The 65,411-nt window shown below is 43.6% G+C and overlaps 2 protein-coding genes and 1 long non-coding RNA gene across 3 annotated transcripts; 2 read left to right on the top strand and 1 right to left on the bottom strand.

Annotated features, from left to right (window-relative positions):
* Nucleotides 1–32,410: 32,410 nt before the first annotated feature.
* LOC127770240 (uncharacterized) lies at nt 32,411–35,042 on the bottom strand. Its single transcript, XM_052295905.1, has 4 exons — nt 34,430–35,042; nt 33,929–34,072; nt 33,569–33,817; nt 32,411–33,444 (listed from the first exon to the last, which is right to left on the bottom strand). The coding sequence occupies exons 1-4, from the start codon at nt 35,040–35,042 to the stop codon at nt 32,411–32,413; spliced, it is 2,040 nt and encodes a 679-aa protein (XP_052151865.1).
* A 17,141-nt stretch (nt 35,043–52,183) lies between these two features.
* LOC127771721 (uncharacterized) lies at nt 52,184–54,200 on the top strand. The gene is made up of 3 exons (XR_008017192.1): nt 52,184–52,216; nt 52,299–52,419; nt 52,592–54,200. It is a non-coding gene; the product is annotated as an uncharacterized LOC127771721 (long non-coding RNA).
* Nucleotides 54,201–60,552: 6,352 nt separating this feature from the next.
* On the top strand, nt 60,553–62,096 carry LOC127771595 (jacalin-related lectin 3-like). Its single transcript, XM_052297524.1, has 3 exons — nt 60,553–60,748; nt 60,830–61,092; nt 61,429–62,096. The coding sequence occupies exons 2-3, from the start codon at nt 60,850–60,852 to the stop codon at nt 61,774–61,776; spliced, it is 591 nt and encodes a 196-aa protein (XP_052153484.1). The 5' UTR covers nt 60,553–60,748; nt 60,830–60,849; the 3' UTR covers nt 61,777–62,096.
* The last annotated feature ends 3,315 nt before the right edge of the window (nt 62,097–65,411 follow it).

The raw sequence follows: 65,411 nt of genomic DNA, 5'->3' as shown, positions 1-65,411 counted from the left end.
AATCACTTGATTTAAGTATATGTCAATATAGGGAGCATGTATTGTTAATATCTACAGCCTATCGAGTAGATTTAGTTTACCCTTATTTATTCATGATTGCCGATCGATGCATACATGACATCGGCTTACGGATGAATGATATGTCATCAGCACCTAGCCGATCAGCTATCGTTTACAGGATTAACTGTGGTCTCTTTGTCTTTGTTTCTTGTTGATTACAGGATCAAATCAACTGGCACGCTCATACACCCGAAGGCGAATTTTGGACCTGCACTGGAGTTAAGCAGATCTCCCAGGCCGCCGTGTTCGATTTTCACGTCAACACGCTTTTGGCACGCCTGGTGGGACTGAATTAAGAAGCCAGCCAGTAATTCTCCCTCATGGCCGAGAAACAACCACCATCACCTAGCCCAAGTTCTGCTAAAGGCAAGCCGTTGAAGTTGGGATTGACTGACATCATTGAAGAGAACGTCATGCCGATTGATCCGGAAAAATTCACACCTGAGCAAAAGGAACAGTTTGAAGCAATGATGCAGCAGGCACGGGACCAGTTTTTGAACTCATTCACGCAGACCCGCAAGGGAACATTTGTTCAGAAGTATAAAGTAAAAGTGGTTGCTGATGATCCTGGGACCAGTTCTTCTAAAGATGGAGAAGGAAAACAAGCTCCAGACGGCTCGGCTCACCCGAGTATCAAAAGTGCTACCGACGGAAATCGAGGTGACGATTCTCAAGGAGTTCATAGAATTCAAGGTGATGGTGCTCAGGGGCCACAAGGAGGAGATTTTAATCAGAATAATGAAGCAGCACATGACTTTTTCAATAATTTCCAAGATCGGGTTAACTATGCCGTACACAATGCTTTGATTAACCAATCTGGGGTATTGACTAATACCTTAGCAAACATGATGAAATCGGTAGCTGATGGTTCAATAGCTGAACATCAGGCCGCAGGCCCAGTTTACTTGCAAGGAAGTACTTTTCCAAATTATCGGCCTTTGATCACCGATATTCATCCACCTACTCAGGCAGTTCCTCCCATTGCATCGTCAGCTCAGTCGACGGCACCAGCATCGGCCCCTGTACCTGCTGCACCACCTTCGGCTCTAGGCCAATTGATCAATCCTCAGTTGTTGGTGAGAGAGCAACCACAGCATGCTGGACCAAATGTGACTCAGCTAGCGCAAGACCAGGTTGTATCTATGTTTTTGCATCCTCAGAATGTTGTTAATTCAGTTCAGCAGCAGCCAATTCAGCAAACACCACCCAGACAACACATTGTGCAACCTAGTCAACAAACAACCTCGATCCAGCAGGCCGTGCAACCAGTTCAGCAGACACCATCAAGAGGGTCGCTTTACAGCCGATTCAGCAAACGCCGTTGAGACAGCAGGCCGTTCAGCCGATTCAGCAGCAAGGTTTGACGAATGCGTCTGCTGGGTTTGCGACACCTGGTGGTCAAATTGTGCAGTATGCTCCAAATCAGGCTGTCCCAGAACATCTAGTTTACCATGCACAACCAGACAGCATGATGATACCGTAGGTTGTTCCTGAACATTTGGTGCGTAATATTCAGCCGAACCTTCACAATTACCGGGGGGGCAATTTGAATTATCAATATCAGCCTTTATCCCCTCAGGTTCAGTACCAACAGACAGGATCGGCCTAGTCCTAGTTTGCTCCTCAACACAATCAGTTTGAGCCGCTACCACAGCAGCCTCAAGGATCCCCTCAGCAGCGACAATGGGCCGATGTAATAGCTGATGTAATGAGGGAGCAGTTTGGACTTAAACCAAAAGAGACTGGAAACTTGTATCGACAACCTTACCCTGAGTGGTTTGAAAGAGTTCCTCTTCCCAACCGATTTAAAATTCCAGATTTCTCGAAGTTTTTGGGGCAAGATGGTGTATCAACTTATGAGCACATTAGCCGATTTTTAGCTCAATGTGGTGAGGCATCGGCTGTGGATGCTCTGAGAGTCAGGTTGTTCAGGTTGTCCTTGTCAGGATCGGCTTTTACCTGGTTTTCTTCTTTGCCATATGGGTCGATAAACAGTTGGGTCGATTTGGAGAAACAGTTTCACAGCTATTTTTACAGTGGAGTTCATGAGATGAAGTTATCCGATTTGACAGCAATTAAACAAAGATATAATGAGCCTATGCATGAGTATATTCAGAGATTCAGGGACATGAGGAATAAGTGCTTCAGCTTAAGTTTGACTGATGCTCAGTTGGCCGATTTAGCCTTTCAAGGCATGATTGGTCCGATTAAGGAGAAATTCTCATATGAGGACTTTGATAGCTTGTCACACCTCATACAGAAGGTAACATTACATGAACAGAGGTTTGCGGAAGCTAGGAAGAATGCTAAGAAGGTTAATCATGTTTATCCTTATATGTATGGATCGGATGATGATGATGATGACTCTGAGATAGCTGCAGCCGAATGGGTAAGGAGTAAGAAGGTTATACCGTGCCAATGGGTGAAGAATTCTGGGAAAGAAGAGATGTATGATTTTGATATCACCAAGGCTGACAAAATTTTTGATCTGCTGCTCCGAGAAAAGCAAATCCAGCTTCCTCCTGGTCATACGATTCCATCGGCTGAGGAATTAGGCAAAAAGAGGTATTGCAAATGGCATAATTCTGGGTCTCATTCTACTAATGATTGCAAAGTTTTCAGACAGCAGATTCAGGTGGCCATTGAGGGAGGTAAGATTAAGTTCGATGATTCCAAACGGCCGATGAAGGTTGATGGTAATCCTTTTCCAGTTAACATGGTGCACACAGCTGGTCGAACAGTCGATGCTAGACGTACGGGAGGCTTTCAGATGACTTCGGCCAGGGTTATAAATAAGTATCAGCGGAGATACGACAAGCAGCTCAGATGACTTCGGCCAGGGTTATAAATAAGTATCAGCGGAGATACGACAAGCAGCAAGAGAGATTTTATGAAGAAGATGATGGTGGCTTCAATCCTCATTGGGGTTGTGAGTTCTTTAGATTTTGTTGGAATGAAGGTATGAGGTTACCGACTATTGAGGATTGTCCTGGATGCTGTGAGGTTGCGGAAAATTCAAGCCGATCATATAATGGAAACAATCGGCTGAAGCAAACAAGAGTACCTGTTCATCAAAAATTGGGCCCAATGAACGAACATGGTTATTTGGAGGATGATGAAGATGGGAAGACTCAGTGGTATCCTTCTGGTATTTTTACGAAGAATCAAAAGAGAAGGGTTCAAAGGTTGAGGAACAGGGAACGGTTTAAGGAGGTTGAACGGGAAATTAATCATCGGCTGAGGAGGGCAAAGCCAAAGCAGGAGTGGCGTGTTAAGAGTCAGGTTTCTGCAGCCAATGATGTTGCAGCCGATGAGGCAAAGAAGTTGGCAAAAGGGAAGAACGTGGTAACAGCGTCAGTTAATATGGTTTTTACCTTGCCAGCCGAGTTTGGGATTGATCAAGCTGATGTTGATGAAGTGGAGGAGGAATCGGCTAAGTTGGTTTTATCGCCAGAACAGGCAGTTTTTGAAAAACCTGAGGGAACAGAAAATCGGCACCTTAAACCATTGTATGTAAATGGCTATGTCAATAGGAAGCCGATGTCTAAGATGATGGTCGATGGTGGGGCCGCAGTAAATTTGATGCCTTATACTACATTCAGGAGGTTGGGTAGAAATGTTGAGGATCTCATCAGAACGAATATGATGCTCAAGGATTTTGGTGGCAAGTCATCAGAAACAAAGGGTGTTCTAAACGTGGAATTGACAGTCGGCAGTAAAACTATTCCTACGTCATTTTTTGTCATCGATGGGAAAGGTTCTTATAGCTTGTTGCTTGGAAGGGATTGGATTCATGCCAATTGTTGTATTCCTTCGACCATGCATCAATGCTTGATTCAATAGTAAGGCGACAAGGTTGAGATTGTGCCAGCTGACAGGTCAGTTAATGTTGCCAGTGCTGATTTAGCTTTTTGGGAGATGGATGGCCTTGATTGTTTATCTGGAAAGGTTTGGGATGGAGATTTTCTAAAGGTGTGTGATTCTGATATACAGCCTATTGAAGATGGAGAAGCCAAGTTATTACTTTGAGGGCGTCGTGGAGGGTTCAAACGTCTACACCAAGGACACAGTAGATGATCTCGATGACAAGCAAGGTCAAGGTTTCATGTCGGCTAACGATTTAGAGGAGATAGACATAGGTCCAGGTGATCGACCAAGGCCGACGTTTATTAGCAAGAAGTTATCTTCAGAATTTAGAACTAAGCTGATTGAGCTTTTGAAAGAATTTAGAGATTGCTTTGCTTGGGAGTATCGTGAGATGCCAGGGCTCAGCCGATCGATTGTTGAACATCGGCTACCTCTCAAACCTGGGTTTAAACCATACCAGCAGCCTTTGAGGAGATGCAAAGCCGATATGCTTGAACCTGTCAAAGCTGAAATCAAATGTTTATATGATGCTGGTTTTATTCGTCCTTGCCGATATGCCGAATGGGTTTCTAGTATAGTTCCTGTTATCAAGAAAAACGGTAAGGTGAGGGTGTGCATTGATTTTAGAGATTTGAATAAATCTACCTCGAAGGATGAGTATCATATGCCAGTAGCTGATCAGTTGGTTGATGATGCTTCAGGGCATAAAATATTAAGTTTTATGGATGGGAATGCAGGGTATAATCAAATTTTCGTGGCTGAAGAAGATATCCATAAGACAGCTTTCAGGTGTCCTGGTGTGATCGGCTTGTTTGAATGGGTTGTAATGACTTTTGGCTTGAAAAGTGCTGGAGCCACGTACCAAAGGGCTATGAATTATATATATCATGATCTGATCGGCTGGTTGGTTGAGGTTTATATTGATGATGTGGTTGTTAAATCTAAAGAAATAGTGGATCATATAGCCGATTTGAGGAAAGTTTTAGAGAGAACCAGGAAATATGGCTTGAAGATGAATCCGACAAAATGTGCTTTTGGTGTATCGGCTGGACAGTTCTTGGGATTTCTTGTTCATGAGAGGGGGATCGAGATTGCTCAGAGGAGTATTAATGCTATTCAGAAGATTAAACCTCCGGAGAACAAGAAGAAGTTACAGGAGTTGATCGGCAAAATAAATTTCGTCAGGAGATTTATTTCCAATTTGTCTGGAAGATTGGAGCCTTTTACACCGTTATTAAGATTGAAAGCCGATCAGCAATTTACTTGGAGGGCAGAGCAACAGAAAGCCTTGGATAATATTAAGGAATATCTTAGTTCTCCACCAGTTTTAATTCCTCCACAAAAAGGGATACCTTTCAGGTTATACTTATCGGCTGGTGACAAGTCGATTAGTTCAGTGTTGATTCAGGAGCTTGAAGGAAAAGAGAGGGCAGTGTTCTATTTGAGTCGTCGGCTCTTGGATGCAGAAACAAGGTATTCCCCTGTGGAAAAATTGTGTTTGTGCTTATATTTCTCTTGTACTAAGTTACGGCATTATCTATTGTCCAACGAATGTACCGTGGTTTGTAAAGCCGTTGTGATCAAGTACATGCTATCGGCTCCGATTTTAAAAGGGAGAGTTGGCAAGTGGATATTTTCCTTGACGGAGTTCGATCTTCGGTACGAGTCACCGAAAGCGATTAAGGGACAAGCTATAGCTGATTTTATTGTGGATCACCGTGATGATTCAATCGGCTTGGTTGACATTATGCCTTGGACGTTATTCTTTGATGGATCTGTATGCACTCGTGGTTGTGGTACCGGCTTGGTTATAGTTTCCCCTTGGGGGGCAAGCTTCGAATTTTCTTATGCTATTAAACATCATGTGACTAATAATCAAGCTGAGTATGAGGCGGTGTTAAAAGGGTTACAGTTGCTTCGAGAAGTTGAAGCCGATGCTATTGAAATCGTGGGTGATTCGTTGTAGGTGATCAGTCAGTTGGCAGGAGAATATGAGTGCAAGGATGATGCGATGATGATTTACTACAACAAATGCCGAAAGTTGATGGATGAATTTCGGCTAGTGACTTTGAAGCATATATCTCGCGAACAGAATATAGAGGCTAATGACTTGGCTCAAGGAGCATCGGGATACAAGCCGATGACAAAGGATATTGAAATAGAGATTGCTACGGTTATGACTAATGATTGGAGGTACGATGTGTTTCAATACTTGCAGAATCCTTCTCAATCGGCTTCATAGAAATTGCGTTATAAGGCTTTAAAATACACTTTGTTGGATGATGAGCTCTATTATCGGACGATTGATGGGGTATTGCTTAAATGTTTGAGTGCCGATCAGGCAAAAGTTGCAATTGGCGAGGTTCATGAAGGGATATGTGGTACTCATCAATCGGCTCATAAAATGAAGTGGTTACTTCGACGTGCCGGGTATTTTTGGCCGACAATGCTGGAGGATTGTTTCCGATATTGTAAAGGTTGTCAAGATTGTCAGAAGTTTGGGGCGATCCAGAGAGCGCCAGTATCGGCTATGAATCCTATTATCAAGCCATAGCCTTTTAGAGGTTGGGGAATTGATATGATCGGTATGATTAATCCACCATCGAGCAAGGGACACAAGTTTATATTGGTGGCAACTGATTATTTACCAAGTGGGTAGAGGCGATTCCTTTAAAGAAAGTTGATTCTGGGGATGCTATACAATTTGTTCAAGAGCATATAATCTATCAGTTTGGTATCCCTCAAACTATTACGACTGATCAAGGTTCAGTTTTCGTGTCTGATGAGTTTGTTCAGTTTGCCGATAGCATGGGAATCAAATTGTTGAACTCTTCACTGTATTATGCGCAAGCTAATGGGCAAGCCGAGGCGTCTAATAAGAGTTTGATCAAGTTGGTTAAGAGGAAAATTTTTGATTATCCTCAGCAATGGCATATTCGGTTAGCTGAGGCATTATGGTCTTATCGGATGGCTTGCCATGGATCGATACAGGTTCCTCCTTATAAACTTGTTTATGGTCATGAAGCTGTTTTACCGTGGGAGGTTCGAATCGGCTCAAGAAGAACGAGGTTGCAAGATGCTTTGACAGCCGATGAGTATTATAACCTTATGTCCGACGAGAGAGAAGATCTGGTTCAATCGCGGTTACGAGCTCTTGCAAAAGTTACTCAGGATAAGGAGCGGGTTGCCCGACATTATAATAAGAAAGTAGTGCCTAAAGAATTTTCGGAAGGTGAACTTGTCTGGAAACTGATTTTGCCGATTGGGACTCAAGATAGCAAATTCGGCAAGTGGTCGCCGAATTGGGAAGGACCGTTCCAGATTCATAAAGTGGTATCTAAGGGAGCTTACATGTTGCAAGGACTCGATGGAGAAGTTTATGGTAGAGCGCTGAATGGCAAATATTTGAAGAAATATTACCCTAGCGTTTGGGTTAACGCATGATCGGCTGAAATTGCCGATGCATGGTTGCCACTATGTTTACACCGCCTCGAAATGGCCGATATGGTTATATCGCCCTTAGTTGTTTTTATTGTAATCGGCTATGGTGTGCCGATGTGCAATGGCCGATATGGTTATATCGCCCTTAGTTGTTTTTATTGTAATCGACTATGGTGTGCCGATGTGCAATGGCCGATATGTTTATATCGCCCTTAGTTGTTTTTATTGTAATCAGCTATGGTGTGCCGATGTGCAATGGCAGGTATGTTTATATCACCCTTAGTTGTTTTTTATAATTTTATCAATGTTTTTAACATTGCCAAATTAGGGGGGGGACATACATGAAAAAGTTGCAAAACAATATCAATGTTTTTAACATTGCCAAATTAGGGGGGCACATACATGAAAAAGTTGCAAATTTTTTAGCAAATTGTTAGATATAATTGGGAAATATATTTTGAATCGGCACGAAGACTACAAATAGGTAGCGCAGTTACTAGAATATCTTAGCCGATTACAAAAGTTTTCTAATGTCTATTAGATCGAAGGTCACTGAAACAAATATTTCTGGATGGCCAATATAGCCCTTTGCTGGATCTAATTTACTTCTTCTATGGCTTGGGCATCTTGGGCGTCGGTTCCAGGGATAACCTTCAGAGATTTGGTCATGTCAGCAACATTCTTGATAGCTGATTTTAGCTTTGTCTTTTGTTCTTCGACGATTTGTGGGTGATTGGCTGGCGTAGTCTTCTTCGGCTTGATTTTCTTCTTTAGAGCTGGGGCTGAAACATCTGCAGCCGATGATCTAGTTTTGCGTTTCTTGCCGGCATCGGCTAGTTGTCTGACAAGCCCTTGAAGAAGTGCTGAAGTCTTAGGGGCATTGAAGCCGATGGCAGAAGGAGATGGCCCACCTCCATTTGGAATTAGACCTGGAGCATATTTAATGACTTTGCCGCTATTACTCTGGTGAGGAGGAGAAGATTCTGTTGTCTGCAAATCAGAAGAAAAGTTAATCAAGGTTCAAATCGGCTGTTGACTATTCAAGCAAGATTGATGAAGTGAAAATTTACCTGAGGAATAGCATCAGGGAATAAGTCTGTCATGTACATGGAAGCCGATTGATGGAACAGATGCAGCTTCCACTCGCCCCACCATCTGTCGAATACTCGGCTCCTGAGCCTTGCTAATTCTATGTTTTCGATGCTGCCTAATGGGGGTCCAGGGATGTTCAGTAGCCGATCCATCATCAAAGTTGAAGAGATATTACCTCTGCACTGGATCTTGTCAGTAAAATACAAGCCGATTGGCAGCTGTCCCATTCCAAGTTATCTAGCCAATGACATCGGATGGTAGAACTCATAGGAGACTTGAATGTTTCTTCCTTGATGGACGCCAACAGGGAGAATGCATGGGCTGATGGCAGTAGTGAAGACTTCTCGAGAATGTTGGAATTTTTCATGATTGATGTCTTCAAATCTGAAATCGGCTGGCAGCTCAAAGTCATTTGAGTCGGCGTAGAAGAACCAAACTCGGGCATTCTTTTGGAATCCATCATAAAAGCTGAAGAACCAGTCTTTCAGAAGTTCAGCCGATAACTTTGCTCCTGCATCGGCTGGTGTAGATGCATACTCTCCGTATGACATACATCTGCGATGGGTGCGTTCTTCTCCATCATCTTCCACAATTGGCTCCAACCTTGGAAATTCAGCTTCTGTTACAGATGGCCGATTGACGACTTTCATAACTACCAGATTCAGCCAGGATTGCAGCAGCCACCATGGTCCGCCTGCCCCAACTAATGAGCCGACAATTATCTTGGCCGATGCGTTGTTCAACATCTGGTATAGATAGCCGAGAAGAATCTTGCCCAAGGGAAATTGCTTCTTCGATTCTAGGGCTTCGGCTAAGAATTGCCAGCTGGTGGTAGGACCACAGCTTGACCCGCAGAAGAGGAATTTCTCCAACCACATCAGCAGAAAGGCCACATGTTCCCTAGGGGTGACTGGCCCTTTACCTATATATGCTGCAATATATCCTGACCAACCCCCAATGCTTTTGGTCTTGAAATCGAAGGTGGTCTTGGTGTTCAAGTTCATAGGGTTAGCCGATGAGGTCACATCCAAGCCGGTAAGCATGATGATATCTAGTAAAGTTGGGGTCATCGGCCCTTGATTGAAGAGGAAAGCATTAAGGGTGTTGGACCAAAAGTAAGTGGCAGCAGCTATCAAGGGCTCATCCTTAGCTGAGTTTGCTACTGTGAGGGCTAGGGCTTGGTTGATTCCGATTTCATCCCAATGTGCCTGCTTGCTAGCCGATACTCGCTTATACCATGCGGGCCAACTCTTCTCAAGGGAGGGCTAGGACTTAAAGGTGTTTTTCCAGTGACCTGAATTTGGGTTGGCTAGTCTGAAGGGGATTCTATTAGTCTCAACACTAATGAACTCAGTGGGGTTAATATTGCCGATTAGACCAAGAAAGTATTTATGCTCATGTGCCAGACTGGGAACCGCAATGAGATTGGAAAGGTGCTACAAGTGTAAAAGAGGTAGAAAAGGGGAGAGCAAGATGAGATGAAGAAAGTCGATCTATTGCACAGGAAAAAGGGATCTAGCTGATAAATACATACCTCTGCATATTCAGCCGATGGTGTGGCAGAAGGGCTAGTGGAAGTCAACATCGCCGCAGATGGAGATCTGGCCGAGGGTGGGAAGTCGCTTAGAAATCGCCTTGCGCGCCGGGGAAATCGCCGGAGAGAGAGAAGACGGGATTTGCTTAAGCGGTGAAGATGGAAGTCACGGCGTGAAGATTCTCGGGGGCAACGGTTAGTATTTAAAGCAGAGCGATAACGGTCACGAAAACGGCAAGTGCGAGTTTCTCTCGGGGTCGGTATATGGCAAATCGGAAACATTATTCAATGTTCCGGACTTGGGGGGCATGTGTTAACGACCAAATTTGGTAACTTCAATATCGGAGATGAAGGTCAGATCGAAGCGGAATCCAAGACGAAGATCGTTGTGAAAACAGAGCAAGAATCAGCTGCAGTCCAAATCGGCTACGGTCAGGATCGATATGGTCCGAATCGGACAGGGCTAGCCGATACAGCCGATTCTGACAATACGACTCGGTGTACGTCATCGGGTTGTGTTGATATGCTTCAAGATGATTGCCGCGCATGGATAGAGTCCTGAAAAGGCAATTGTATCTATTAATTAGGATATTTTATGTAATTTCCTTAGTGATAAATGTGGGCAAAAGTCTACCGCAAAGACTTATGGTATCTTGGAGTTTGTTAAAGATAATAGTCGTGTCCGGTATGGATATATCTTGTAATTCTCAGGTATAAATAGACCCCGAGCCCTATGTAATTGCGAACATACGTTCAATACAATCTCGGCGCATCGCCACCCTTTTACTTTCGTTTTGTTTCGACGAGTTCTTGCTTTCGGGTTGAGCTGTATCGATTTCGATCTTCAACTAGAGGTAAAACTTGTTATGGCGGCTTGCGTTCTCGGGATTAGTGCTTCCATCTTTATGATACTCTAATCTTGTTTACGTAATTCGTCGAGTTATCATATATTCTATATAATCTCCGACAATATTGTTATTTAACCGTCAATCGGCTAACATCTATCATTGGAAGGCAGCCGATTAGGTTAAGAAGCAATGTTGGCTTAGATTATATAGGGTATCTACCACTCTATGAAACATCCAGTGGCTTGATTGTCTCGATATTGTTTTTCTTTTCATACTTAATGCTGCATCAGTTGAGTTTGATCTATTAAGTCGTGCTTAGAATATCAATCTCTAGCCTGCCTTCTGGTTGCCGATTAGGGTAGTGTCGGGGTTTCAGCCGATCTTACTTGATTTAACTACCTTTATTCCATATACATGATTGACATGTTAAATCCGCCCTTTATATTAAGATCTTGTTACATGTAAGTATATTAGGTTTTGCTTGATATATTTTACTTGTTTTAATATCTTAATATAGAGTAGTATCGGAGTATTAGCCGATACATGCTGGATCTATATAATCGGCTATGCTGTGAACATATATAGTTCTATTATTAACATATACTTCGACCTAAGTGGTTTATACTGTCTCGGCATGGCGTCTGATCTATCCCAATCACTTGATTTAAGTATATGTCGATATAGGGAGCATGTATTATTAATATCTACAGCCTATCGAGTAGATTTAGTTTACCCTTATTTATTCATGATTGCCGATCGATGCATACATGACATCGGCTCACGGATGAATGATATGTCATCGGCACCTAGCCGATCGGCTATCATTTACAGGATTAACTGCGGTCTTTTTGTCTTTGTTTCTTGTTGATTGTAGGATTAAATCAACTGGCACGCTCATACACCCGAAGGCGAATTTTCGACCTGCACTGGAGTTAAGCAGATCTCCCAGGCAGCCGTGTTCGATTTTCACGTCAACAGCAACACAGCTAAAAATGAAGAAGCAGTTCAGCCCGAGAAGAACGTGCCGCAGGAGTACTGCGACATGAGGCTACTGCCATTCCCTCAGAGGTACAAGAAACCGTTAGTTGACAAGTAGTTCGCTCATTTTGTTGACGTAATCCAGAAGATCCACATCCATGTGCCACTACTAGACGCTATGCAAGTACCCACTTATGCACGGTACCTCAAGGACATCCTCAACAACAAGAGGCCACTACCGACAACTGAGGTGGTCAAACTGACAAAAGAATGTAGCAACGCCATACTCCACAAGCTCCCGGAAAAGAAGAAATATCCGGTGTCACGACCGGAATCAACCCAACAGGCATTCCATACGTGCATGTATTATTCCTTGTCCCAGGAGGCAAGGAACACCAAAAGTTGATACGATTCAGAGTTTAACAAGCGGAAGCGTAAATAGTTAATTTATTACATGAGCGACGAAGGCCCAGCACACACGAAGATAAACGAAAAACAGCGGAAGACTAGGGCGAAGACCATAGGCACTTGACGGCAGGCACGAGCTAGACACCAAAGCCTTCATCCTCCAGGAACTCCTCTTTTGGATTGGGGAAAAATTGAGCAAGATTGAGTAGAACCACCTGTTGACGAACAAATCGAACACACCGGCCTGGGAGATCTGCTTAGCTCTTGTGCAGGTCCAAAGTTTGATCCTGCAACTGACAAGTTATGCAAACAGTAGATCAAAACAGCCGATCGGCTGACAAGCCGATGTAGAGATTCCAGCCGATAGCCGATAATAGCCGATGCCGTTACCAGCCGATAGCGATAGGGTTTAAGCAATCGGCTATATGTCCAATGTAGATAATGATATAAAGGCAATCGGCTGATGACGATGTAATGAAATAACAATATAATCCAATATAAACCAATCGGCAAATAATGATATGATAAATAAGCATCGACCCGAAGGTTAAAGCACACATCGTCTTGAGGTCCGATGTCATGAAATCCACAAAATTAGATTAAATAGTGAAACCTTTGTTGCGATCGGCTAAATCCAATATGTATACAATCCTTTTAAGCCGATGCAACGTCCAGATAACTCATCGGCTGAAACCCCGATGAAACCCTTATTAGCAATCAAGAAGCAGGCTAGAGATTATGGTTCTAAGCACGACTTAGTAGATCAAACTTAACTGATGCAGCACTAAGCATGAAAAGAAACATAATATCTAGACAATCAAGCTGTTGACTGAGTTTTCAGGGTGGTAGATGTCTAAGCTAATCTAATCTAGCAACACGATTTGGCCGATACCGGCATAAACCCTAAAACGAGAAGCAGCCGATAGAGCTAAATTGATATGCTAAGACTAGATTAACAGAGACATATGATAAATAGGTAGGCAAAATATATCATCCAAACCAGAGCAATCCAAGAGGTCGAATGTACTGATGCAGCCTTGAACGACGCCGATGTAAACGATACAATTGCCTGGGCCGACGGAACATTGGACTTACCCCTTCGCCGGAGATCGAACACCGATGCAGCCCTGCGTCAAGTGCCAAGTCCCGCCGGACGATAAAATAAAGTAGAAAAGGTAAAAGGTGGCGATGCGCCAAATTGTATTGGTCGTAGCAATAGATTACATAGACCCCGGGTGTACATATTTATACCCATCGGTTGATACAAGTCCTTGTCGGACAAGAAAGAAACTTTCCTAAAGATAAAAGGAAAAGATAAAGTCCTTATAGGACACTAAACACACTTTCCTAAAGATAAAATGAAACTAACAAACTATTCCTAATTAATAGATAACTTGCCATGCCGCACTCTCTTTGAACTCAGTCTCTTCTGGATAAGCTTCCTTTAGTAGATCAATTTCCTTAACCAAATATAGCAAGAATCCGACAACTGACGACTTGACGACTCTCATCGGCTAATCTCAGGACTTCGAAGCCGATGTTGACTCTAAGCCGATGACTATTCCGGGCTTACCAAATTTCACTGTTAACACCACCCTACTCAGCAAGACACACCCACAAATGCAGAATAAATGCAAAGGAGTACAGGGGGTTATAGTAAAGGGGTTAGGGTTTGCAGTAAACAGCATTTATAAGACTTTTAGTTGCTCATGGCCATTTTGTAAAGACGATCCTAGAGCTACACAGTGTTATTAATCAAGGCCGTGAACCCGCATGAACCTGCCTTAACCCAAGGCCTACGATGATTCAGACCGAACTGGCAACCCGACTTAGGTCCCAGCTCGTCCCAAGCCAACCCAGGCCAACCATTCCACATTTTAGTTGTTAAGAAAGTTTTAAGAATTAAACCACTAACTTGGGTACATTGCTAGGCTTGCCCATAACTGAGGGCACGGCTATTCGAATAGATTATACTCTTATCAGAGGTGTACATCTTTACCCACAAGACATATCTTCCTCACGTGTAACCACGTGCCACATACCACCACGGTATACGGACGGAAGACATGACATAGTTCCCAACCCATCCTAGCCATAAACAAGAGTACCGACCCAACCCTAGCTACGGCCGAAATCCCGAGACAGGTAACCAAGGTTGAGCCCCTAGCACTAGGACACCAGCCCTGTGCCATGACATCTCGACTAACGGGCCACGGCTCGTGTAGCCTTCATTTTTCCTAGAGATGTCCATCGAGCCACTACTTTGTCCATCCCTATCCGTGTACTTTTGCCCATGACCAGACTGAGCCACAAACTAAGCCTTACCCACTAGACATGTAGAATTACGGTAGTGCTTTGCAACAGAGGCCCGAAGACCGGTCCTTATAGTGGCCGAGGTGCTACTATCAAATGCACCTCAAGCCCAGCCTAAAACCATTTTGGGGGTTTTGAATGGAGGAGAAGGGGTGTGTCCATTTCCACATAAGCCAACCATTCCATAATGTCCAAATGATATGAGAATTCCCGAAGTCTAAAGTTATAAAACCACCTAATGTTGCCTAATTAATCAGCGAAGCATCTACCTAATTTATACTAGTGGAACCATGAATGGATTACCCACTAGTTAGGTTTTATTTATTCTAGGGTGAACAAGGTAATAATAACAATAACAATAATAATAAGGTCATAACAAAGGTAAATAGTCATGGCTAAATAAAACAGTGATAACGCAGGAGTTTAAATAAAGCGATAATGCATTAATTTAAAACAAAATAATTTTAAAGCATGGGACAACAATATGTTAAAAGGAGATGTGACTTGCCTTGCTCGCTTTCCCAAATGTCGGCTTCAACCTCCACGTAGAGCGGATCTTCTGAAGCTGCAGCGTCTACATGACCAATGAAAAGGAAAAAGGTTTTTACTCTAATAAACTCCATATAACAAACAGAAACAAAGCACAAAAATGGGTCCTTGACTTCTTTAGGAAAAATTAGAGACTTGAACGGTCCAATTCCGAGTCCAAACGACCAAGTTATGGCCATTTGAAGTTTATATGCTCTTTAAGTGAATATTTGCGAATTTCATCATTTATATTTTTAGTTAAAACGATTTATTGCGTCAACCAAGGGGAGGGGGCGCGCGGGCTGGGTCCACGGGAGTGGTTGGCCCCACGCGGCAGCCTCTCGGTCCACGGTGGACCGGGTGCACCCGCGGGCTCACCAGCCGGCCTCGTGGGCCCCACGCGTCAGCCGCACCTGAGGGCACGAGCGGCTGACGGCCGGGCCCCACGCGGCGGCCACACGGCGCGCCCGGAGGCAGCCCCATCGACGCGGCCGGCAGGAGGCGGCACCCGCGCCCCGTTGGTCGCCACCGGCGCCCACCGGCGCGGTGGAGCGGCGACCAAGAGAGGGGAGGGAAGGGGGAAAGGAGGCGGCGGTCCACGGCTCACCCCGAGGCGACGGTGGCGACGGAGGAGGCGACCGGAGCGGAGGGAGGCAGTGGCGCGGCTCGGGTAGATGGGATCAGCGGCGTTCCGGCGGTCGGTGACCGAAACGGAAGGGTGGACGAGGTCGGCGAGGTCACGGTGAAGTCGAAGGAGGCGGCGCCGGGGCGGGAGGCGGTCCGGGGCGACGACGGCGGTGGACCGGAGCTCGGCAGCGACGGCGGAGAGAGAGAGCGACAGCGCGAGCTCCATTCCGGCGGGAAGAGAAGGCGGCGAGTGGCGGAAACGGTGGTGGGGAGCTCGGGGAGGGTTTATGTAGGGTTGGGAGTGAGAGAGGGCGGCCGGAGGGGAAGGAAACCGGCGCAGGAGATCCGGCCGCCATTAATGGCGCCGACGGGATTAGGAGGGCTTCCATCCGAAATAAAGAGAGAGAGGGAGAGGGGAAAATGGGGAAAGGGAGAGGGAATCGGGGGGGGCGAATATTTCCCCCATTCAATTTTGAACGAGAGCGGCTGGGCGAGGCGGATTTGGCGGCGGCGGCGCTTGGCGCGGGCGGAGAGAGCGGTGGGAACGGCGGGAGGTGGGGGATGACGGATGGGCCGGATTCGGCCCAGAGAGAGGGAAGGAGGGTTTTAGGGTTTTCTTTTTATAAAACCTTTTCAACTTTGTTTATTTCTTAATAATTATTATTGGTGCTCTGAAAATTTCAGTAAAATTTATTTACACATTTTAGGCTTTTAGGAAATATTCAAAAATCCTCCAAGCCTTATTTGGCTTTTAACTTTGCACATTTTAATTTTGGGGGCTTTCACTTGGATTTTAATTATTCTAGTCATAAATTTATGGATATATTTTTAGGGTCGTTTTGGGACGCGACATCTGAGGTGTCCCACAATTACTTGCTGGATTGGGGCACAGAAATTTGATCAGGCCCTCTACGACCTTGGAGCAAGCGTAAGCATTAAGCCCAAGGAAGTCTTCAACAAACTCAACTTCACGGTGTTGGTTCCAACACCGATGCGCCTTCAACTGGCTGATTCATCGGTCCGTTACCCGGCTGGGATAGCGGAGGATGTGCCGGTCAAGATACGGGATTTCTTCGTCCCGACTGACTTCGTGGTACTGGGCATGGAATTAGACAAGGAGACGCCACTCATCCTGGGGCGTCTGTTCCTTAGCACCGTAGAAACCAACATGGAGGTGGGAACGGGAAGTATTCGTTTCCGCATTAACGGAAAGGAGGAAAAAAATGAGTTTTAGCCGAGGACTGAGCAATGCTCCATGGTGAGAATCAAATACAGGCCAAATCCGCAGAACATCTAAGTAGGCGAAGTGGAGCAATCCATGACGGACAGCCTGGTAAAGTTCATGCAGAACTTCCTGGAGAAGGGAACGCCTATATCCAAGTCCCGTCAAAGGAAAACGCCGGTAAAACCTAATACACCAGCCAAGAAGCCAGAAGAGCCGGCTCAGAAGAAGTCGTCGCCCACACCAAAGACGAAGAAGGTGTGGCAAGTGAAACAAACGACGCCCGGTCCATAACCTCTTGAGACGTGTAGAAAATCCGCTGACTAAATGGAAGGAGGTACGGTCTTACTCGTTGTTGGTAATTCTTACGGTCACAGATAAAATCCGCAAGCGCACGGATATACCGATGTAACACTTTTCCTACGGAGTATTCCAAAGTGTATCGAATCCAAGGGAACATATGTGGTTAATTCTTCCTCTGGTTCATCCAAGGACGCCAAGCAAAGGATAGGCCAGGATAGAGAGGATTTACTGGTAAGAAACAGTGTCTACGGAAAGCTTAAGTTTAATCCTAACGCAATACTTCAGGCACTGGCAACCCGCTGTTCCCAGATGTTGCTCTACTACGTACCCGGACAGGGAGGACTTAAGTGTTCTCGAGGGCTATCACCACCTCTACACCTACCTTAAAAGTACCGTGGGATACGCAGCAATTATTGGATAACAATTACCTAAACACCACGTCTAAGTAATTAATATCTACTTTAGTGTTTATAACTCACCAAAGCAATCATTATATTTCAGTTGATTATAGTGAACAATAATCCTGTATGCTATTTAGGAACTAACCAAGAGATAATTCTCACAAGATAAATCTAAATTACTCAGGAAGAATATTATGTTGAAATCAGAGTAATGAACAGAATAAAATAAATGAGAGAAGATTACCGACAACTCCGGAATTCTTCCGACTTCTTCAACTCTACTCTCTTCCTATTCTAGTATACAATATTGTACAATAGAGCCTCTTATAATTCAGCTCAAGCTTGGAAGTGTGTGTGAGAGTGAAGGAGTGAAGCTCCTTTTATAGGACAGTTATGACGGTTGTGAAAAGGGGAAATGTCCGAACTGCCCCACAACCACCATTAGGAGAGCATCTGGAGCGTCCACGCCAAACCCCAGGATCAACGGCGATCAGGGGGGTTCGGCCGAGCCAAGGTGTTCGGCCGAACCTGGGCTGGGCCCTACAGGCCTGGCCTTCAGCCTGTGGACTCTCTGGACTCTCCTCTGTCCATTTCTCGGAGTTTTGGGCTGAGTCTTTAGTATTTTGATGTAGTTTACAACCCATCCTTGTATGGATACTTGTTTCTCCTCACGTTAGTCTGGTTTTCCTTCCAACTTCAGGGTTTATCATCTGCAAACAAATATACACCAACACTTGTGGAATATGTGAGATTAAGCACCTTTCACTATATTGGATGTTTTATTATCTGAACTTTATACAGATGTTGGCGGTACAGAATCGACATTTAACAGCCGCCAACAAAACCCCCCACACTTACCTCTTTGCTCGTCCCAGAGTAAATGTTAGTGTAAAATGAATTTCTTCAAGTTATAAATCAGGCATATAAATCATTCACAACCATACCTGCACCTGTGAACTTTATCAGTGGGTACCTTATGTCACGTCCAGAAATTCACGAACTAGAATTTCTAAGCTGAATGTGCATTAAACCCATGTCCAGGACTAGCCAGGGTACACAAACGACAATTGTTGACGTACAGATCCACGTCTTACAAAAATAGAAAAGATTACAAATGCAGCGGAAAAGATACAACGAGCTAGACTTGGAATCTTGACTTCTGCAGCGGGGCGACTCCACTCCACAGGCAATCCTTGACGGCAGCTACGAAACCAACCTCAACAAGACAGCTCCAACTAGAAAGATCTTCAGCTCTGGTGTGGGGGAAAAGAGAGCAAGACTGAGTACTACCCACTATACTCAGCAAGTCATACCGGAAGAGGAGGTATGATGTAGGGTATAACCAAAGGAGGCTAAGGGTTCTTTTGCATAAAGCTGGCATTTAAAAGCAGTAGTTGAAAGCAGTAAAACAATTGTAGTAATTAATCAATATTAACCAATCACTGTCCAACGCTACACCACATTGCAACAGGCCCAACCAACCACTTGAACTACACCAGTTCATTAAGCTAAACTAGGGGTGAGACTAATCACGGTGAATATGGTTGATCGCCCATAACCGCGGGCACGGCTATTCGAATAGTTTTATTCTGGCCAAAGGGGTGTACAACTGTACCCACAAGACACGATTTCACACCTGTCGCCATGCCCCGAAGTATCACCATGATACTTCAAAGGGGGAAATCGTGACAAAACCCTCCCCATAACCCTCCCCTAACCATCCACACCACGCTAAGGTTTCACCCCCACCCCTCAAAAGGCAGTGGGTGGTCCCCTTTTGCGCCGCGGTGAATCCGGCAGCTGGACAACCGGACACCCTGGCCGACCCAACTCCATCACGCCCACCCTCGCCACCGGTGCCTAGGAAAGGGTCGAGCTATACTTCAGATCAAGCAGTTACCCACTCCCGCTTGTGGTAAGCACAGTAAGTCTCCCAGGGTTTCCCGTGAACCGGTCCTTAATTGCCATGGGTGCGAACAGCAAAACCATGCACCCACAGCCCCACCATTCAGTGTATTTTAATTAACTAACACCATTGCGGTGCCACCAATCCAAAGCTATGCTAATAGTCAAAGTCTATGTAATAATGTAATCCCCATTTGTGTACTAGTTGAACTAGGCATGGCTAAGCATTTCCTAAACCAACATCTAATCATTTTGAGACCCAAGTTATCAGTGGCATATGGTAAACAATATATGGCAGAGTAATAGGACCCATCCCACATGACATTGTAAAAGGATGCAATAATTAATAGAAATGCGGGATATTTGTAAATTGGGTACAATATGATCAAATGTAAAGCGTGACTTGCCTTGCTCTCGCACTGATGAGACTACAACAACGTCTTCGAGGAACCGCGGATCGACGAAACGGCCAAAATCTACGCGACAAACAAACCACACAAGCAAAACATGCTAAAGACTACTGAAACAGAGAACAAAACCATTTTTAATGGATTCTAGGGATTTTTATGAATCTACTGAGACTTGAATGGACTTAAACGGAGCTCGGATGAATTACTTATGAATTTTAGAAGATAATCTGTGTTTTTACTAATAAAGAAAAATCCTTATTAAATTTATTGCGCAATAAAGCCCAGGGCTGATGTCAGCGAAGGGGGGGGGGCGCCGGCAAGCGGGGACCGCATGTCAGTGGCTCAAAGGGCGCCAGTCCACCGTGGACCGCGACCACGCGGGTGGTCCACTGCCAGTCCATGGGACCGACGGTCCAGATTGGCCCGAGGGCCGATCGGACGGCGTGGCGGCGGCTAGGCACGGCTCGGCTTGGCACAAAGTCGGCCGGCCGGCCATGGGGAGCGGCGGCAGCGAGCGCGGTCACCGGCGGCGACCGGCGCGGAAGTGGCGGCGCACGGCCGAAGGGTGGCGACGCGGTAGCAGCGGGAGGAAGGAGAGGAAAGGGGAGAAAAAGAGGCGGGAGGCCTCACCGGGGTTTTGCCGGCGCGGGAGGAGGCGATGACGAACGGCGACGGCGAGCGGCCGGAGGACGACGGCGACAGGCGGACAAACTCCGGGACCACCTAGGGGACAAAATGGAAGGGATTAGAAGGAGAGGAGTGGTCCACGGTGAGCGAGGATGCCGGCCGAAGGCGGGGAAATGGAGGAGCTCACTGGCGCTCGGAGAAGGACGTTTTTCGGAGGCGATTGGCGGCACACAAGCAGTGCCCGAGATGGCCCACGCGGCGGTGATGCTAACGGCGGCGGTGGCTTGGTGCGGCGGTGGCTCTAGCGGCGACGGTTCTGAGAATTCCACTAAAAATCCTGTTAATCAATTGCGACATGTGGAAACCAAGAAAAATCCCACAATGCCAATTCCAATTATTAATTGCATTTATTAATTAGGGATTTAGCTCTAGGTTAATTCAAACCATTTTCTTCGGACGATTTATTTAACAATTTTTAAGGAACGAAGAAGGGGAAAACTTCAGGGCGTGACACCTTACCATCTTGAGCAGTTGATAAATGGAACGATATCGATTCCAGTCCTTCTTGCTTCTTTGTCACACTCATGGGTTTTTTTTATGAATTTTCGCAAACCAACCCTTGTTCCTCATATTGACTTTCTCTCTTATCTCTCAAGGATATATATTTTCTTTTGGGTCCTTACCAAGGCAAGGTGTGCCAGAACGTACCCCTATTCTAAGGCTGATATGTGGAGCTCGGTAGGGATAAATGGTGACATACTTGCATCGTATATATTGCAAAGCCAAAAATATGGACTCAGGGAGATCATCAGTCATACTCATATATCAAGGGTCTTTATTTGTGGTAGAAAGTTAAAATATTTTCTGGAATGATGGAATGAAGAAATGGTTCTCCTTTGTTCCTAGACTTTCTCCTCCATTTTGTTTTCCTAGCGTGAACATGGAAGGGGCATGGCTATATGCTTTCTCTCCTTTTCTTATCATTGCTCAATGTTTTGAGAGCTTTATTTCTTTTTACCAAGGATTTTTCTAGGAGAAGAAAGCATAGTCTAATGTAGGAGTTTATTTGGATGGAAATTTTTTTGTGGGAAGCCAACTTCGAGTGTAGAAGCTTAGCTTAATTAAATATGTGGAAATGGAAATGGAAATAACCCCTTGATCATGAGAGTATGAAATATATCTAACATGAGTCACATAAATTTGACAAGGCTCAATATAATGTCAAGGAGTCATATGCATGATAAGGTTTATCAATGATATACTTCCATATGGCCTTGGTAGGTATAAAATGAAGTCAATTTGAGGAATGAGCTTTTTCTAAAAACAATTTTATGTTGAAAACAAATTCCCATAAGTCATAACAAAAGTTGCAAGAATTCCCTTCATCCTTAATCATCTCACATATAACAATCACATATATGCAATAAGGTTCCATAAATATGGATGGTTGTTCACAAGCACAAGTGCAGCTAAGAATAATGAATATACAAGATCAATCATATGAAGAATTTCATTAGTTGGAAATTTTATCTTTCAATTATGTTTGAACCAATTGTTTTCTGAATTTTCAGCTCTAGTACTATACCATGGTAGAGATATACAGATAATGGACATGCTCACCTGCTTACCTGTAAAAACTGAGAGGGATTGGGGCCAGCACTGGTTCGGCCGAACCACTCTGGTGCCCAATCACCCTGCAATCTTCTGCAGAGTTCAGTGCCTTCTAGGTGTTCAGAGATTCAACAATTTTTAGAGTATATGCACGTCAGAAGTTAGGATATCTCCCCCACACTTATTCAAAACCTGAACTTAATTAAACATAAAACAAGCTTGGCATACATTGGGTTAACACCAATTAGCCACATTATTTATAGCAAGTGCTTACATGATTGGAAAATATATAACCAAGCACCTACTACTAATTTATTCATGGGAAAGGAGACATCTAATTAGCATAATACTTATTCTCCTTCCCCATCTCTATGAATGCACGCTTGATCTTAGCGCAGAAACCACTACTAAGGGTATCAAAATTATTTCTAAGCTCAGCGAGCTCTGCCCCTAGTTCCGCGTTGTGATCCCTAAGCACTATGTTCTCCTTTCGGAGTTTCTTCACTTGAGCAGCGAGCTTATGTACCGAGGGCTCCGGCGATTTTACTTCATCCTCTTGGAATTGGCTGGATGCCCTCACAATTGGAGGGGGCGTCAAGTGACGCTTCACCTTTATAGGTGGAGGGCTACGGTATTCCGGTTCCCCCTCCTTCTCTGATGCCGTCAAAGGCCAGAGTAGACCCTTACCATACACACCGCCGCCGGGAGTTCGCACTCCCTGAATGCGGAACTGATCCTCTTTTGGAGTGGATGAAGTAGCGGTAGGTGTGATATATTTGTGGAGCACCTCATCCCCTGCATTGGTGAACAGGGTGCCCATATATCGCTCGAAGGGAGGCGGAGCGGCCTTCTCGTCATCTTGGAAAAGGCGCTGCGCCTTCAAAAGACCGAGTTCGTCCATTGTCGGCCGTCGCGCAAGCAAATCCCCCCAGATTTTAGTCTTGGTGACATGACGAGGGGAGAGGGATCGCGCTGCCGAACGGGGGGCCGAACGGGGCCGACGGGGGTTCGGCCGAACCCCTGGTTTGGCCGCACCAGGGAGCTCGCCGACAGGCTCTAGATTCGCAGGGAGCCCGGCACTGTTGCGAGGGGTTGTGCCCACAATGCGTTTACCCCTTCCATCGTGTAGTTTTCCACCGGGATCAATTGATTTGCCGGTGTTGGCTCTCCGTCGAGATTGTAGGTGGAATTGGAGGAGGAGCCAATGTATGGGATCAAGGACTTGGTAGCCATTTGTGAATTGGGGGTGGAAAATCAAGGAATTGAGTTGGGATGGAGAAAGAATTCGCACAAGTGGAGGAGAGGAGGAAGAACATGTGCTCTGAGTTTAATCCGATCGATTTATGGTTCATAATCGACTAATTCCTAAGCCAAGCAATATATGAGATCATTATGGTTCATAATCGATTAATTCAATAACATCCACTTCTTCATCTAAAGTTTCATTCGGCTCAAGGAAAATCTTTAAGCGTTGACCGTTTACCTTAGATATGTTACCTGAATCGTCGCGGAGTCTGATTGCCCTGTGCGAAGAGATGTCAATGACGTCGAACGGTCCTTCCCATTTACTGCGCAATTTTCTGTGACCGAGAAGCTTATCCCTGGAGTTGAACATCAGCACTTTTTCTCCTGGCTTGAGTTTCTTGATTTTTGTCTTTTTATCATGCCAGCGCTTCGTCCTTTCTTTGCATACCTTTGCGCAGGGCTGGCCCTGAGGCAGTGCGGGCAGTGCGACCGCACTGGGCCTCTAAAAATTAGGGGCCTCCAAAATATGTATACTATGGTACCAAGTCTGACAGGCTACTTTGTGCATTGAGAAGATGCTGCTAGATGAGATTGTTATTGACACCATCATCACTGATTTTGCATCTAGAACTATTAGAAGAAATTGTTTTAATGATCTAGAGATATTTTTTTTAGTATTTTAAACTTATTAGTGTGAAATTCATTAATGACAATGAGTTTTTATATATTATCTTGTATTTTTATGGTGAATGGGGGCTTCATTTTTTTTCCGCACTGGGCCACCAAAAAGTCAGGGCCGGCCCTGTCTTTGCATTGTGATATGTCTTCTCTCTCCATTCATCAAGTTCAGCAATTTGCATTTTTCTCCATTCTCCTGCTCCTTCAAAATCCATATTCCAGTTCCTGATGGCCTAGTATGCTCTGTGGTCGAGTTCTACAGGGAGTCGGCATGACTTCCCGTAGACTATCTAGTAGGGGGACATTCCAATGGGTGTCTTGTATGCTGTCCGGTATGCCCACAGTGCGTCTGGCAATCTATCCTTCCATCATGTTCCCATTTTGTTGACTGTTTTCTGCAGAATATTCTTGATTTGTTTATTTGATGTTTCTGCTTGACCGCTGGTCTGTGGATGGTAAGGAGTGACCACATTGTGCTTGGCTCCCATGCGTCGTAGGAGGTCTCGGAATGTTTTGTCGATGAAGTGCGAACCTCCGTCACTTATGGCCATCCTAGGGGTGTCAAACCTCGGGAAGATGATGTCTGTGAACATCTTCTTGGCGTGCTTCGCATCTGCGATGCTGCACGGCATAGCTTCAATCCACTTGGATATATAGTCGACTGCCACCAGAATGTACTCGCAGTTGAGGGACTTAGGGAAAGGTCCCATGAAGTCTATACCCCAAACATCGAATATCTCAACTTGCAGGTTATATGTGAGGGGCATTGCATCACGAGCAATGATTCCTCCTTGTATTTGGCAGCTTGGGCATCTTCTGACAAATTCTTTTGAATCTTCGTACATTGTCGGCCAGGAGAAGCAGCATTGCCAAATCTTGGCCTGGGTGCGAAATACACCATAATGGCCACCATAAGGTGAGGCATAGCATCGTTCTATAATCTTAAGTCCCACCTCAGTCGGCACACATCTTCTTAGTAAGCCATCGGAGCAGACTCTGTATAGGTATGGCTCATCCCATATATGACGGCGACTCTCGTACTTCAGCTTTCGAACCAGCCAGGCCAACAGTCGGCTACCTGTCTTGTTAAGGCAACAGCTAGTGGGCCCCATAGGCTAGTTATTCATAATAGGCTAAAATCATACTTTGTCTAAAAGTGCATTTAACTGCATGGAAGAGTAAAAGGGAAATAATTTATTCAAATACTAGGATAATTACGAATAAATATATTTTTCCAGAATTTATTTCTTCTGTTTAGAGCTTCTAAAAAATTCTAACAAAGTTCTATCGAGCCCATCTTCTCCAATTTTCTGAGAGCAAACTACACATAATTCTTGAGTGCAACCAATAAAAATGGAATCTAGGTATCTCCATCTATCATCACAAAAATCCACACTAATTTATCCTGGCTATAAAATAAACTATAGAATATGAGTGAGAGAAATAATCCTGAAAATAATCTAAAATAAATGTTCACTCCTGTTTCTACCCTCACCACTCTCATCCACCTAGCTTACATCGACATGGGCCCACTTGGCAGCCACTTGGGCTTGCCCACTCCCTGTCCATCTCTTCCAACCGACCAGCAGACAGAGAGAGAGAGAGATCGAGGGCGCTGGCTGTGCTCGACGCGTCGGAGTGTCGTGTCGACGCCCTCAAAACGCCGAGCTCCTTCTCTACTTCTCTCCCAGACGCGTCGGCACGTCGCCACTCTTCACTTTCCATCCCAGTGCCGATACAGCCAAGGGAGAGAGCTCCAGCTTTCCATCTCCACCTCTCTTTCGTCGTCGGCCGCCGAGAAAGAGGACGCCACCGATCGCCAACGAGCCATCTCCATCCTTATCTAATTCACGTTCTATTATCTCCACTCCATGCCGATCAGAACTCGTTTTGACAACCTCTCGATTCGTGCAGCCAATAGACGGGAACGCTGCCATGCCCACCGAAGCTCTGGAGCGCGCTCTGTGCACCGCTGCAGCGACATCATCGACGTTACCGTTTCTGTGGACCAAGCCAGGCCAAGCTGTCGCGCCACCATCGTCGTCTCATCACCACGACCAAAACCCCTCAAGAACCTCCAAGGTTGATGCGCCATGGACGACGATCGGCATTGTCTTCTCCGGCTCAGCCGCTCCGGCCGGCGGCCAATCGTCGCCGTCGCCAATTCCTTCTCCTCCGGTGAGCCATTGTCCGATACTTTGCACATGAAGCATCCCTGAGACCTCGCTAACAACGTATGACCTCATGCATGCATGCCAGTTAGATTGGTAGATCAAGCCGTCGACGTCGTCCCGGAGTGAAGCGCCGTTGCCAAGCCATCTCGTGTGCTGCCGCCACTGTCCGGACCTCGTCAACTCCGGCCAACATCTCGGTAGAGTCCCAAGAACCTCCAATACTCGCATGCATGCACCCAATGAACCAATACATGACTGTGGATGCACATGCACCATCACCGGAAGACACCTTCCGCTCACACTCACCATCGGGACTACTCCGATGTCCCCTAATCAAGAAAACTAAAGGAATGGAATCGCGAGAACATGCTCTTCATTTTATATTTTTACCTCAACCCCAGCCGAGCCACCGTTTGCCGCCGGCGAGCTCGAGATCGAGCTTAGCCATGGCTAGCTCTGCTATATCTAGAGCACAAGGACGTCTCCCGTGAATTAGATTACGTACAGGGCTTTCTATATAAATGTAGAATCACACTGACATATGGGCCTAGGACCGCGGGATGATTTCTGAAACTCTATGGGCCATTTTGCATATAGGCCTGATACTGACATGTGGACCCCATAAGCTTAAAATCTGAGAATATAAGAGAAAACACCAAAAGCACTCATTTTTCAACAGAAAAAATGCAAAATTGTAAAGTCCATAATAAGTTGAAAACCACTCATTTTGGAGTAAATCAAATTTCTGTGAACACACCAGATTATGGTTAAAGTTATGAAATAAAAATTTGCACTCACAGTACAAATGTCACCTCTAAAATTTATCTAAGAAGATTTATAAATAAAGCATGCACAAATTTATAAAATGCTTACAAAATTCATTTCAACTCATTTTAGGGTGAATTCACATTCCATAGATTCACCAACTTACACTCTCTGGTAAAGTGAAATAAAAACATATACTAACTTTTTGCCAAATGTCTCTAAAACTAATACATCAAAATAATTAGTTTTATGTAGGCTGAACTTTTAGAAGTTTATATAAAATTCATCTTAACTCCTTTTTGAGTAAACTCAATTTCTCTAGAATCACAAAATTATGCACTTCAATGATATAAAATAAAAACACACACTTATAATACAATAAAAGCCCCTGAATATTTATATAAATAATAAACAACCTAGTATACACTTTAAACTTATAAAATTTGTAGAAAATTTATCTTTAGTCTAAATGGAGTGAACCAAGTCTCTATGTAACCAGAAATAAATGACCTTCATCCCAGTAAAATAAAATATGGCACCTTCTGTACTAAAAATATCTCTAAACTTTAAATTGATAAAACTAGATGCTAATCACATATTACTAGTTAAGCAAATTATATAAAATACATCCAAACTTCAAATGAACCAAATAGATCCTAGATGGACCAGAGAACCTATAACTCCAACCTCTTCCACCAAAACTTAAGGCACTTAGCTCATATAATAATTTCTAGGTTGATATAATAAATTGCTAGCATAGACTAGAGCTCCCCTAGTTTATAAAAATATAAACCATGATAATAAAGGCCGTACACTTTTAAACTAAAAATTGATTATTTAACCAAATCATTTCTTTTACTCAACTCAATCAAGAAGTATACACGTAAAACACTATATGCCTACAACACGTTATAACTTGTAAAATTCATAAGAAAAATCATTATAACTCCAAAAATCGTGAAACCAAGTGTGTTAGTCTTAGAAAACACACCACTACACCAAGTGTGAAGTCAAATCTAATAAAAATCATATGGCAAAAATATTTCATAATGCTACCTAAGCCAATACTACACTGTGCCGACGTAAATTCTAAAATTCATAACTCTCTAATGCAAAGTAATAAAATATAAATTCTTTCACCTAAATTCATCTTAGACCAGTACCTATTCACTGTGTACAAATCATGAATTTTAGAGCAATTTGGATTTTACGCATATTTCGGTGTTTACTTAAGCGGTGAAGAAATGATTTAGGTGCTGACTTTTTCCAGTTACAAGGCAAGTCCCACCTTACTCTCTTTGATCAAATTGATCCTATTCTTTGGAGGTTATTGAAAATGTTTGCAAAATCTTGCATGTCGATTGTACACTAATACACTATAAAATTTTGTAAAACTTGTTAGACAAATTCCCATTGCTTGCATTATTACCATAACTCCACACATATCCAAAACCTCTCATTTCTAACCTTAGGAATCATATCCTATTACCACTTAGAATATGAGTTACATGGTCACTAGATTACTACATTGCTTAGCCATGCTTAGAATGGTTTTGCTTATCATTTGGGATCATATTAACATGAAAAATGATTTTTATTAAGATTTTAGACAGAAATGAATAAATGAGGTATTTGACAAATAAAAAGAGGAAAAACCTTAGTTTTAAGCTTTATTAACATATAGTGATTAGTTGTTTACCGATAAGGAGAGAGTGCGCCCAAACTAACCTAAGGACTTCACTCAATGTCAGTTCATTATTTATACAGTATGACCACATGTGCTATTTATGGGGTGGCCCTAGCTTAGTAAATTATTTGTGGTTTAGCCTTACATCCTGGTAGGCGGGTGTGTAGGGATTAGTCGATAATTCTGAGGAATTAGTCGATAATTCATCGGAACTTCCTATTTATCCTGATATGGTAGTTTAGGCAACTCAGCTATTCAATGCAACGGTATTGTGCCACGTGGTGGGGTCCGTTCGATGTTCGCAACCACGGCGCTAAGTTTAAAGCGTGGGCCCGCCACTTAATGGTTCTAGATATATTCCAAGCATGTCTAGGATGGAGGAACATGTATTGTGCTGGTGCAAGGCTAAATCATGAATTTTGGAAAAGCTTTGTTGTGGGTAATAAATCGGGTACTTATGTATCGCGTACCATGCATTGCACGATTATTATCTCACATCATGTGGGTAAAGTGTACAAACTCCCAGAGTAAAAACTAATCAATTAGCCATGCTTGCTGTTATGAGCGGCATGTGGATATGTGTTGAGTATAGACTTGTGTTTATTCTTCTAAATGCTGAATTTTATCTTCAAATTATGTTGAGAGTTGGGAATGCTCTCTTTGTTGCCATGGAGGATAATGAAGTGTATATTTATACATGATTAATGTCTACTTTGATGTCCATATGCTAAGTACTAGCCTGCTGAAATTTATTTGAAAGCAAATTCGATTTGAAAGTGTTTTATGCAAATAAAACTTGCCTTCTGGTAAAAAGAACTATACTATGCCTTCTTTGGATATATGCCATGCATGTAGCGTGTTAGAATTGCTTTGTGCTTGCCAATACATTATTTCTAATAATGTATCGACTCTTGCTACTGAATTAACTATTTACTTGCAGGTTGTAGACTTTAGTCTTTTGAGTGATACGGGTAATCGACTGCTTCTTTTAGGACTTGAACTTAATGGGGTATACCCCTAGTCAGTGTGCTTGTGTTTGGGTAGTCAAGCTTTCGCTATTCTTTGATATATGTATATGTGTATACATATAGGAAAATACAAATCTGCACTCGGGCTCACATGTAGGTACAATCTGCACCATTTCTTGGTTCCAAGATGCGTGCTTACTAAATAGAGAAGGAGATGGGGCTGGTACACAATGGTCTGTAGCAATTTTTATGGTTCCCAAATTGCCCTTTTACTCCCTCAGTTCATCGTGCAACAGACAATTGGCAGATCTCTTGTGACGTATTACCCAATAATTTTTTCAATGATATCTGCATATGACATTTGATGATATTTCTGACCCTGAGAATTTTTTTTTCACAACATGATATATAGTAAAAAAAATGAGAAAACAATATATTTATTATATCTCCAGACTGACATCTTGTAAAAATGGCAATATCAGTGTCTGTACCAAAAACACAGAAACAGGATTTTACACTTGAACAAAAAAAAAATCACATCAATAGCGGACGTTGAAGCAGCCCGAGGGAGGGGACTATATTATCTTGGTACTGGCATTCGCTAAACTTTTGCTAAGTCATGTCGTGCAGTCTCATATGGCTGTCAGCCTGTCATATGGTTGTCATCTCAGTCCAGAATTAAAGGAGATGATATTTGTCTAATATCATTCCGATCAAACTTGATGCTCCTGCAGATGACCTTTTGCAAATTAGTATCTATACTATACTAGTAGGTGCCCGTGCGTTGCTACGGGGAATTTTGTTGGTCACGGGGGATAAAGCCGTGAACTCTAGCTTTCCAACATAATTTAATTAGTGTTTCAGAACTACTCGCTGACTCAAATTTAAGGAGCAGCAACAGTAATGCTCAAACTCGTTACATAAAATGACTTGTCCGTTGGCAACATTAAGAGCCATAAACTGCACCGATCAGAATGTAACCAATTTTATGAAAGAAATAACTTCAGTCTTACAGAGAAACTGCATAGAGGAATACCACATTACAAAATATCGGTAGGGTTTGCCCTCCATGCCGCCCGCTCGTATTCTAGCCTTCTAAGTATTCGTCATGATTTGGAAGAGACAATCATTGAAGTGAAAAAAAACTAAGTTATTTCACCAGTTCTGGAAATGTTTTATTCAATTTCCTGGTACTATCAATGCAAAGAGTTGTCTACCCTGGTTATCACTGATCCAGAAAAACATAGTACCATTAATCAACTCAAAAGGATTGCGTGATATTTTACTGAACAAATAGAATGCTCTTATTACATATTTGATATTTCAACCAAATGGACCGACAAATTTTACTGAACAAATAGAACGCTCTTGCTCAGTGCAGCATGCATTGTGCTTTGGTTTTTGTACCAACATGCTCTGCAATGTCACCTCATTTTGCTTGCAAAATTACTAAAGCTTCCAAAAGAAGCAAGGTCTCCTGGTCAGTCCAGCTAGTACCACCAAAGCCTGGAATTTCTGCAGATTCCATAATGATGAAATCAGTTTGTGACATGCCTGCATCCAAATTTCCTTTGTCATAGTCTGCGTGGAAAGGTTTAAGAGAACAATCAGCATTCAGCTAAATAAATCATCAGACCTGAGAACTATGCTTCAGTACTTTTGTTAGGTAAAAAAATTAAAGAAGAAGAAAAAATAACCATACAGAAGTATCATCAACTCCATATTGACCTTACCATGAAGCTACCTAAGCAAGAAACCAGGTGGGATCAGGTCAAGGGATGTGAATCAAATGGTTTTGCAGTTGATGGTTGTTTTCCAGAGTCAGGTAATAGACTAATAATAGAGTGTTGTAAATATATTTGTTGTCAATGTCAGCCACCAGGTTAGATAAAGCAGAGTTCAGGCACTGGATAACTTGTGTCCGCTAGCATCCTGCATCCAAACTTGTAGAGTTGTAGGACACAACGACAATGCAAAAATCTTCGATTTTTCATTTCCTAGTATAAGTAGCACATAAAAAACCTGCAGTTGATCACAATACCTGTAATGGTGTATATAGGCCTTGCCAAAATCCCACCGAAAGTAATGTTTACTACTGTCCAAGAAAAAAACCACACGAAATGTTTGATTTGGAATATAAAAATTACAGAAAGAATGGAATTTAAGCAAGCATATTGTGGATGGTTAATTAGTCGCATAATATACCTTTTCTAATGTGTGAGGACATCTCTATACACAATATTTTTTGTGTATGTTGCAGCCTGTTTAGAAAATTCCTTTCCTTTCTTCTCATTGTCCTTCACGCCAGTACACTTAGACTTTTTCTTTTGTTTCTTGTCTTCTACCGGCATCGATAGTATTTTTATGTTTGTTCTAGAGGTTGCTCTAGACAACGCGATGTATAGTTGACCATGAGAGAAGATAGGCTCCGGTAAGTAGACACCTGCATTTGGAATTGTTTTACCCTGCGCCTTATTGATGGTCAATGCAAAGCTCAATCTAACCGGAAAATGCTTTCTCTTGAAGCGAAACAGGAACATCTCATCATCAGAAGGACATAGAGGTATACGAGGAAGGAAAACTCTCTTTCCAGCATGCTGCCCTACAACACAATCTCCGCATCAATAGCATTTTTTCCGAACTGACGAACCACCAGCCTTGTCCCATTGCAAAGTCCGTTGGCTGGGTCAATGTTCCTCAAAAGCATGAAGGGGCAGTTTATCTCAGCTTAAGCACATGCGGAGGTAGCCCATTTGGAGTTAGAGAGTTCAAGAATTCCGGCGGGTAATTGTTATGAGGGTCATCCTCTGCTCGGTCAAAATTATGGTATGTCATCACATCTCCTCTAAACCGCTCAATCATCTTCATGTTTATTCGATCGACAAACTCATTCTGAGTGGACAATACGGCCCTACATGTGATGTAGTTTGGGTCCGTCAGGTTATCGTTTAGGTTGAGGAACACAGTATCGATGAGCCTTTCGAGGTCCGTTTCATTCCCTTTGCACGACACGCAAATATCTAAAGGAAGGCCTATGAGTCCTTCCTTGTTCACCTCCTCGGTTCCATTCCCAAATCGAAGGAGATAGTCCACAAACCATGCGTCGCTCTGCGCCCTCATATTGCGAACAAGTTTCAATTGAACCATACAATCCCAAAGAGAGGACCGGCGTAGAGTGGCATCTGTTATCTGAGACCTAGTGCCCTTCCTAATGACCGGGTGCACCTGACTGAAATCCCCTCCAAACACAATCGTCTTCCCTCCAAACGGAGAATGCGGACAACCCATTATATCTCTCATGCTCATATCGAGGGCCTCAACTGCTTGCCTCTTTGTCATGGAGGCCTCATCCCATATTATAAGCGACGCCATCTGGAGAAGCTTCGTCGTCCCACTTTGTTTGGTGAAGCTGCAATACGACCCTTCCTCAATGTTGAGGGGGATCTTGAACCGTGAATGTGCGGTCCGGCCTCTAGGCATTATAGAAGCTGCAACACCCGACGTCGCGGTTGCCACCGCTATATCTCCTTTGCCGCGAACTGTAGCTAGCAGCGCCCTATACAAGAAAGTCTTCCCCGTGCCTCCTGGGCCATCTACGAAGAAAACACCCCCCTGAGCACTGCCAATTACATTCATGATTTTGTTGAATGCAGACCTTTGCTCATCATTGAGCTGGTCTGAGAGGTTCATATCGTCCGTCTCCACACCCAATGGATGACTCCTCAATAATCTCTCTGGGATCTCCTCTGGTACTATCATGTGATTAGTCAAATTCAGGGAGCGGAAACAATGTGATGTCCTTTCCCATTGATTGAAGCATGCCTCGGATATCTATCAGCACCATCTGTTGGACAGCATGAGGGCATGTGTTGTTACGCCTGTAGTCATCCGACATGGCATCTAGATGCTTCTCCCAAAGACCATGGACATCGCTAGGTTCGCCGTACAGCAATATGGTAGCGAATAACCTACGTAGCGACGCTGGCATCTGGAAGACCCTGGCCTCCGTAAGGCACTCATCGAGGGTGTTATCTGCCTCTATAAGACCCCTTCTTTCAGTTGCAACACGGAACGACGGCATGACCACACCATCAACAGTACGTAGGTCTTCGAATGAGGTGGAGCCTGCCACGTGGTTTAGCAGCACCCGAAGATAGTAGCGCTCCCCCTCTGCCGGGTGGCCACACACAATTCTCCCAACCTGGCCTCCTCTATCTCTTTTCTTCTAGTACTTACCTGGCGTTTGCCAAGTAAACCACATTGAGAAATCTCTATAAAGGATATTTCGAGCCCAGACATGCTGCCTGTTAGCCTCGAAATACGCTGTAAGCATCGTTCTCCCTGCGTCTTCCTTATCTATAACATCACGGAGATCCTTGTCTGCATCAAAAGCCAACATGTGCATGCTTAGCAGATGCAGTTGCAACTGCCTCACAGACGGCGAGATGTGGCATATGTCAAAACCATATATACGCCACAATGCTTCTGGAGGGGTCACCCACCTCGCATCCTTGTATCACTGAATCTCATCGATTTCGCCGTTTTTATCTGCCTCATTTATGGATATCGAGGCCTTGTCGTGTCCCTTGTAAAGATATTTAAAGAGGTACTTTACTGCCTTGATACTCGAGCAAACCTCAACGTTCATGTGACAGTTGTACATCCGTAGAAGATATGGATTGTACGGGACAACCCACCTGTTATCAAGAGCATGGCCTCTAACCACCCTACTCTTACCGTCATTACGTCTCCTATACAACGGGTATGAATCCTTGCCTTGCAAGGTTGTGGGGTTGAACTCTCGTGGGTAGTTGTTCCTGCACTTTCCATCTCGCATGCATTGGCATCTACCGTTGAGTCGACCACAAGGGCCACACATCATATGCTTGACGACCATATTGTATAGCTCTGCATATTTTTTCTTGTCTGGAAACTCAGCCGAGACGATGCGGTCAGACGTTAGCTTGTATCGACCACTCATAATCAGCAAAAAGTGTGCATGCGACAGACCCCTCTTCTGGAACTCAACAACATAAACGTGTGCAATGACCTTGCCAAGGATGTGCTTCTCGAACAGCTGCTTCTTTAGGTCCTCTAACTTGGCTCGAAAGACACGAACCACGAGATCAGGACGATCTTGTGGTGTCTGGCTAGGCTCAAGCCCGCGAGTAATCTCATCCCACTTGGGGTTGCTGGTCATTGTAAGGAATACATCTGGCTTCCCATACTTCTGTATTAAGGCCATGGCATCCATGTATCGACGCTTCATGTACTTTGAATGGAGCATACAGAATTCAAAGTCAGGTTGAGTTATAGCAGGTACTTTGCTCCACATCTTAATAGCAGCCATTTAAATGTACTTTGAATGGAGCATACAGAATTCAAAGTCAGGTTGAGTGTGTCATCTAGCCATTTATGTTAAAAATAGGTTGGAAACTTGAAATTCGAAGTGCCACAATACCAGAGCTAGGTTAAACTCGAAAGACCAAACTATTACCAGCCAAGTCCAAGTACCACAGCGTGGAATAGAAATGTTCATATATATGCAAGGCTACAGAACCATATTGGACCAAATTGTGTAGAATACCTTGCTATTAACAGACTCGCCAGTTTAGGTTTGTTAAGTGGCAAAGAAAACATGGTAAAACAAAGTTATCATCTTGCAATACTGCAACTTGGAAATAGCCAGGAAAAGGAATAGCAGATACAACTCACCTAGTGTCAGATTGCAGCAACACTGCAACAGAAAACTGCATAAGGTTCACCAGGCCAAATCTGCAACAGAAATTTGCTCGGCTCATTAATCTAAACGGATATACAATTCAAGAAAATTACATTTTAGCAAGATTAACCCTGCTATTGTGCATCGCAGCCATGGGCAAACCGAAGAGACTGGCACCTAAATACATCTGTTCGCAACTGAGCATGCAAGCTCCAACCTGTTTGGTTCTATAATGACTATAAGTGGTACTTTCAGATTCAGCATATGCAGAGACTTATAACAGCAGGCTAGTATCGGTCTGAAATTCATTTCCTATTGATCCCCAACGAGCAGAAAAGAGCAGGCTGGTACTTTCAGATTCAGCATATGCAGAGACTTAAAACAGTAGGCTAGTATCGGTCTGAAAGTCATTTCCTATTGATCCCCAATGAGCAGAAAAGAGCAGGCAAGTATAGGTCATAAAAAATAAAGTGCATCGGTGTTATCCTGACCATTTTAGTTTTGCAGCAAAAGAACGAGCGACCGCGGCCGGGGAGATCTGTTCGGGGGAGTTGACAATGAGATGGTGGCCGGCGGCCTTGAGTCCCGGCGGCAGAGGTGGAGTACGGATGGACGGCGAGGCGGCACTGAGTGAATAGTGATCGCTGGTGACGACGACGCACGCTACGACACGGCGGCTGCCCGGTGGCAGAGGTGTAGTACAGACGGACGGCGAGGCGACACAGAGGGAATGATGATCGCAGGTGTCTGGTGACGACGACGCATGCTACGACGGCGGCCGCGAGCGGAGAAGGGTGGTTGGCGATGAGGGGCTCGACCCCGTCGCAACTCCTCCCGAGCGGCACGAAGGGCGGCGGCGGAGCAGTGGCGGCAGGCGTGAGAGGGGCGGCGGAGCGGCAGCGGCAGGCGTGATAGAGGCGGCGGAGCGGCGCGGCGGTGTCGGCGTTGCGGCGGGGGCGGGGCGTTTTTAGGGCATGGGTGCGGGCGTGAGAGGAGGCGCTGGTGGGTATGTGGGGAGGTGCGAGGGTGGATTGGGGCGGCGATGGTGTGGAGGCGCTTTTTTTTTGCGTTGATTCCGGATCGCGTAATGGCCCGCATCAATGCCGCATCTGGAGGGTCGCGTGGCGCCGCACGATGGTAGTGCGGACGACGTGGACGTGAGGGGGGAGGCACGGGTGTGGGCTCAGTACGTCTACATTGGCTTCACCATCACCACTACTTATTTTAGTTTTTTAAGTAGTAAAGATAACTGAAACGGTATTGCTATATTTATAGCGCATGTTTTTTTGATGAAAAAAAAATCGTTTTTCTAGCGGTAGGATCTCGCTTGATGTTTGTGCTTAGCTTCCCATGCTGATTGCCGATTTTGTTGAGGTGTATATCAAGAATGACTTGATCACTTGATTACTTTGTTATTAATACTCAAAGGGACTTGTGATTTTGTGAGTAATTATTTTCTACTTTGCTAGCTTCTTTCTTTTCTCTAAACGGACATGTGATTTGTGAGCTTCCCTCTTCTTTTTGTTGTGACTTACATCCTAATCTAGATGAATACCCCACCACGTTACTACGGAAAATTAAGTTGCATAATATGTACGAATAAGATGTAATTTGATTATCAAAACTAAAACAATTTGATACAATTTTGATCCTAAAAATAATTGAGATTGCATGTTTTTAAGATAGAAGAAAGAAGAGACAATTTGAACCATACATCTATCATCCAAAGGCTAGAAATAATTGAGGTGATGTGGCTTAATGAGAGAAGAGAGAAATAGCATTAACTACACTTAGTGGGGATGAACTATATAAGTATATAGGATACACTAAAATTACATATGTAATTTAAACACTTACATATGTAATTTTAGAACTTACATACGTAATTTTAGGACTTACATCTTAAATACACTAAAATTATATATGTAATTTAGACACTTACATATGTAATTTTAGACTTACATTCTAAATATACTAAAATTACATATGTAATTTAGACACTTTCATATGTAATTTTGGGACTTATTACATACTCTCTCCGTCCCTAAATATTTGACGTTGTTGACTTTCTGAAACATGTTTAACCGTTTGTCTTATTCAAAAACTTTTGTGTAATACTCCCTTTGTTTCATAATGTAAGACTTTTTAGCATTGCTTATATTCATATAGATGCTAATGAATGTAGACACACATATATATATATCTAAATTCATCAACATCTATATGAATATGAGCAATGCTATAAAGACTTATATTATGAAATGGAGGAAGTATGTAAGTTAGAGTTTTACAATATAAATATATGCCGATTATTTTTTAGTGAAAAATATGGTGCCATAAATATAGCTACTCCTTAATGAAATTAGTCACTCATATAACTACAAATGAATTTCTGCAAGTTGGATAGCCTTTAAATGGCATTCAGAGCATGACTTGCAGAAGATACGTCTCCAAATGGAATTTGCAAATTAAATGATATATATCTTTAATGGACATTCAGATATATATATTACTCTAACCCCATAATTTTCACAAGATGCCAAGATTTGAACACCACCAGCAAAATCGATGGATTGTGCAAAAAGTGTTTAGAGGACAGGGAGCAAAGTTGGGATTTTCTTTAACTCGCCTTCCTTCTGCTGAAGGTCGTCGCTGGTGCTTTTAGAGCTCTGCGGCCCGTACTCCTCCGGCGGCACCGTGCCACCGTCCTCTCCCGCGGCAGCACGGACTGAACGCTCGCGCGACTGCACGAGGTCGGCCAGGACGCAGAGGATGGAAACCACATCGTAACAGCATCCGCTTCACTACTGTTCATGAGGTCGGCATGTCGCCGGAATCGAAAATAGGATGGACAGCTCGCTCCTGCGAGCTCCCCACGCTGACGCCGGCAGCATCACACAGCACGCAGGTCACCTCCTTGCCGCCTCTGTCGGACCCTGCTGCCGTTGCCTCCTCCTCATAACCCGGCCGGCGGTCGACACAAACAGTGGCAAAGGCGCTCTCCTAGCTCTCAGCTGCTATAGGACATTAGGACTGATGGAATGGAAGGGCATTTTAGGAATTGAGTGGTCCTAATTGTACCATCCCGCAGCCCCTACATAGGGAAAGAGCCTAGCTCCAAGATTCGTGCAAGCAATCTAGGGTGTAGATTATGGGTACATATGCACCCGAGTGCAAATAATCAAGTTCATATATATATATATATATATATATATATATAGGGTGAGACTATTCTACACCCCCCTTAGAATAACTATTCTATACCCCCCTCCCCCTCAAGAGCCCAACCCACCTCCCCCTCCTTTTATTGGACTCAAAACCCACCTCCCACCCCAGTCAAAGCATGGTCAAATGATGGTCAAATCGCTGCCATGTTGGTCAAACCAGTGTGCTAACTTCCTCTCACGTCCACCTATTTGTTGTCCTCGTCTCGTACGAACGGTACAGTAACAGGACGACCACCATGCAGTAACGCTGTAGCTTACTTGCAGTAACACTAATAAAATATAGTTACAATATAGTCATGACGGATCTAGTTTTGTAGAGCTCTTTTTTTAAAGCATTATGGTGCAAACGGTTCAAAAATATAATATCTGGTGTGAGAGATATTATTGTTTAAAGATGAGAATTCAAAAGATATCACTTGCACTTACATTTACTAGTTCAAAGTGGGTGGTAGGTCTTGTACCTGTGTTTGGTTGTTACCACATGTTATTGCAGTAACGCTATTAAGAAATTACAGTAACATGCACTGTTACTGTAAAAATTATAGTTGTTACTGCACACATACAGTAACGTCATGATGGAATGGTAGTAACTCACAATAAAAAGTAGTAACAATAATGATTTAGTATTACTACTTATGAAGAGATAAATTTCAAACGACCAATCTTCGAGAAGAAATGGTAGGAACACACTCGATTACTGTAAAAACACATAAACTGTTACAACTCTACGGGACACACAAAGTTCCATAGTTGTAGGAAGCTAAGTAGAAGAGAAATATATATGTTATTACAAAACTCATAACAAGTTACTATATTTTAGTAGTGATATTATCGTATAAGTATAGTAACACGTCACGTTACTACAAAACATATAGGATGTTATTGCACTTTTGATAGTAACATCGTGGTGAAATTGTAGTAAACTAGGAAAGTTAAAAGTCTACATGCTAACCATATATATGTTACTGCACAAAAGTGTAAGTGTTACTACATGGCAGATACACGTTACCACAAGTTTATGCAGTAGCACTATTCAAGAATTGCAGTAAGACACTTTGTTACTGCAAAACTTATAATATCTACCACACTTTCATAATAACGTTATGATGGGATTGTAGTAACGTATAATAGATAGTAATAACGCTTATGATATAGTATTACTACTTGTGGAGAGTTAAATTTCAAAAGACCAATCTTTGAAGGTTCTCTCTACCCTTGCCCCATGAGTAAACCGAGCCAATTCATCTCTCTCTCCATGTTACTGCACCTTTTTTTTTACTATATGTATTCTTGCAGTAACGTTATCAAGTAATCGCAGTAAACACTATGTTACTATGAAACTTATAATAGTTACTACATCTATATCTTGTAGTAACGATATTATGTGATTGCAGTAACGCATAGAAGATCAGCAGTAATACTTATTATATGGTATTACTGCTCGTGGAGAGCCAAATTTTTAAAAAACCAATCTTTGAAGGGTAATATCTCTCACATCATGTACTACTTTTAAAAATCGTTTGCACCATGATGTTAGAAAAAAAGTGCTCATCAAAAGTAGATCCGTCATGACTATATTATGACTACATTTCAATATTGTTACTGCAAGTAAGACATGGTGTTACTGCACGATGAACATCACGTTACTACGTCGTTTTGAGACAAGAGCTGAGAAGAGTGGAGGTGGTGGGGAAAGTGAAGGGCGGGTTTGACCGAGGTGGGGGAGCTTTGACCGAGCTGTGGGGTGGGTTTTGCCCCCTGGAGGGAGGGGAGGTGGGTTGGAGGGAGGGGGGTGTAGAATAGTTTTTCTCTCTCTCTCTCTCTCTCTATATATATATATATACACACACATACATATACACATACATATATACATATACACATATAGGAGTATATATATAGTAAATTTGTTTGGTGCTCCATGGTGCCCGGGTTCCATGATTCAAATTGAGTATATACTCCATTCAACTGAGTATGAAAATTTTTAAAATGTTTAGGTATTAACATTAATTACTTTTCTAACTAGTCCAAAACAAGTTTGAACTGAATTTAAACATGTTCTTTTTGTTAGATTTATATTTTGTGTATTTCATATGAGTGTCACACACACACACACACATATATATATATACATACACACATATATATACATACATACATACATACATACATACATATATATATGTGTGTGTGTGTGCGCGTCTGTATATATGTATATATATATATATATATACATATATAACTCATTTGAATTGAGTATATATAGTAAGTTTGTTTGGTGCACCATGGTGCCCGGGCTCCATGATTGAAATTGAGTATATACTCAATTCAAATGAGTATGAAACTTTTTTAAATGTTTATGTATTAACATTAACTACTTTACAAACTAGTTCAAAACAAGTTTGAACTGAATTTAAACATGTTTTTATTAGATTTTGATTCTAGGTATATAACATCCAAACATATAATTAATTAGGTATGCAATATTGGATTGTGAAATAAAGTTAAATTTGAGTTGTTCTGCTGCTAGGTATAGGTATGAATCAAATACTTATAACTAGGTATATAGTCACAATTTGAAAATTTTGAAAAATTTAAGCGAATTTGTGTACTTCATACCATGGTGCCCGGTGTGAGTGTCCATATATAGCCGGTCGGCCCTTGTAACTATAAAGTAGTGGTAAATTTTAGATTACTTTCATCTTAGATGTGCTTTGCTATGTATTTCCATGCTTAATATGAAAGTGTGAATCTAGTGCACATCCTGGGAACTAGATTCACATAAGTATGAGTTAAGAATATTTGAGATGTAGGTCTTTAGCCATTTTGTCAAGTCTCCTGAATGTGTAACACATATGGTCGCCGCCTTTGAGTGGTTTGACAGGCACATATCAGGATGAAGTTGACTAGTAAGCTAAAGGCCCAGCAATATCTCCAATATTCTTCTCTCTAGGCGTCGAATATTTCATTATGTTTGTTTAATGACTTGAATAATTCACTTCATCCTTTACATACAATGAGAGGTCTGGAGAGCCTACAACAACCATGATGCGCCATGGACGGAGATTAGCATTGTCTTCTCCAGCTCCAGCCAATCGTCGATGTGACATCCTGGCCCATGGCTTAATAGGATTAATAGAAAACTCATACCAACAAGTTGCAACTTCTTTTCTAGAAGCTGATCTTCAAAGAACTCTGAGGTTAAGCGTGCTTAGCGTGGAGCAATATCGGGATGGGTGATCGATTGGGAAATTCTAGATAAGACCTGTATTGGTCTGTGAGGGCAGTCTAGACCTATAAAAGCTGTCAGATGTAAGAGGGCCCGGCCTGGGAGAGGCGAAGGGGTCCATCCTATGGATGAACACAGTAGCTGCCTATCAATCTATCTACCAACCAGGCCTGGGAGAGGCGAAGGGGTCCATCCTATGGATGAACACAGTAGCTACCTATCAACCTATCTACCAACCAAAATGATGCTCACACATACAACTAGAACAAACTTATGAACGAGAGCAAGTTAGGTCAATTACCCTACGAGGAGCCATGAAGGAACCATGCTAAGCCTTGAATCTGCCATGCCAAGTAGATGTGGTGCAGAGAAGAGGATGGTGGCCTCTATTCCTTTGGTTTCAGTTACCTACACCAATGAACAATCCACACCAATAAACAAGAAATCAATCACTCATCGGATGCTACTTTACTTAAGAAAGAAGAAATGAAGAACTAACCTACCACTACGGTTGCGCTTGTTCCGATGATGGGTGGTGCGGTGACAGGAGGGCCATGGCCGGCAGCGCTCGTGAAGGAAGGTCAACAGATTTCGGCCGAAGGACGGGAGTACAGTGGCCAGCAACGCCCGCAACATAGGGCCATGGACGGCGGCCCCCTCGCCTTGGACGCCGGCCGATGCGACAGGAGGGCGGTGGCCGGCAGCGCCCTGCCTCGCAAAGCCCGCAACATGATGGCTTTGGACTGCGGCGCGCATGACTGGATGGTGGTGGTGGGCGGCGCTCTCGACGGGAGGGGATTGGCCGTCGACGGTGGCGGCGCTCGCGTCAGCGCATGGAGAGGATAGGAGAGAAAAGAAGGGATTGGATTCGATATGCTTTGCTAGGGTTGCCAGGGGCATTTTGGTTTTATTTGGAAAATACTAACAATGTAACAAACAGATTAAGTCACAGATCAAATGGAAACCTAACGGGAGGGGCATCGAAGGAATCAATGCGAAAATTCAGGGGTATGGAAGGGATTGGGCGAGTTTTCATGGGTACACAAGGGATTTTCTCTTTCTATGATCGTATGAAATACCAACAGTATATCGCTAAGTTCTAAGGGTATTACAACGTACTTCCAATCTTCCATATCTACAGCCTATAGGCTAGCTATCGATCTGCAGCAGCAAGGAGGAGAGGTCGAAGCAAAAGTTAAAGGAAGAAATGTACATTGATACCAAGGAGAAGTTGTCCATTAATAGTTACCTCCAATCCCGCACTTAGCAGGGATTCATTTTGAGCAACAACCATAGCCACCCCTCATCTCTAGTTTCGGCGAAGACGAGGAAGCCGGCTGCGAGGTGCAAGACTACGCGATCCGGTGGCGTGGCTCGGCTGGAGACGACGACACAAGATGAAGACAGGAGAGTGCACGGCAGCACGGGGAGCGGCGACTAGGGCACGAAAGGCTCTAGTGAGGAGTGGAAACAAGAGAGGAGCTCTTGGGCTTCCTTTATATGGATGAATCCATGCATGGATTCGATGGATTCCAGCGATAAAGAGTCTATGGTTTACCCTAGTTTGCTGGTTCAGATAGAGCTCGAAGCCCCAATGATTTCCTTTGCAATTTCGTACATTTCGGGAGAGGAATGGAGAAGGAGATCAAGGGAAGGAAATCCCCTCAACCAATTTAGTCAGAGCATGATCGGGACAACCAGATTTGGTGTAGGAGGTGGTGACGGGACTCCTGCCGAAGGTTGAAGATGGTGCGTGAGTGGTAAACGGAGGCAACTAGCTCAAGCTCAGTTTGCGGCTACTCGGCTGGAGTGACTCGCAAGCTGGGTTGAGGTGGGGAAAGAAGGAGCAGCCCAAAGGAAAGGGAAAAGGCAGAGGAGAGAAATGGGACGTCAGGAAGAGGAGGGAAAGGTGAGGCCTGGAGAGAAGGAGGAATGTGCTGAAAACGGCCCAAGATTAGGAGAAGGATTTCAATGTTGCTTCTGCTTGAAATATTTTTTATCCAGCAGTGACATTTTTTCATACTTGATGAAATACATTCATCAGTTCTTATTACAAATTTTTTAACCAGTGATGAAATATTTGAACACGTAATGAAACTCCATATGATATCACTAGTACAAAAAACCTCATAGAGATCGGCACTATAGGTACTGGAACAGCCAAAACCGGCACCTATAATGCTTTTCCCTCCTCCGTAGACTCAAAACAAGTAAAACCGACACCTTTAAACAACTATAGGTGCCAGTTCTAAAGAAAAACCGACACCTTTAATGTAATATAGGTGTTGGTTTTCTAAAGAAAAACCGGCACCTATACTATAGGTGTCGGTTCTTCTTTAGAACCGGCACTAATAATAAATTATAGGTGTCAGTTTTTTTAAAAGACCAGCATCTATCCAAACCGAGCCGAGCTATTGAGCCAAGCTGATCAGGCCAACACATCGGCCTCATCCTTATAGCCTCAGTCTCGTCCTTATCGCCTCGCCTCAGTCTCTCGATCCCTCTCGTTCTTTCTCGCCACTCTCTCTCTCTCTCTCCCTCTCTCTCTCTCTAGCCTCTCTGTAGCACGCGGCGGCGGTTGGGCGGCGTCCCGGCGGAGGTGTCAGCAGCGGCGAGATGGGAGGCGGCGGGGCCCTCCCCTCCGCCGGATCCGGCAGGAGGGGAGTCGGCGGGCGACGGCGGGCAGCGGCGCGCTCCCCTCCGCCCGATCCGACGGGAGGGGAGGCGGCAGGCGACGACGGGCCCTCCACCGCATCCGCTCCCTCGGCCATCCTCCAAGAGGTTCCCCTCTCCTCTCCCCTCCCCTACAAGCTTTGAGCATTGTGAAATGGTGGGTTCTAACAGATTAGCATTTGGTCATTTAGGATGAAATGTTGATGCAAACTAATTAGTTAACAGACCCAAAATTAATTGATGATGTTTTATTTTCCTCCACATGTTTGTGAAAGCAAGAGTTGCAAAATATGAAATATAGTGTAGTTGCTGGAATTGTTGTCCTTATAATGCAAAATTGAAGCAGTTATTTGCAGGGATGAACTATATGAAGAAGTCGAAACCACTACCAGGAAGGGAACCTCTCCCGTGTGCACAAAAGAGTTACAGAGTGTTTTCCTTGGCACTCGTTAACTTACCGGGTGTTTTCAACAAACACTACGCAAAAGAAAGTAATACGGTGTGTTCCGTCTAAACACCCGGGAAGTTTGAGATTTACCGGGTGGCTTTCGGTGTACACTACGAAACTTGTGGCTCCAACAGATTTTTTGTGTGGGTGTAACGGCAGAATAAACGTTACCGAGTTTTGTACTGCACTTCACCCGGTAATTCTAACTACATATAACGGAGGATGGACATTGTGCCCGCCTGACTGTTAATGAGACAAAAAAAAATACTATCCTTGGAACACACCCGGTAACTAGGTAAGTAATTAAAATCCTGCTTTGCACACAAAAATAACAGCAGCTTAATGTATGTTAAGAAAACAAGTTGTTATATTAGTGTGTATCAACTTAGTTACACCAGATACAGTATAATATTTACAGTGCTCCCGTTAAAACTACTCGGCATGGTTGTAATAAATGTAAGCATGTATCTAATTTGTCCATTATTAAGCAAATGCTATAAAATAAACCGCGCTGAAAAAAACCACAAAATTAACTTCAGAATTATTTTTTGAAATTTATATTTTGGTTATAAAATAAACCACGGTGAAAAATCCACAACATTATATTCAACATTAAATTTTAAATTAACTTTAAATTTAAATTTTGACTAATAAGTATAATCATAAACGAAACAATAAGGATAAGGATGTAAATGTGATTCATCAGTATAATAGTTTATATATGTGCATAACATACTAATTATTCCCTTCGCTCACAAATATTTTATTGCTTTTGACCTGAACTGGTTGAACTTTAACCATATTGTTTAGTAACTTAAAGAAATTGGTTTTATCTCTAAGATGTAGGGAAAGTATATTCCATTACAAATCTAATTGAACAAATTTGGCAATAAATAACTAGATGTTTAAAAAATAAAATTGGTCAAAGCTAGCTAACTCAAAGTGAAAAACATTTATTTTTTTAAGTATTGGCTACTATTTTTTGGAATTATAAATGATGCAAAACAATTAAATGAGACTCCAAACCTAGCAATAGCCGGGGGACAAGTCATCAGACAGCGAAGGGTGGTGACGTGCCACCGATGTGGACAGGCAGAAAAGGCCACCGATGCCGGGCGCACCTCCTACGCCATCTACGCCTTGTTTCTGCCGTTAGTGTTCACCGTTGCCCTTGTCCGTCACCTCAATCTGCTTCACCTTCTTCGTTGCATTCCACTTTATTTGTTCCAGACTTGTGGCCTAAATGTGAACGAGAATAGAACACGTGGAGTTGAGGGTGATGTCACTCTTGGCGAAGGGCCTGCTAAAAATGAGGCCAGCACGGAGCGACCGCCCCTCTGATTCGCCCACCATTCCCACCTCCGATCCTTACTCTAAGAGCAGTGCCCATAGGCCATAGCGAAGGAGGTGTCTTGATGCGACGCGAAACCTGGTGGAGACTGAGGCGAGCGCTCATAGGCATGGAGCAATGGCATGAGATGGAAGAGAAGTGGGGTAGAGCGAATCGTCGTGCGAAGAGATAACATACTGAGTGTGGGGACAGGTGCCGTCCCTAGCATTTCTGATTCTTAAAAAATGAATGACACGTTATCATTTAATTTTAAGTATTTTATATTAATTTAAAGTTTCCTAATCAACTCCACTTACCTTTCGAACCAGCTCGAATGGTCAAATTTTGCAACTCAACCAACTTCTGTGAAATTTGTAAAACTCATATGACTAGAGAGAGGTATTGCCTATTTGGGCATTTGTGTGGTGGCCCACCTGTCATTGTTTACGTGTTTTCATTGAGAGAAAAAACCGGGAAGCTGAAATTTTCCCTCCAAAATTTTCGTTCAGTTTTCATAGACTGCCTCTCACATTTAAATATTTAATAATTATATTATCCACCCACTGAACTCTCTCCATCTTCCACTCGGTCACAACCTTATCCTCTCGCTGCTTCCTCCATCTCCTCGGCCACAGCAGCAGCGCCACGGCCTCTCGCTACCTCCCTCTGCCATCTTGGCCGCGGACCAGTGATGGAGATCGCCATTGCTCCAGCCCTAGCCATTCTTCAACACCGGGTAGGTTCCCCTTGTCCCGGGCACATCAATCCTAGATTGGCTCACGTTAGCTGCTCTCCCCGATTCACCTTGGTTCCCTTTATTCCTCGCCTTCGGAGATTTTTCAGTATATGCCATCCAATTCACACCGTTTTCAGGATATGCCACTCAATTCGCGTGACTTTTAGAATATGCCATTGGAAGCACGAATTCCTTCATTCCATGCCATTTTTCTCTATTTTCCCAAATTTCTCAGATTTCTAATACTTTCCTTCATCTTTCTCACCTGACCGGACGGATTTACCCATGGGCCCACCTGTCAGGAGAGTAGAGAGATAGCCTCCTCCTCTCAGGGAACAGATCGATCTATCGCAACAAAAAAAAAGGGAAACAGATCGATCCTCTTCCTCCTTCCTCCCGGCCGACAGACGCAACGCCGCTACGAGCCGCCGCCCCGACCGCGCCCCGCCCTCGCGCCTCGCTGGCAGCTCCGTCCCCCGCTCTGCGCCGTGCAACCGCGCCTCGCCGGCAGCTTCACCCCTGCCCCGCGCCATGCCACCATGCCCAGCAATGGAAACCCTAAATATCTAGGGTTTGAAGGAGGAGATGGAGAGGGGGGAGACAGCGGCTCGAGAAGAGGGCGTGCCGCAGGCAACGGCCTCATTGCTACATAATGAGCTTTCTTCGGGGTAAGATCATGCTCCCCTGCTATCTATTATTGCAGAATCGAGGTGCAAGCTCAAGAGCGTGTAGGTCAGCAACGATTAAGCGGGCAAACTAATGATTTACTTCTCTCGTTTTTGTTGTTACTATTCGATATGATTGATCCCGATGCGGTGTTTAGGGTGTGCGTTCAGTTTGGTCAATTTACAGCTAAACTTGATGATGGAACTTGTGTTCATGTGCCACGAAAGTGCTTGGAATGGGTTGTGGACTATCAGCAATGCACTTTGGAGAGCTTGGAGAAGGACCTTGCAGCAAGGGTAACATGGGGCAAGTGCCAACAGGTTGTGATGAGTGGATATGACATGACCACGGGTGAGGAAACACCGTTTAAGGACAATATGGATGTAGTGCATGCATTGTTTGTTAGGAAAAGTGATAAAAAGTTGTTTCTGTATGCTGATGTGGAGGACAAGCATGATCAGTTGGTTACTAATTCATCCGTTTCAGAGGTAAATGAGTTATTTATGGATGAGGTTGTGACAGCTAGACATGGTGATGAATCAAACAATCTGCCTGACATTGATTGGGATGGATTGGAAATAGCTCAAATTCCACAAGAGCAAGTTCATCACCAAGTCATTGATTGGGATGGATTGGAGATAGCTCCAATTCTAGAAGCTGATGTAGGTTCTTCAGTGCCTTTGATGGGGGAAGATGACATGTATGCATTCGTTGGACTTAGAGCTGAGGATGAGAGAGCTGAACAAGCTAGGCTACAAGCTGAAAACCAAAGGGATTCTGCTCCTAATCCAGCTGCAGATGTTGCCCAAGGGGACTTAAACCTTAACAAGGCAGAGATAGATGTTAATGATGTGGTTCCTGGTGAAGCTGGAGTTTTCTATGATAGGGATGATCCTCCAATGGAAGTTGGAAGCTTATATATAAGTATGGTTGAGTTTAGGTCAGCTGTGAGGCAACATGCTATAAAGGGGCAATTTGAGTTAGGGACAGAGAAGACTGACACAGAGAGGTTTCGGGGCTATTGCACAGCTGAGGGATGCCCATGGGCTATTGTGGCAAGGTTACAGCCTAACGGAAAATTTGTGAGGGTACTAACAACTAACTTAGCATGGCTATGTTACATATTCAATATTTTGTTTCTTAGTGATAATTATAAAATAATACATTTTGATCATGCATTGTGTTCTTTTGTGTTGTAGGTTACTTTGAACAGATTTCCCCATCATTGTACATCAACCGCGAGAGTTAAAACCAAGATGGCATCCTACAAGTGGGTAGCAGAGAAGGCCATTCCCTTTCTAAAGAAGGACCCAAATATGGGTGCAACAAAGCTACAAGATGAGTTGCAAACCACACACAAAGTCACAGTGGGATACTCAACAGTTTATGAGGTATGCAAAAGGCTATAGAGCAAATATTTGGGACGTGGGAAGAGAGCTTTGCATTTTTGTTTAACTTTAAGGCTGAGATTGAGTTGAAAATGCCGGGAAGTGTTGTGGAGATAGATGTACAGGAAGATGGTGATGGGATTTATTTTCACATATTCTTTTGTTCATTCAAACCTTGCATTGATGGTTTCATAATGGGTTGCCGACCTTACTTGAGTATAGACTCCACGGCACTTAATGGAAAATGGAATGGTCAACTAGCTTCTGCAACATCTATAGATGGACACAACTGGATGTTTCCAGTTGCATTTGGATTCTTTCAGAGTGAGACCACTGACAACTGGACTTGGTTTATGCAACAACTTAATAAGGCAGTAGGCAATCTTCCAACCTTAGCTATAAGCTCATATGCTTGTAAGGGGCTAGAGAATGCTGTGAAGAATGTTTTTCAAAGGGCAGAACATAGAGAATGCTTTTGGCACTTGATGCAGAATTTCATAAAGAAGTTTCAAGGTCCAGTGTTCGGGAACATGTACCCTGCAGCTAGGTCTTATATGCCAGAAAGATTTGATCATTACATGAATAAAATTTATGAGGCAAATTCAGATGTGAAGCCATACTTAGAAACCTATCACAAATTGCTTTGGATGAGAAGCAAGTTCTCAGAAGAGATAAAATGTGACTTCATCACCAACAATTTAGCAGAGTCATGGAACAAATGGATTAAAGATATGAAACATCTTCCAATTGTTGAGCTTGCAGATGGTATTAGGTCAAAGACAATGAATCTATTGGCTAGGAGGAGGAAGATAGGTGAGAAATTGGATGGTGTGATGCTACCTATTGTGGTTCGTCAACTCAATGCAATGACTAGAGAACTGGGCCACTTGAAGGTAGTTCAAGGTGATAGAGACCAAGCTGAGGTGACTGAGATCATTGCTGAACATGAGATTATTAGACATGCTGTCAATCTGGTAAACCATACATGCACCTGTAGAGAGTGGCAAGTTTCTGGTAAACCATGCCCACATGCTTTAGCTCTCATAATATCATATAGAAACCCTAACATGGCTGATTATTTAGATCCTTGCTATTCGGTAGAAAGGTATAAGCTTGCATATGCAGGAGTTATTTTACCACTTCCAGATAAGTCCCAATGGCCAAAAGTGAATATTGGTTTTAAGTTGTTGCCACCTCTTACTAAGAGGGAAGTTGGGAGGCAAAGGAAGAATCGAATAGTCGGGTGCCTTGATAAGGGCAAGGCTAGGAGCAAAGGCAAGTGGCAGGTTCAATGTAAGAGATGTCTTGCCATGGGCCATAGGTCGACGTCGCCAAAATGTCCTTTGAATGGAACGAAGAAAAAGTAAGTGTATAAATTGTCATTTTTTTTAGTTCTAGCATATTTATTTGTTTCAGATCTAGCAAATTTATTTGTTTTACTTTTGCAGGCCGAGTCGGGCCAAAAAAGGGAGACCACTTAGTGAAGCAAATTGTGCAGCAAGTACTAGCATAGAAGGCACACCCAAAAGACAGAAGGTAGGCCCAAATGGTTCAACTAATACTAGTCCAGGGCCTATAACAAGAAGGTAGGCAAACCCTTTTTCTTGTTTCTGCACTTGATTCAAAAAATGTTTTACTAACACCTAATTTTTTTTAAGTCAATCGGCATTAACAACAACTGGTGGAGAAGGACCAATGAGGCAGATGACAACTCCTCCAAGGCCCACTAGAGCTGCAAAGAAGATCACTCCAAAGAAAGGGCTAAAAACGAGTGCTCCTTGATTATATATTCTCAAATATGGGAACTATTAGATTATGGATGCTTTTGTATGTGAACCACATGACTCTGCAAGTTGTGGCTTTTATTTTGTAATCTGAACTTCTATGCCTGGATTATGTATTTTGGATGGCATTCTCAGACTTGCTTACTTAGAGGTGCTTGCCTTGGAGATTGTTTTACTTGCTATATATCATGCCAAAATATGGTTACATGCTGTTCAAATTGGAAATTCTGGGTATATGCTGTCAGAATTTTGGGTATATGTTGTCAAAATTTTGAGTACGTTGCTGTCAAAAATTACATATACAAATTTTCGGTGTATGCTGTCAAAATTGCACAGATTTTAGGTATGTACTGTCCAAAATTTTGTTTTCACATGGCTCAGGTAAACAACTGCAACTTGAAAATATGCTTCAATCTCTGATTGAAAAAACTTCTGTAAATCACGATTGGGAAGATTGACCATTCTCTGCGCATGCTGTGAAAATTGTCTGCACATGCTGTCCAAATTCTCAGATTGCACATACAAAGTGATATTTCATCGAAATTGTAAATGCCAATTAACAAACATGCTACGAGTTGAACCATCAAAATTGTCTCAGTTTGCAACTTTCCATACAAACAATGCGTTGATACAACTAGCTGAACCATCCTACTAGCAAACATGCACTCCTGGAAATTTTCTGATTACAATCAACTTCCAAACAGTACAAAGTATAAAGTTTTTGGTAAAGCAAATTGTTTGCAGCGCTGGAGTCGACGGCTCGACGCGGTCTGGTCAAAGACTTCAGGAGACCGACGGGAGGCGGGGGAGCCGACCGGCGCAGGCGATCTTCGCGGCGAGGGCGTCGCTCGGGGCGGGGCGCGGTGGCGCGACCTGAGGCGGGAGACGGTGCTGCCGGCGATGCGCGGACAGAGCAGCGAGGTGCGGGGGCGGGGCGGATAGGCGGCGGGGGGCTGAGCGGCGTCGCCTCTCCGTCTCTCGGTCGGCCAGGAGGATGAAGGGGATCGATCTGCTTTCCTGGGAGGAGGAGGCTATCTCTTTACTCTCCTGACAGGTGGGCCCATGGGTAAATCCGTCCGATCAGGTGAGAAAGATGAAGGAAAATATTAGAAATCTGAGAAATTTAGGAAAATAGAGAAAAATGGCATGGAATGAAGGAATTCGTGCTTCCAATGGCATATTCTGAAAGTCACACGAATTGAGTGGCATATCCTGAAAACGGTGCGAATTGGATGGCATATGCTGAAAAATCTCTCGCCTTCGTCTTCACAAATTCAACGACCAGTGGCGCCTAGCTCCTACAGCTGCCGTCGTTGAGATGGTATGTGTCAAGCACCGCAACATTTCTCAGCTCGCCTGGATCTATTTCCCTACTGCCCCTTGAATCTGACGCAGCTGTGCAGGTGCAGTAGAGAGAGCCCGTAGGTGGCGCCCGGCAGCCCTAGCCCCTGGTACCTGAGCGCACAGAGTGAGACAGAATGGGCGAGATGATCTGATCTGCACCTCGCGTCTACTATGACTATGGTATGGCTACAGATCCAGTAGATCCCTGTAATCAACCTGTGCTGATTGCCTGTTCGCCTCCTTTTTTACCCACAAGCCCAGCCCGTTCTGTGAAAATTTCTTTCTGTCTCAAAAATTGTACAGGCTTCTTAATTAGATCATCTGACTTTTTTCTTGTTATGTTCTATTGCAGAGAGACAGGTTGATCTCAGTTCTACTTCTTTAGCCAGCAGGTTTCTTCTATGCATCCTCCCCTCCTCTATAACCTCAAAATCGCAGTTGAGACATGGAGTATATATGTAGCTTTTCTTTAGTCAACAGGAAATTTGACAACTCTATTATTCTGACAATTTTAGTTATTAATATATATCGCATCTTGGTGTTTTAAAAATGGTGCGAGAGATTCCATATGAATCCATTCAGATATAAAAAACTGCCTTCTTGTTCCTAGGGAATATGTTATCAGTATATATGATTCTCTCAGTTTTCTTAAAGTACTAGCATATACATGTTTCACAAAATGATCAGTATACATTGCCATCAAAGGCATTTTGCTAGAGCCACTGAATTGCGCTAGATGAGGTCCTTGTGTAGCAGAAGGCAAACTATAATGCTGGATGTTAATGTTGTTTATGTATGAAGTATGGCACTGTTATGCAACATGCCATGGGCTTATATTCTTTTGATATGGTGAGTCCTGACGATCAAGCTGAAAGGCCACTAGTTGCCTATTGTTTGCAATTTCATACTGGATTAAACTGGACCTTCTTGTGATTGATATTTATGGCTAGTTGTAACAGTGTAGTTTATATTTCATTGCTGATTGTGCCATGCCATTCTTAATTAATTACTGATTTGGTAGCTTGAGTGGAAACTGTTGGTGGCAGGGAAGCAGGTTCATTTGAATAAATCAGCAATGGATAATTTTCACGTATCAAATGAATAATAATCAGATGATCAAATGCTGCTCCTAACCAGACAATCAACCCTATTTAGTGAAGGTAAAAAAAGAGGTACTATCATTTCAACAACACCATTATTAGCCCATTATTTGATAGGATTCAGTTACTAAATGATGTGGCTATTTTAGGCAACAGCGTCTCGAAAAATCAAATTTATTTGTCAGGTTTCAGCAAATTTATAATGCAGTGAAGGTTTGTATGTTTTGAGACCTTCATTGCACACATATGTCTTAGTCAAAGAGCACCTGCTACCTAAAACCTTTTATTTATCCGTACATGCATACATGAGTTGTTGAATTAGAAGAACCTTTTAATTCGGTTAGGGTAGCATTCAGTACTCTAATTCTTCATGGTTATGACACAAAGCTGAAAGTATGGTGACATATTAACTTAATAGATTATTAAACATAGGTTCTATATGGGTGAAATTTGGTTACCAAATGCAAAGTACATGTATCAGAAAACATATACAGGTTATTGTGCTCTCTGTCTCTCTGAAATACCATAAGCTTATCCAGCCCTTATATTGCACTGAACTATATAATTGTTTGTTGTTGGTCTAAATCTGAATTAAGGCAATTGCTTCTAGTGTGCCCGTTATTCTCATCGTAACAAAGCTTGGTATGCTTTCCACCTTTTTATTGAATTGCATTTGTGTATAACATTTATTTTCATTTTGCAATAAATTGCTTCTGGTGTACCCGTTATTCTCTTTGCAATAAATCTAAATTTTCACTGTCATTTGCCAACAACTTCAATGTGACACTTAACTGAGTTGTGATTATTGTCTTCTTATTAATTGTGGATCCCAATGTATTATATCTTCTATTAACGTGCATTTCTTACATGGTAGTTATCCTTTGGGTTGCAGGACATATACTTGCCTTCTATATGGATGTTTAGTTCAAATTGCAGGACTTCACTCTATCTGCAGTTTTGTTCGAGTTGTTTACACATGTTTGGTTTGCATGATGTGGCTAGAGTCCTTGCTGTTGTTATCTCAGTTTAACTAGCACAAATTATTTTTATTTTTTTGATATTGCTATATATGTGCTTGTAATCAGTATGTTCTTTTTACAATGCTAAGTGTTGATTTTAAATAAAGCTCAGTTGCTTTGTGAGAGATCCTACTTACTAACTGTTATCTCTTTACTGAAAACTCTAGGTTCTCCAAGCCAATCAGCTAGCTTGCTGATTGTTTGAGTTGCTGTTATATTGCTTATGTATTCACCAGTGCTATGCTGGTCGTCTACCTTGTTTTTTTTCTTGTTCTTTTTGGAATTGTTTCTTTGCTTGACATGCTGTCCTAGAATGCCTAGAAGTAATCTCCAAATTCATTCTCAATTGTACTTGTTTGTAAGATTGGTATTGCTATTGTATCAAATCAGACTTGTAATATTCATTACTTGAACATGAATGTGAATGCATTTGTAGTATATCATTCTTATGTTGTATGTGTGGTTGCCTGAGCTGCTGTTTGGATGCTATTATTTATTCATGTTCAATTAGTGTAAATGAATTGGCATAAAGGCATTCTAATTGCCCGCGTGTGTTAAACTGATCTGAAACTCGGTAACATGGTTGATCTTCCAATGTGTAGGTGTGCGGAAGAACTCGGTAACAACGAAATGTTACCGAGTTTTCTGTGTGGGCGTAGGGTAAAATTACCGGGTGTGTGCTGCACTGCACCCTGCAATTTCTGCCGTCCTGTCCCACGTCTGTCCGTCTGTCTGTTCCCGTTAGAGCAGGTACAATAGCATGCTATTAGCCAGCTATAAACATATTTTAATGAGATAAACGATGAGAGAGAAGAGCAGCGGGCTACAGATTTGTAGCCAGCTGCAGCACGGACTTCAAGACGCAATGTGTGTATGACAGGTGGGACCATATATTAATAGTATAGTAAGCAACCATTGTATGAATTGGCTATTAGATTGGCTATAGATGAATTGAAGCTAGCAGTGGGCTATACTATTGAACTTGCTCTTAGTCTCCACTCCGTTGGATGGAATCTGAGAACACCCGGTAACTTCCAAAGCATTAGTTTGCATATACACACGTTAACCAAGCACGGGAACGCTGCGTCACTCCCGGGCGTAGGTTGCTGGGTGTGGCACTCCGTAACAAGCTTTACCGGGTGTATTTGATGCATTACGGAGTGTTTCTGACACCCGGTAGTCTCTCCCGATCTAGTAGTTAACAGTAGTAATGTAGTATGGCACTACTTCTGATTGTAGTTTTTTCTGTGATAATGGCTGGGAGGTGTGTGACCATTCCATTTCCGTAGAACCAATCGTGTGTCTCACAGCGGCGGGTTCATCGTTGGGGCTGGTTGGGGCTCCAGCCCCAGCTCCGGCCGGCCATAGCGTGCTAACAAGTATATATATCCATCAACGTGCTCTAGTGAGTTGACATCACGGCAAGAATCGAACTAGTAACTGGCTAGCTAGGGAAGCAGTACTGACTAGTGCATTTGATTATGTACATTTATCTAACTGTTCTTTTAATGTAAATGCAACCAAATAAAAATGAAAAAAAATGAAGATTACACCGGTACCTTCTTCATATATATATTTACAGCCAACTATAGCTATCATACTTAGTATTTTTTTCATTATTTTGATTTCTTTCTAGTACAAATCAGAAATTTGATTAACAATAGATTGGCGTGTACCCCTCGCTCCATAAAAAACCTAATCCTTAGCTACAAACCTAGACACATATGTGTCCAGATTTATTGATAGGATTGATCTTTTTTGGGACGGAATAGTATAGTTTACTAGCTTTAGGTCCCGTTGTTTGAGATTGAACTTTTTTAGGTACTTTTTGTGGGCATGCTTGTTAAACGCTAAACTTTGTGATATTAAAAAGGATCTTATAGAGAAGTTTCATCAAAATTCAAATAAATCGAAATTTGAAGTTTATAACAGTCAACACTTAAGTAATCATGCATTAATAGCTTGTCTGATAAACTGCTCGCCCAAAAATTAGAAAGAAACTGTAATCAATGGAATGAAGAATGCTTTAATTTCTTTTTCGTCATATACTTGCTGATTTGGAGTATGTATATAAACTAACAGTAGTGTTCGTAACAAAATAGGAACGGCTGCTATTTTTCTTTGCTGGGATTGTGATAGTGGTAGTCTGGTAGTACTAGCAGTGTATTGGGTGAAATACTCAAATACTTTATGGCAAATGCCCTTTACAATGACATCAACGGATTTTAGTTTTCCAGCAGTTCTTCTCTGTATCTGTGTTACATTGGATGGGTTAGGATTGTGAATAACAGTATTGTATTTGCCTGCCCATCCTTTTTTGGTTTAAAAAGAAAGGCATTGTCTATGGGGTTTTGATTCATAGTGATAATGTTCACAGGGATCACAGATAATTGTTTGCCAGTGCCGACGCCGTCCTCCTCCCGCTGTCCACCACCCCCTCCTGGTCGACTCCGTCATCAACACAAGGTGATCGATCTTGCCTGATGCTGTAATTATGCGTTATAACATATGCTTGCCTGGCTGATATCGATCTTTGAGGTCCAGATTAATTGGGGAGCCGCTCTTTGATCATTTTATATGTGTGTTTTGAAATGGGGAAATTTTGGTAAATTTTTTGTTCTGAAATGTATGCTGAACTCGATCTTTTCAGGAAATATTAATTGTAAATTATGAGTTGTGTTGATGGATAAGAGTAGCAGAAAATGAGTTGTGAATATCCTATTAGTATTAATAGAAATGAGTCACTTGAGAGGAGGGGTTAAAATATTCGTGTATGTTTACATATTGTGGAGATGAAATGCACTTGTGTATATATGTTTGGAAATTTTGGGATGTGGGTGATATGAATTGTTGTGGGATTTTAAAATGAGTCTTCTTAGAAATGTGGAGGATGTGGATGTGCAAGATGTAAATGTAATATTCTGTGATTTGTGTGGAGGATGCGAATATAATATTGTGTCATTTTTGTGATTTTTTTTTTCAGGATATACATTGTATTATAGTATATTTTTTTCGCCTTTAATATTATAGGTGTGACCTATGTGGTGACTGTATGTGATCCCTAAACCATCATAGGTGCCGGTTATAACAATATAGTGTCGGTTCTAGGTGACCAACCGGCACCTATAGTACTATATAGGTGCCGGTTCTAGGTGTACAACCGGTACCTATAGTACACATAGGTTCTGGTTATAATAGTATAGGTGCCGGTTCTAGGTGTACAACCGGCACCTATAGTACACATAGGTGTCGGTTCTAGGGGTAAACTGGCACCTATAATATTATAGGTGCCGGTTCTGAAACCGGCACCAATGACTTTGATCATAGGTGCTGACCAAAAGGTGTCGGGCTCAAAACCGGCACCTATTAGGCCTTAAAAACCGGCATTAATGGGTGTTTCTGTAGTAGTGATAATTTGTAAATATCAGATGTCCGAAGCATTGTAAGTACTTGTAACGTCCAATTTTATCCCCCAAGTTGTACTTAGGCACTCTATAAGGTATATAGGGCACCGGATAGGGAGCGCATGGTATATAAATGGTCCCTTAGAACTGTGTAAATCATGGAATTAGTGGTCGCTGCATAGAATATGTGCTTACAAGTTATGATAGGTATATATTGCATAAACAAATTAAAAAGTAGAAACAATGTTTATATCCTATCAATGCACTATATGTGATGCTTCGAGTTATTGGAGCATCTTTCGGAATGGCTGGACTTGAGCATATATGCAAAAATGCTTTCTCAACTGCTAAGCAACCCCCTATATGCACTAAATGCATATATGCCTCTTCTTGGATTTGCACTTGAGTATATATGAACAAGTTGAACAAGGATTTGCATTGAAGCTTTCTTGGAATCTCATGCTGCTGAGGTCGTGCACAATGCAAACCGCGGTTTCATGTGTATAAGCTGCAATTAATTGGCTTAATTTGTGATAGCCATGCATGTCTTTAGTTGTGTCCCATTACCGGTACCAGCTGGATTAAACCAGGCACTGATAAAGGTGTTACGCCTTCAAATTTGCGTGTGTCAAAGTTTAATTAAAATCCCAACACTGATGGATTAACTCATCAGTTCCGGTTCGAAGGAAAAAATGATACATATATAATCAATACCGATTTTTTATTTAAAAATCCGGCACTGATGGGCCCAACATCAGTGCTGCTGGATGGGGATCAATTAAACCCGGTAGCAAATCAGTACACGAGCGGGGAGCCGATTCACCCGATCCAAGGGAAAAAAAATATAGTCGTCTCGCAACTGCTCCAGATCCAAAGAAAATCGCCCGTTTGGTTGAAGGGAGTTTTTAGGAGGGATAGAGAGTTTAGAGGGACGAGGCTATTAAGTGTTTTGTTTGGTTGTGAGACATGGGAATTTTAGTGGGATGGGGATGGAAAATTGAGGAACTCTCTCCTTTTCAATACCCGGGTAGGGGCAAGTAATTGGGAGGGAATTTTTTCTTTACTTTGTCTAAGCAAATCTCAGCCATCCGTTTTTATTAATGACCTAATCTCCAACTAAACTCCCTATCAATTTTCACCTCTACCAAACAAGATATTGGGATTAAAAATCAAATTCTCATCTTAATCTCATCATCAATTCCCTCGTGTAAACTCCCAATCCCCTTTACTCAAGTTACCAAACAAGCAGTAAAAAATCCCTCTATCTTCTTCCTCTCAGTCGATCTCTCTCCACCGCACTCGCCGTCTCCTCACTCTCAGCCCGGCGGCACCGAACTCCTCCCCACCGCCTCGCAGCTGCCACTCCTCGCTCTCTCTCCCTGGCGGCACTCGCTCCTCCATGCCTCCTCCTTGTTGCCGCTGCTCTCGCTTGGAGCTCGAGGGTCACAGCGTGGCCTCTCCTTTCTCTCCTTTCAGGGGCCGCCATATCCAGGAGCGACGGGCACGGGCACAGCCTCTTCGCTGTCTCCCCATCGAGCGGGTACGGCCAATTCTTGGACGACGATGACCTCCTCTAGCTGACTAGCTAGCAGCCTCTTTGTCTCTAGTATAAGATGCAGATTTATATGATGTTCGTGATAAAATTTGTGACAGTCCAACTGACAGTGATGCAGTTTCTGCAATTTTTTTGGATGAAATTAATGTTGTAATGATTTTTAGATGAAATTGATGCTGCGATGATTTGTGGATGAAATTGTCGCTGTGATAATTTGTGAATGAAATTGATTTCTGTATGATGATTTCTGGATGTAATTGAAATATTGTCTCAAGCTATGGAAAGAGTCGGCTCAATGCATCGACTTGAGCCGGCCGATTTTTTTTTTTGTTTGGTGGAGACCTCATCTATGCCGGTTGTCACCTGGCACTGATACCCTGACACTTAGTGCCGAAAGTTCTGACAGGGTCAGGAAGCGGTATTGTATCAAAATAAGATTTCGGTAATACGAAAAGGTGATGGCTATCAAGTTAGGAAAGTGAATGGGTTAAGAGACACAAGATTTATACAGGTTCTGGCCTTCTCGATGAGAAGTAAAACCCTACTCCTATCCAGGATTGAATCCGCCGAGTGTATTATTGATCTGACGATCTGGTTGTCTCATGCCTCTTGGAGGGGTCTTCCTGCCCGTTTTATATAGGTTAGGGGCCAGTGTTACAAGATAAAAACTTATCCCCTTGCAGTTTAAGTTTCCTAAATGTATTTTATAATATTATCAAACTATGACTTTATGTCGTTCCATAATATACAAGGAAACGTAATACTCAGGTCACGATCTGTACATATTTCACAGATATAAGTTATCACCTATAACTATAACTAGTCGGATAACCATGTCGTGTGGATGTATGGGGTACCCATAATCTCCACACATTGATGCCAGTATCGACACAACACTAATGGAGTTTTCTGTAGCAGTGGAAAATTCTCGATCATAATCATCTTTACATTTGAATGACTCAGACCATATGTTGGATATCAAAACTGATTCACCTGAGGCTTCTTAGTACCTGATCAGACTCAGACCACCTTGAATCACTGACCAACTGGTTTGCCAACATCCTGGTAATATATATGCACGCTGAACACGAATTTAAGAACAAGGCATGGCCAAAGAGAGTGGATATTAACTAATGAATTTATCTCACACGGAGCAGATGAATTACGTAGGCATCTAACATCACTCCAATTTTGCAAACATCAAGGATTCAAAACTTAAATCCAAAATTTTGCAGAAAACAAACAAAAATAGCTTTGACCAAGATTTAATCCTAAAATTTGCATGCAAGGTTGGATCCTTTCCTATAGTTTTATTTTCAGTTAAAAAAAAATCGAGGATCGGGATACCTATATATGCCCTCTGGTTTGGTCTCTTAGAACTAGTACGAGATATCTCATCAAGCCAGCGTAATGACCATATTAATATACAAAGTAAGTGATGCGCTCCGATCATCTTACACTTACCCTTTATCACACCTATCACCCATACATCCATGTATTGATTTCTCATAGAAGAGCGACTAGAAATCACGATGGAGTCGTCAAGTATTGGCAGCAGCAGCGTAGTTAAGCTTGGCCCATGGGGATCAACAGATAGAAAAAACGGAAGCGCGTGGGATGATGGAGGCTTCTTCACCGGCATCCGCGGCATCACTATACAACACTCAGCGTCAGGAGTGCAGACGATTAAGGTGGATTACGACCTGCTCGGGCTGGAAAAACTTGGTGAGGTGCATGGAGGAGGCTCCCTGCAGGAGGAGCTCGAGATTAACAAGGTATGGAACAGTCTTTCACGCAGCTGTTTTAGGCTAATTATCCATTATCATTTAAGGGAAAAAAAAGCATGGTATGTAATGAGCTACTCCCTTCGTCCCTAAGTATAAGGGATTTTGGTTGGATACGATGTGAACATCCAAATACAATAAATTTGGACAGACTTCATATCTAGATTCGTTGTACTAGGATACATCACATCCAACCACAGACGGAGGGAGTAGTTTACAAGGTACGTAGGATTGAGCAATAATCAGGACCGAACTGGTTCTTGTGTGTGTGTCTATATATATATCTTTTCCAATGTTTCTGCACATACGTATTGTGATTTCATGCAGCACGAACTGAGTTTTCCGGGTGAGTTCCTGACTGGCATTAGTGGCTACCACGACGGCAACGTTGTCCGGTCACTAATGTTCAAGAGCAACAAGAACAGGATCTTCGGGCCGCAGATGAGTGAAACATCATCACTTATGCGGTTCGACTGCTCGGTCGATGGGGGGAAAGGGGCCATCGTCGGCTTCAGCGGGAGAAGCGACCAGTACCTCAACTCCCTAGAGATTTACGTCGCCGTGTTGTGCCCGGCCGGCGAGTTCTTCGATGCGATGGAGGAGCAGGGTCTAGTGGCTTACCGGACATCTCCGCTAATGGCCAAGTACGCGCTGCACGGTTTGTTGAGATTATAGGTATATAATGATTTAATCTATTCCATAAATAAATCATGACATTACAGATGAAAACTAGCATGAACGCATCGTTAGATCTACACATGTAAACTACACAGTATAACATGAACAGATCAAATATGCGCAACATATTGAACACGTATCGAGGTGACGGAAAGACCGGCTGCTTGGTCGAAACTTTTCGCAAGCGTCTACAAAGGCACGAAACACGCGAGCGAAGAGGAAGGCGAGCCGTCACGAACGAACAGGGAGCAGTCGCGCGAAGCGCTTCCCAAAAACCTTATTGCCGCCTTCTCCCGGTGTAGGACGTCGAAGGCAGAGGTTCCGGAGACCTGTTCTCCCAATCGCCGGTGCACGCCGGCGAGCGAGATGGAGTAGTCTACGAGCGACGGCGCAGTACAGAGTAGGAGGCAAACCCTAGATTGATTTCGCGTGTGTTCCGTGAAGACGGCAGGTCGGTTTATATAGAGAAGGGTCGCTTGATCAGGGCGCCCGCACGATCTCTACTGCGCGTAACCGAACCGGATAAGTCGTGCTTAACTTATCCGGACTCCACGCCGTTTGCACGCACCGAATTTTTCGGAACGTTTCCAAAACAAAAACAAAAACGAAGGCGAGGCGAGGCGAGCGAGCACGTGCGTGTGTTTCCCCTCTTCTCTCCACCACACATGCTTCAAGTGGCTAGGAGGGCATCCTCCCTTTTAAGGAGGTCCCCCTCTCCTAGAATAAGCAAGGTGGTACTAAACTCCACATGCATGCCATCCCATGAGGTGGGCTTTTATGATTTTCCAAAGAATTAATCTTCGAGTGGGCTAAGGCCCATTCCTTAATTCCAACACAGTTAGCTAGCAGCGATTATTGCTAGTTTGCCTGTATCAATTTGTGTTATCTCCAGGGCCGTCTCCAGAAAATCAGCAATTTTATCGTCCTTGAGTAGATACTATAAGATACCACTTTTTCTATTGTAAATTTGGTACCTCTTGATACCTTGTTACTATGAGATACCAAATTTTTATACCTCAAAGTACCTTCTAAAGGACTATAGAATTGCTTCTAGAAAATTGAAGCCCCTAAACGAAATGCTAATTGGGACCCTAAATTTTGAATATTTCATATAACTATAAACAAAGCATGCTTTGAATTGACTATATAACTTTAATATGTGTTGTTTTATATAAATATATTAATGCTAAACTAAAGAGAAAAGGTAGTATTACTAACCTCATGTTGTACTGGAAAGCATCATTCTTCTATCATTCTTCGAGTGTTTCTTGATAACATGATAAGGAATTGAAGCAATTGGGGAAATAAAAGCCTTCCCGAGTTCCTGTTTACAAACAAAGGAAAAGACATACTAACAGAGAATCAGATATAAGATGAAAGTCTAGTTCGTCAAATTACTTGATGATCAAACTCACAGAGACAGAATCAAGTGCAGAGATTAATAGATGATCCAGGGTCCAGCGAGGCAGCGACCCAGCTAGCAGCCGGCCAGCCGCTCGCTCGCCGCTCGTCTCGCGTGATTGCCGGTCACGCTCGCGACCTTGGCCACTTGCGGTCTCGCCGGCACGCCCTCACCCTCGCTGGTTGCCACATACGTGCGAGTGCGCCACACCGCCAAACCGCTGCTCCCGCTCGCCCGCTCGATTGGCCATTGTCGTTGTCTGCCTGCGCGTGCGCCGCCTCGCGTCCTCGCCGCGTTGGCTGCTCAGTCCAGTTGGCGCATTGTTGATGGTTACTAAGTACCAAATTCACGTCGTGAATACCTATATAAAACTAAAAATGTAAAACATCCAGGATAGTGGTAGGGTTTATTTCTAATAAATTCCACAAGTGCTGGTGTATATTTAGATACAGTTAATAAACTACCAAAGTTGAGAAGAAATATATAACAAAGGGGAAGAATTATATTTAGGAAAAAGTACGAATTACACCCTCGAATTATCGCGGTCGTCTGAATTACCCTCCTGAACCACAAAACCGGACATTCTTCACCCCCCAACTATGCAAACCGGACGAATTACCCCCCTCGATCTAATTCACGGTGGTTTTGGTCTACGTGGCGTACACGTGGCAGTCCAGTCAGCGTTTTTTTAATTAAAAAATTGTGGGACCCGCATGTCATACACTTCTTACTCTCTCTATTCTCTCTCTCTTTTCTCTCTCATGCAGTGCGCACGGCGAGGACGAGCGCGAGGACGGACGGTCGGCGACAGCGGCTCGCGGTGGCGGTGGCGCGGAGATGAGGCGAGCGCGGCGATGGCCGAGCAGGTCAAGGAGTACCACCACGCCGAGCAGGTCGACGAGCCCCACCACGCCGCATAGGACGACATGAGCAGCGACGGCGAGGAGCTCTAGGGCGAGTGTGGTGGCGGAGGAGGCGAGGTGGCGGCGGCGCGCTCTTCCTCCCGCCCTTGGGCCCGGTCGGTGTGGGCGGTCGGCGAGGTGAGGCGAGTGCGGCGACGCAGACGGTGACGTGGACGCGGCGGCTGGGGCAGCCGTGGCTGAGGGCGGCGGGGGCGGCGGCTGAGGGCAGGCGGCGGGGGCGGCGGCTGAGCTCGGGGCATGACGGCTTTGGGTGGAGGCAGTGCTCGGGCGGCGGAGGAGGGTAATTCGTCCGGGGTGTGACGGCTTCGGCGGCAGCAGAGCGACGGCGATGGGGGGAGGCGGAGCTTGGGCGGCAGAGCCCCGCCTCCGCCTCAGTCACTCGCTGTCCGTGCGAGCCGCACCTCCGCAACCGGCCGCCCTGTCCGCCTCCGCCACCATCACCCGCCGCCCGGTCCTCCTCTGCCACCACCACCAACCGCCTGGGCGACTCAGCCTCCACCGCCACAGCCGGCCGCCCGAGCGCTTGTGAGAGAGAAATCGGAGTTCATCGTCTTCGATCGGTACAGTGCGGACATGGCGCTCGCCTCGCCCGTCCCCGCCGCGCTCTCCTCGATGTTCCTCGCAGTCGCGCTCGTCTCGCCCGTCCCCACCGAGCTCTCCTCGCCCGTCCCAGCCGCGCTCGCCTCGCTCGTCCCCGCCATCCTCACCTCGCCCACCCAGCCGCGCCCGTCTCCGCCTCCCATCCCCGCGCGGAGCGAGGTCCACCTCCGCTGTCAACCGCCGGTCGCCCGAGGGAGAGAGAGAGAGAGGGAGAAAGAGAGAGAGAGAAAGAGATATTTGGGGATGACAGGTAGGCCCGAACACTTTTTTATTTTTTATTTGCTGACCGGATTGCCACGTTGGCGTTACGTGTGCAAGCTTAAACCAAAACCACTCAGAATAGTGCTCCGGGGTCTTGAGCTCACAAACCCATTAAGACTATAGTTAAATGTGTAGGATCGCACAAGATCAAACAAACCTATCAGAGGGAATGAATGGTAGGAAAACCAAAGACCCAAAAATATTTCGCGGGATAAGAGATTAATCTCGAACCGAGTAGAAGACGAAGTCCTGTTGCCGCCGGTCGAACCGCCCTTCTGCCGCCGGTCAGACCGTCGAAGCCTCACCGGTTAGACCGCCCGAATACCTGCGGTCAGACCACTTCTATCCCACCAGTCAGACCACGGACACACATGCGGTTAGACCGTCGGGACACGGAAACACCGATAGATGACAAACTCAAATATGTAGATTAAAACTTTTCGACT

The sequence above is a fragment of the Oryza glaberrima genome, chromosome 4 (assembly GCF_000147395.1).
Source record: "Oryza glaberrima chromosome 4, OglaRS2, whole genome shotgun sequence".
Lineage (NCBI taxonomy): Eukaryota > Viridiplantae > Streptophyta > Magnoliopsida > Poales > Poaceae > Oryza > Oryza glaberrima.
Note: the sequence above shows the minus strand (reverse complement) of the source record. Positions and strands in the feature narration are given on the sequence as shown.

Bases quoted from the DNA above. Each gene is read 5' to 3' on its own strand.
- LOC127770240 (XM_052295905.1), bottom strand. From the start codon at position 35,042: ATGGCTGCTATTAAGATGTGGAGCAAAGTACCTGCTATAACTCAACCT. The intron at 34,073-34,429 runs GTAAGAGTAGGG...CTTTTGATGCAG, and splicing joins GTATAGGAGACGTAATGACG to ACAAGGATCTCCGTGATGTT. The intron at 33,818-33,928 runs GTAAGTACTAGA...ACCACGTGGCAG, and splicing joins GTTTACTTGGCAAACGCCAG to GCTCCACCTCATTCGAAGAC.
- LOC127771595 (XM_052297524.1), top strand. From the start codon at position 60,850: ATGGAGTCGTCAAGTATTGGCAGCAGCAGCGTAGTTAAGCTTGGCCCA. The intron at 61,093-61,428 runs GTATGGAACAGT...GATTTCATGCAG, and splicing joins AGGAGCTCGAGATTAACAAG to CACGAACTGAGTTTTCCGGG.